The sequence below is a fragment of the Melanotaenia boesemani genome, chromosome 10 (assembly GCF_017639745.1).
Source record: "Melanotaenia boesemani isolate fMelBoe1 chromosome 10, fMelBoe1.pri, whole genome shotgun sequence".
Taxonomy (NCBI): Eukaryota; Metazoa; Chordata; class Actinopteri; order Atheriniformes; family Melanotaeniidae; genus Melanotaenia; species Melanotaenia boesemani.
The window spans coordinates 4,967,937-5,039,593 of record NC_055691.1 but is presented as its reverse complement, the minus strand read 5'-3'; the positions used below and the strand labels follow the sequence as shown (position 1 = coordinate 5,039,593).

At 39.4% G+C, this 71,657-nt stretch overlaps 3 protein-coding genes and 1 non-coding gene across 4 annotated transcripts; all 4 read left to right on the top strand.

The window, feature by feature from the left end:
- The first annotated feature begins 20,925 nt into the window (after positions 1-20,925).
- On the top strand, positions 20,926-35,416 carry slc12a3 (solute carrier family 12 member 3). The gene is made up of 26 exons (XM_041998046.1): positions 20,926-21,210; positions 21,714-21,839; positions 23,169-23,244; positions 23,353-23,448; positions 23,538-23,677; positions 23,790-23,900; positions 24,115-24,226; positions 24,427-24,557; positions 24,687-24,771; positions 25,313-25,473; positions 26,040-26,147; positions 26,271-26,394; positions 27,280-27,381; positions 28,089-28,244; positions 28,324-28,423; positions 30,067-30,178; positions 30,260-30,394; positions 31,255-31,361; positions 31,463-31,545; positions 31,754-31,831; positions 31,926-32,024; positions 32,101-32,212; positions 34,034-34,120; positions 34,262-34,400; positions 34,492-34,559; positions 34,683-35,416. The coding sequence occupies exons 1-26, from the start codon at positions 20,926-20,928 to the stop codon at positions 34,822-34,824; spliced, it is 3,075 nt and encodes a 1,024-aa protein (XP_041853980.1). The 3' UTR covers positions 34,825-35,416.
- Positions 35,417-42,017: 6,601 nt separating this feature from the next.
- LOC121648255 lies at positions 42,018-42,171 on the top strand. The gene has a single exon (XR_006011941.1). It is a non-coding gene; the product is annotated as a 5.8S ribosomal RNA (ribosomal RNA).
- Positions 42,172-46,248: 4,077 nt separating this feature from the next.
- Positions 46,249-54,303, top strand: herpud1 (homocysteine-inducible, endoplasmic reticulum stress-inducible, ubiquitin-like domain member 1). Its single transcript, XM_041998045.1, has 8 exons — positions 46,249-46,630; positions 47,745-47,822; positions 48,755-48,832; positions 49,697-49,878; positions 50,452-50,562; positions 50,657-51,028; positions 52,815-52,935; positions 53,152-54,303. The coding sequence occupies exons 1-8, from the start codon at positions 46,478-46,480 to the stop codon at positions 53,338-53,340; spliced, it is 1,284 nt and encodes a 427-aa protein (XP_041853979.1). The 5' UTR covers positions 46,249-46,477; the 3' UTR covers positions 53,341-54,303.
- Positions 54,304-56,286: 1,983 nt separating this feature from the next.
- LOC121648096 (cholesteryl ester transfer protein, plasma) lies at positions 56,287-70,053 on the top strand. Its single transcript, XM_041998044.1, has 18 exons — positions 56,287-56,489; positions 56,654-56,973; positions 58,477-58,591; positions 58,684-58,815; positions 61,389-61,459; positions 62,691-62,778; positions 62,881-62,950; positions 63,036-63,096; positions 65,058-65,149; positions 65,276-65,375; positions 65,599-65,678; positions 65,780-65,830; positions 65,907-66,050; positions 67,902-67,969; positions 68,960-69,002; positions 69,416-69,488; positions 69,642-69,727; positions 69,826-70,053. The coding sequence occupies exons 2-18, from the start codon at positions 56,826-56,828 to the stop codon at positions 69,901-69,903; spliced, it is 1,500 nt and encodes a 499-aa protein (XP_041853978.1). The 5' UTR covers positions 56,287-56,489; positions 56,654-56,825; the 3' UTR covers positions 69,904-70,053.
- Positions 70,054-71,657: the final 1,604 nt, after the last annotated feature.

Here is a 71,657-nt window from a genome sequence, read left to right as displayed (position 1 = left end):
TTTGTTTGTGGGTGGTTTATATTGACAGGTTGTTTTGTGCTTTGAAACAGGTAAAAAAGAAAAACTCATGCAGAGCTGCTGAAATATTTGGGGAAGACAGAGGAGAAACTGCAGGAGGACAGGGAGAAAGTTCCCCTCTCATTTGTGAAGCTAGAAAAAAATGAGGACAACAGCAGTGCAATGGTTGGAGTGATGGGGGGCATGGTGTCCTTAATGGAGACTACAAAAAAGTTATTCATTTTTTTTCTAATCAAACCTTTTTAAATCAAAATGTGGTTAAAACCAAACTTTATTACTTATTTGACCCTACTCCAAACTTTACTTAAACGTAGGTTCATCTTTATTGATCAGGTTATACAATTTATGGTATGCAAAGTTGTGTAAACAAGAAATGATAAGCCACACAGTTATTGTTCCTGGTTAAAATACTGTCTGTAAAATACTTTTAAATTCCACTAAGGAAAAACGTAAGTTTTGCACAAACTGCTACGTAGTAAAATAAAAAAAACAATGCAATCCAACCAGAATCTTGAAGGGGGATGTGTCCAGACAACAGGCAGCCTCCACATTAAGATCCAATCAATCACGATCTAGTAATTGAAAAATACAATATTAATCCCAAAGGGAAATTGCAGAACAGATATAAATGTAATTACGTTTGTACCATGTAATCAGTATAAGTATAGCCAGTACTACGTTGGGTTACATATTGCAGCTAAAAGCTAAAAACATCATAACATAACTTTGAATAATTACCTCTCTCCTTGTAGTTGCCATTCTCTGCACTTGATAATCAAGCGTTCATTGACAACCTTCAACAGATGACTGGTCCATCTGTGGGAGTCTAGGCAAGTTTGGAAGGCCAAGAGCAGGGAGCAGTAAACTCCATTTAATCTTTGCCTGAGTGCTTCCTCCTTCCTTCTTGTCAAGGCGGCATGTTCAGTTGCATTTTAGATAATGTAATGACACAGAACCGACTTGGCTCCGTCAGGGGAAAACCGAACAGGTTTGCTAGAAACCTGTTTGGCCTTTTGTAGAAAAAAAGCCAGAGTGAATTTGTATTTTATATTTTAAGTATTTAATATTTTTTAGTATAGGGTAATATTGTATCATCTTGTATGGAAGTGTAGAGCTGTCACGCAAACAAAAAGAAACTGTAAAAATGTGACTCACGTTATAACGTGATCATTTTTGTGGTTAAACATGGAACATAAACTGTATTCTTCTTTGAAGAAGGAAACTATGCATGCAGTCTTTCAGAAAAATGTCTAAATCATGAAATGGGATAAAGTTGTGTTCATACTAGGCTGGGACAAGCAGTGATTGGGCAGTGTGAAGCTTGGAGGACACTGTGGTACCTTCCACTCGTCATAAACATCATAAACCAGACAGGACAGTGTTGTGTCAGCCACCTAATTCTCCTGGCAGTGCATATAGCCAGTATACGTCTAATTTTAGTTTTCAGAGGACAGTCAGGCCATAAGCCTAACAACTGCTACATATTAACCAAAAGCAGCACACACACTCAGACACACACATACACTGTCTCACTGCACGCAGGCAGGTGACGTACCTGTTGTGTTGCTCATAACTGCCCCATGTTACGGTGTGTACAACAAGAAGTCCGAGTAGAATAATTATTCCTTGACAAAAAGAACTGAAATGTTTCTGCTTGAAGAAAATCATTTCCATAAAATGTATTTCAAGGTCACTACAACAACTGCATAAGTACTTTTTGTTTCATGTTAAAACGTATGTTTTACGTGATATAGTTCACGTTTTTAAAATAAAACGTATTACATTATAACGTGCTTTTATAATTTGGGTGACAGCTCTATGCTTGGGTTATCTTCTGTTACGATTTTTTTTAACTTGCTCTTTTACTTCACGACACTATAGATCATGTTTTATCATTTTTGTATTAAATTCCCAGTAACCTCTGTGTCTCATATTTTCAGGAAGATGTATAATTGGCAAATTAATTTTACAATGATCAGTAAGAGGAGTTGAAGAAATATTACAATCCAATGTTTTTCAGACGATTTGATGTGTTCCTAACCAAAAATTTATTCTGGAGCTGCTAGAGGCATCTGATTTATGCCAGGAAAACTGTTTCTCTCCACAGGCCAATAAATCCAAGGCTATAAGTACAATTTGGTTGGGGGTTTGCAAATTTATTGAGGTGTCTATCAAAACCTGTCTATAGCCAATTTCCAATCATCATCTATTAAGATGTGATCAGTGGAAAATCTGAAGCTGTTGGACTTTTTCTTCTATATTTGTGAGAAGATCTTTATTTTTGTTTGTATCGTTCTGCTAACAAAAGTCTTTCTTCAGGTGATTTTTTCTTTTTTTTTTCATGGTGATGAACTCCTGTTTGAGATTTTCTATTTTAGATTGACAATCAACAATGCCAAGTTTTGTTCAACATGTTGTGAAGGCAAACATTTTTTAACTTTCTTTCAGCTGTCTTCCAAAATCATCCACCTCGCTGTCCAGACTTTTAATGGCACTAAAACGCCAGGCAAACAGACCCCTGTCTCACATATCTATGTCTTAGCAGGTCAGAGCTTCATTGGAGTTGTATTCAGTTGTCATCTTTTACTGGAGGTAGTTTTTGAGGTGTCTATTAGTGTTACGATGGAGTAGGCAGAGCTAGCAACAGCAGCGTAGTTCTGAATATCTAGCTTGGTAGTGATATTAGCATTAACACTCTTCAAAACATTCAAATCTATCATAAACAACTGATCTTCACAAACCTCTTATTTCTTTGCTACTTCAGGGAGTAGTTGTGCAGGTCTTCCTTTAAGGTAAAATAGTTTGTCAAGGGTGGGTGTTTAGAACTAGTTTGAGGCTGCGTGGAAGCAGCTCAGAACTGAGTGTGTGCCCGCTTCACCATCTTGCCCAAAAGTCTCGTACGTGTTAAATATGCTACAACCATAAAGGACCACAAGTAACGCATGGCCACGACTTAACTATCTCATTCCCATGTCTTAGTAATGCAAGTCCAAAACTTAGTAATGTGTGACCATTAGTTAATTTCTGTTGTTTTGTAGTTTTCTAACCAAATAAAATGACCTGGACATATCTGGTGAGCAGTAACAGTAAGAGCTGTTTTATAAAGGTTGCTTGAGGATAGTGGGTGAACTTTTGTGCGTTTTTCTTTCCATTCTTAATTACAGTGTTTCCTATGACTGCAAAAAAAAGAACAAAACACTAGATTTATTTCTATATTATTATACTAATATGATTTATATGTGAGATATAACACTGCTACTATGGACCACGAGCCTGCAATAAAGAATACTACTACTACCACTACTACTACTACTGCAATGAGATCCTATTAAAGCAATTTTTGGGGATTAGTTATTATTTAGCTCTAGTTTCAGTAAATGATGCAGATCTACGTTATATGCTGGTGATTGTGTAATCAGATTTCTATGTCCTTTCCCAAGAAATTGAGAATTTCTTAGTCCATCTTTTCTTAACCCCATGCTGACCTTACACTGAGACAATCAGTGGGTCATGGTTGTTTTTGTTTTATTGGGTTTTTTTTGTTTTGTTTTGTTTTGTTTTGTTTTTTTTTTTCAAATGTATGTATTATTCTACACGGCGTGCAGAATTACTAGGCAAATGAGTATTTTGACCACATCAACCTCTTTATGCATGTTGTTCTACTCCAACAGGTACAGGCTTGAAAGCCTACTACCAATTAAGCATATAGGGTGATGTGCATCTCTGTAATGAGAAGGGGTGTGGTCTAATGACATCAACACCCTATTTCAGGTGTGCATAATGGCATCGCTTTACGGCACGTTAACATTCTTTGATTTTGAGCAAGCAGCTGTCAGAAGACGAGGCAGAACAGAGACGGAGGATGGCTGAGATGAGTGGAGGAAGTGTTGCTAGGGCAGTTGGTGGCACCTGGACTGGGAATAGTCAGGAGTATGCAAGGGAAAGCGATGGTCCTGGAAGTGAATGCGAGGGGATGGAGGGGGAAATGAGCGGGAGATATGGACCATAGAGTACAGCAAGTAAAAAACGTAAACTAAAATCTAGAGGTAGAACATCTTACACAGAAGAGGACGGAGAGTGTGATGTAGTGATAAGAAGCGATCCAGAGTACAAAGTGTTTGTGAAATTGGTCCATGAGGGAGCTACTTTTGATGAATGGGGCCCAGTTCAATTAACTAAAGCACTGCATAAGGAGTTTGGGGAGGTAAGGAATGCTAAAAAGCTAAGGAATGGAAGTCTGCTGATTACATGTAAAGATGAAGAACAACAAAGAAAAGCAACCGGTGTCACTAAAATAAATAATAATAAAGTTAAATGTTCAATGGTGTTTGACAAGAAGCTTGTAAAGGGAGTAATATCGGGAATCCCTCTGAGGGAATCAGTAGATGTGTTCCACACTTGGACAAAGAAATTTACTCCCAAGCATGCGTGGGTTTGAAAAACATCCTTATTCTTTTATTTCTGCAACACAGAAACACAAGCACATGAACATGTGGCTGCACACTGCAGACTACTGGGGCTTACTGAATGACACATCCACATTTTAACCTAATCATCACATTCACACGACAATATTATATACACTCACACAACCATAGTATTCTGGCAGGCCACGGTGATTACAACCCAGTTTTTCTGGTGAGCTACTAGCCAGGTAAAGCTCTGTCAAGTTCCACATTCAGCATTTTAACTTGCAAAAACTTTCACCTAAACATCATAAATGTGTTCTTTTAAGTCTGACACTTTTAGCAAACCTATTAAACACCTGTAATGCTGCCCTTTTCCCGTTTTCCCATTGCTTTAGCTTACCTGCAACACAGAAACACAAGCACATGAACATGTGGCTGCGCACTGCAGACTACTGGGGCTTACTGAATGACACTCCCCCGTTTTCCAGCCTCAAGGACCCCTAAGCTGCCCAAGGTGCCTGTGTGAAATTGCTCACTATTTTAATTTACCTCCCAGAAAACTACTGCTATTACTTTGAGTATACACATTGTCTATTAGATCTAAATAAATATAATCAAATTTAACATACCCAGAAGATGAACAATTTAACAAAAACACATTTTTAGAACAGAGGGGGGAGTGAATGCTAAATGTTCACAGTCCACAGTCCACCACTCATTTCAATATGCCCAACATGCCTGTGGGTCCCCCACATCCTCCCCTACAAAATAAATGTCGTCTCGACATAGTTGACTTCTAGAGCAGGCATGTCTTCAACTTGTGTCATGGCAGGCTTGGAGTCAGTCTTTCGAGACATCCTGTGTGTATTCACAGTCTTTGACAGGGTATGTATCCCCCTCTTTATGCCTTCTGTCACCATTAGACATTACTGGCCAGGTAATATCTGGAAGTTACTCTGCCATTATTGCAGGTTGTGTCTCGGCCTGAAAGGTATTCACCCTATTCCCACCACATAATTTATTACTCAGACCCACATGTGTAATGGTATGCTTCACATATATTCCAATATAACTCCATGTGCTAGTGGTCTTAGCTCTAGTTATCTATTTTTAACAGGGATCTACTTTTTCAATACTTAACTGTTTATTTGTTTTAACAAAATGTTATAATTAACTCTTGTAATTAACTGTCACTACTGTAACTAAACACATTGCTATGAACTGGTGCAATCTACACTTAAATGTAACCATTACTTGTGTCTAAACCTGACTGATGGTTGCCCTAGTGTGTCATAGGTGAGTGTCTTGGGTGGATTTCTCTGTCTCAAAGGATACAGTCTCGTGAGGGATGACAGTGGCTCTGAGTCTACCCCATTTGTCTCATCCGACAAGGTCTCCTGCTCCTCTGCTGCTTCATCCTCAGTCTGCACCTCAGGTTCCACCTCTTCATATTGCCCCGGTTCTCCATCAGCTGTTTGTGGTTTAACCACCTCCTCTTCCATTCTAAGCTGGTGTCCGCCGTTGTCAGCTGACTTTGCTGGCTGTGTGAGAATAGATCTCCAGCTTCCTTCATCTTCTGAACTACTGTCATCATCTTCCCCCAAGAGTTCTGTCTTTCTCCTTCCCTTGTCAGTGTTTGGCTTCCTCTTTTCCACTTTCTTCTCCTCCTCTACTCCTTCCACAGGCAGAACATCACATGGAAGCGGCAGGTTCCTGTGTAAAACTCTGGTTTTACCTGGACCCCGTTCAGGCCGTACTGTGTACACAGGACTCTCCTTGTGCCTTCTCTCGGTCACCACATATACGTTTTCCTCCCAATATGACCTGAGCTTCCCGGGTCCCCCTCTGTCCTTGAAGTTTCGCACCAACACTCTGCTTCCTGGCTCCAGTTCTACTCCATAAGCTCTCCGGTCATACTCTGCCTTTGCTCTGCTTTGTTCCTTCTGAGCCGTCTCTGACGCCAGTTTGTAAGCCTCTTGCATCCGTTTTCTCCACTTACTGGCATAGTCACTGTGAGAAGCATTCTGCTCGCTTGGAGCCAGTCGAAACATGATGTCCACAGGTAAGCGGGGGCTTCTGCCATAAAGGAGGTAGTATGGTGCGTACCCTGTAGCTTCACTGCGCTTGCAATTGTACGAGTGTACAACTTTGGCTAGGGAACTCTTCCAATCTGACTTGGCGTCCTCTGCTAGGTTTCTGAGCATGGAAAGCAGTGTCCTATTGAATCTCTCAACCTGACCGTTTCCAGCAGGGTGGTAAGGTGTGGTGCGTGAACCCTGGATGCCACAATACTTTTCCAGCTTGGAGAACAGCTTATTTTCAAATTCCTTGCCCTGATCATGATGTAGTTTGGCAGGAAATCCAAACTTCAGGGCAAAGTCTCCAAAGATCTTCTCAGCAGCTGTTTTTTGCCGACTTGTTGGTACAGGCATACGCCTGGGCAAAGCGTGTGAAATGATCAATGATTACTAGAATGTACTCATATCCTCCTTTGCAGCTTTCGAGATGTAGATAATCGATTGAGACTAGCTCAAATGGGTATGTTGTGACTATGTTAACCAGGGGTGCTCTTGTTACCCGGTTTGGTCGCTTGCGTTTCAGACAGCTGCAGACTCTGGTCACGTAGTGGTCCACGTCCCTCTTCATATGTGGCCAGTAGAACCGGTCACGGACCAATCTCAGTGTTCTCTCCACCCCGAGGTGTCCCATTTCCTCATGCAACTCCCTGTAGACCAGCTGATGGAACACTGTGGGTAGCACCAGCTGAGTTCTTGTAGCTGATATCCTGTACAAGATGCCATCTTTACTGACATACAGTTTCCTCCTCTCTCTGGCCAAAACAGAGGTGCCATCACACCAGTTCATTCCACTCAGATGTGGCCACTGCCCCTCCATCACATATTTTTGCACCTTTCCAATGACTGGATCATCCTCCTGAGCTTTCCTGAGTTTTGCCACAGGAATTTCTGCCACTGGAGATGTTATCTGCTCAAGCTCAACATTAGTGCAAATTGTATGGTGGCTATATATGGTGGCTGGGCACATCCAGGGCTCTGGTTCATGGAATGCCAGTTGGATTGCCTGTGCAACAGATGTGATGACCTCTGGCTCCATCTCTTGTGAGCATGCGCGTATGTATTCCTCCATATCAAGCGGCATCCGTGACAGGCCATCTGCGTCTCCATTGACCTTTCCCGGTCGATACTTGATGGAGAAGTTGAAGTCTGCTAACTCAGCAATCCACCTGTGTGTTGTGGCATTCAGTTTCGCTGCGGTTAAAACATAGGTTAAGGGGTTATTGTCGGTATACACAATGAATGAGGGTGCATAGAATAGGTACTCCCTAAACCTTTCACAGATAGCCCACTTCATTGCCAAAAACTCTAACTTTCCCGAGTGAAGATGATAGTTTTTCTCTGGGGCAGTTAGTGTTCTCGACCCGTAACCAATGACCACCAGCTTAACCTGCTGCCTCTGGTACAGGACTGCACCAAGCCCTTCTTGGGAGGTGTCACAATGTAACACAAAAGGCTTCTCAAAGTCAGGGTAACCTAACAGGGGCGGACATAGCAGGTGCTCAATGAGCTGACAGAGTGCATTCTGATGTTGCTCTGTCCAAGTGATTGGATGGCTTGATGGTAACTGCTCAGATTTTTTCCATTTCCTCTTGCTGTGGCTGGGTCCTGATTTCTGTGGGCTGGTACCTGTGGTTTTGTCAGACAATATGAGGCAGTATAGCGGCTTGGCAATCCGGGAGAAGTCTGGGCTGAAGGGCCGATAGTATGATAAGAACCTGAGCATTTTTCTCAGGTCTCCCACAGTTTTAGGTTTACGGTCTTTGAGTGCTTGTACTGGTGCTATCTCAGCCGGATCCATGCAATAGCCATCCTTAGATACAATCTTTCCCAGGAATTTCACCTGGTCTTTGAACACTTCACACTTCTTAGGCGTCAGTTTTACACCATGTATCTGATAGTGTCGCAGCACCTCCCTCAAATCCTGCAGATGGTCCTCAAAAGACTGGCTGTGGACCAGATTGTCATCTAACTATGGCTGACATGTTTCATCTCTCAGCCCTGCAAGACACTCCTCCATACTGTGCTGGAACTCTGCTGGTGCCGAGGACAGACCAAAGGGGATCCGAACCCACTCATATAAGCCCCAAGGTGTTATGAAGGCTGTAAGTGGTCTGCTGCTTTCCTCAAGGAAACCCTGATGGTATGCTTTGCCCTGGTCCAGGACAGAGAATCATGCACTCCCGCTCAAACTATTCAGCTATTCAGTCGAGGAATGGGATGGCGGTCCGGTATAGATTTTCGGTTGAGCTCCCGGTAATCCACGCACAGACGTAGGCTTCCATCTTTTTTACGTACACAGACTATTGGTGATGAATACGGAGATCTTGATTTCTGAATCCATCCTCTGTTCAGCAAGTCCTCTAAGTATTCCTTCACCTCTTTCAGAAGTGGTTTTGGCACTGATGTATAAGTACGCCTTACAGGAGTAGTGTCACTTAGTCTGATTTTTAACTGCAAGGGGGGGATGCTCCCCACATCATTTTCATCCTTAGAGAATGCATTACATTCTTCTCGGAGCATCCGTTTCACCTTTTCCTGCTGGTCTGGAGTGAGGTGATCAACTGACACTGGGGGGTCCCATAATTCCTTTTTGTCGGTGTCCAGTCGTCGGTGTTCCTGCTGTGGTTTTTCAGGGGCACCACCCCTGTAGACGTTCTCACCACACTCAGTTTCTCCTTTTAGGGTTTTTCCACTTTCAGTGACTGGTCTCACATCAACAGGATAAATAGCCTTGATTTGTTGCAGCTGCCCCAGGACTGTGCAAGGTGTGAGGGTAATGTCATGGTGGCTTTCATTAGTGACAGGGATGGTCACCACTGACCTGTTTCCTTTCTGTAGGTAGACCACTGTTTCAGGAATTATCAATCCTTCCGTCCCCTTTGGAAACCCCTCTGGCTCAAAAATGACTTCCTGCTTTGAAGAGTGGGGACCTGTTCTCACACTACATTTAACTTCTCTGGTCTGACCTGCTGGGATCACAGTCTTTAACCGTGCCACTTTCACTAGGCCCTCTTGGCTGTTGAGATCACTACTCTTTACAATGTGGATCAGCACGTCTACTTTTTTACAATCAATAGAGAAAGCATTTCTTACTATTGTTTGTGTGATCTCTGGGTGATGTTCCATCCCATTCTTCACCAAGTGCTCAATAACATTGTAGCCAATAATTGGTGGTTCAGCTACTCCACGTTCATTGGACACAAGCACCGGTACCAGCAGTTCTGTGTGTGGGCCCTGGTTTGAGCCCAGCTTGAACTTAAGCTCAACCCAGCCTGCAAACGGTATGGGTGTCTGGTTCGCAGCTTTTCCCACAAGGGACTCACCCTCACCCAGTAGCTCACTTGTGCTTCGTAGTTTGATGTGTGGAAGACAAGACTTTCTCCAGCTGTCATTGATAATTGTGACCTGGGACCCTGTATCCCACAATGCTTGAGTTGCCACCCCTTCAAAGACACAGTCCACCAAGCACTTTTTCCCTATGAGAGCCTTAAATTTGGCATGATGAAGCAGGGAGAGATGGCTGGCATAGGTAGCCCCCACGGTTTCTTTAGTTCTCTGGTTTTGCTCCAACTGCGCCTCAAGTTGCTCAATTCGGTCACAAAGCAGTTTATGCACTTCATCATCCCCCTCAGTTTGGCATGAAGTGAATAATCGTGAGGGTGTGACAGTCTGAATTGCTGCTTTCATGCCATCTGTGTTCCCTTCCAGCCTCCTATTTCCTCTGCAGCCTCTGGGGAAATGTCCCGCTTGCCCACACTTAAAACAGTGCCCACACTGGTCGCCCAGACCCTGTTCGTGGCATGCTTTGCATCCTTTTCTAGCAGTTCTCCTCACATGGTGGCTGGAATGGGGGCTAGACATGCTCTTCCTGATTTCAGCAATTTCCTCCCTGAGTGATCTCACTGTTTCATAGAGTTCACTCTCTCTTGAACTGATAACTGGAGGTGTTTTGCGATTTTTGGGCTTGACCACTTCTGTTGTCTGCTCTTGCACCCTCACTCTTGCTTCAGTTGCATTCTGGCTTGGCTGACTGGTCTGCATTTCTGTATGCAGTTCATTAATTTTTGTTTAATGCACTGTTTGTGCTCTTTTTCTGCTTGGTTTGTCTTTCTGACTCAACACTAGCGGCTTCATTCATTCTGCCTATAAGTATCTCATCTGTCACGGCTAGATCATCAAGATAAGGCTTAAGCTGGAACTTAATGTGGTCACTCAATAACCCAGTACTAACTGATCTCAAGAACTTTCTCTGGATGAACTCCGAACTATATTGCTCATCTGACCCCACTTCTCTGGATGAAAGTAAAAGTCTCTCTTTCAGCTCAATTGCTCTGAATAAGAAGTTTTGAGGAGACTCATGGCTGTCTTGTGTTATGCTTACAAGCCTGTGATAAATGTCCTCCGAACTGTCCTCTTTGAAATGTCCCTTTAAAATTGTCTTTAGCTGGGAAAGTGTGAGATCACGTTTTATTTCCAGCATATCATGGATACTCAAACCAGCGCTGACTGCCTTAATTACAGCTTCCACCACTTCAGCTTCGCTGTGTCCCTTGTTTAGGCCTCGCTCAATCTGATGCATGAGGTTTGTATATGACAGTCTGTCTTTCTGTCCTTTTTCTCCAATCTGGCCACAGATCTTAAAATCTCTCCTAATTGTCACTTCTGGAAGCCTGTTTACTGGAGTCACAGTTTGGGATGTCGACTCTGGCATCACAGGTGCACTGGTTACTCTTTCACTTAGCCTCCTCACTTCATCCTGCAGAGTCTGGCTGGTTAACTGATGTTGCACATTTTTCTCTGCAATACTGACTCCTTCAGCAGCAGTCTGGCTGCTTTGCGCTGTGCTGGTTCTTTCTGTACTGTCTGTAGCTTGTGTTATCTGTTCAACTGATTTTAGCATGGTGTGAAGATAGAATTTGGCTACATCTTCCTCTTCTTTATCAATTACACTGTCCATGGATTCTGATATTAGTCTGATTAACGCCCGTCTTGTTATGACATTTCCTCTCGGGATTTTCCCTTGCTCACACACCTCTTTGAGCTGATCAAGTTGCAAACGCCACAGCTTCTGAGAAATAGTCTCTGCTAGCTCTTCCAGATCCATAGCCCCTTTTGCAGACTCACTCCCGATGGTGCACGCTCACGTTGTAGTCAAAGTTAAATCCCAGCCGCGACGTTAATCATCCCAGCGGTGCCTCCAATATTTGTTGCACACTTGGACAAATAAATTTACTCCTAAGCATGCGTGGGTTTGAAAAACATCCTTATTCTTTTATTTCTGCAACACAGAAACACAAGCACATGAACATGTGGCTGCGCACTGCAGACTACTGGGGCTTATTGAATGACACTCCCCCGTTTTCCAGCCTCAAGGACCCCTAAGCTGCCCAAGGTGCCTGTGTGAAATTGCTCACTATTTTAATTTACCTCCCAGAAAACTACTGCTATTACTTTGAGTATACACATTGTCTATTAGATCTAAATAAATATAATCAAATTTAACATACCCAGAAGATGAACAATTTAACAAAAACACATTTTTAGAACACAGGGGGGAGTGAATGCTAAATGTTCACAGTCCACAGTCCACCACTCATTTCAATATGCCCAACATGCCTGTGGGTCCCCCACAGATGTCGTTAAGGAAAGCATAACTAATGCGAAGGTAAAGGAAGCGAAACGACTGAAAACGAAGCGGGATGGTGCTATTACTGATAGCTTATCAATTGTCTTAACGTTTGACGAAATTAAGCTACCTGACAGAGTATTCATAGGCTACATGAGTTATGAGGTCAAGATGTATATTCCACCTCCACTTCGGTGTTTTAACTGTCAAAAGTTTGGCCATGTAGCTGCGGTGTGTAAAGGAAAACAAAGGTGCAGTAAATGCGGCGGAGAACATAAATATGGGCAATGTGACAAGGATGCAAAGCTAAAATGTATTAACTGTGGTGGTGAACACAGTTCAGCATACAGAGGTTGTGAAGTGAGTAAGAGAATGCAAGAAGTGCAGCGACTAAAAGTTACACAAGGACTGTCCTATGCAGAAGCAACTAAGAAGGTTAAAAGGGCAGTGGTGGCACCGGCCCTGGCTAGTAATGAAAATAGACAAGAAGCAGTTACGTGTACAAAGTGTGACCAAATTAAAGAGGACACATTGATCATGTCTAAAATTAATTTTATCTTGTTTATGGCAGAGGTCATCAATTGCTCGGCACAAACTCCAAGTCATAGTTAGATCTGCTGAGAAATTCCTGGACGTTAAAGGTTTAATGTGGGAGTCAGTCAGAGACACCCTAAGTGAAGTGGTTCAACAGTCTCAAGCATGTGGTGGGCCGGGATAATGGTTTTCATAATTTTGCAATGGAATGCGAGAAGCTTGGTAGCAAATGGACAGGAGTTTAAGAGATACATAGAACTAAATGTTAAACCACATGTCATCTGTATACAAGAGACCTGGCTGATTCCCAAATTAGACTTTGTTACTTAAGGATATACCTCTATCAGGAGAGACAGGGACACTGGGAAAGGTGGGGGAATTATAACGTTTATACAAAAAGGTATTCAACATAGAGAAATTTAAAGAGGGACTGATCTAGAATACACCCAAATAGAGGTTTGGGCTAATGAAGGCAATATTGAAATAATAAACTTCTACAACCCATGTAGACAACTTGAATTAAGCCAGCTGGCGGAGATGTGTCAGGACACAAAGGGGAGAGTGGTATGGTGTGGTGATTTTAACGCTCATAGTACATTGTGGGGGGAGAGAAATGATGCTAATGGGGATCTGATCCTAGAGTTCATGGATGAGGAAGAATTGGTCTGATTGAATGATGGCTCTAGTACTAGGCTTGATGCTGCTAGGGGTACAGAATCGGCAATAGACCTCACTTTGTCTACTATACATTTAGCAGGCGACTGTGAGTGGGAAGTTTTAGGGGGCGATACTATTGGTAGTGATCACTACCCTATTAGAATTCAAGTGGGGATACAAGCTGTGACTGAGCATGAAGTTGGACATGGGAGATGGCTGTTACAGAAAGCAGATTGGGACAAGTTCAGAAAGCTTAGTGATGGAATGCTGTCAGAGGTAGATACCACTAAAGATATTGAAAATCTATGTAGAGATGTTGGTGGTGCTATAATCACTGCTGCAAGTTTAGCCATACCTAAATCTAAGTCAAGGACCTTGGGCAAATTAGTTCCATGGTGGTCAAATGAGTGTAAAAACGCAATAAAAGTCAGGAACAAAGCGTTTAGAGTCCTGAAAAGAACACACAACTTCCAAAACCTGATTGAATATAAGAAAGCCCAAGCATTACTAAGGAAGACAATAAGAGAGGCAAAGAATAGCTGCTGGAGAAAGTTCTGTGACTCCATAAGCAGCACTACACCAATAGAGAGAGTGTGGGATATGATAAAGAAGATGAAAGGGAGTGGGAGAGAATATGGCTACCCGGTGCTGATGGATGGACAAAATGCAGTTACCAGCAGTGTGGGTAAAGCAGGACTGATAGCTGAGACACTAGGTCTGCATAGCACTGAAAACCTTAACCAGACTGAAGTTAAAGCTAGAGCGGAAACGATTGAAGACCATAAGCATGCTTTTGAAAGTGCAGGAGAGGTAGGAGAAGCACTGAATGACCTGTTTACAATCACTGAACTCAACAGTGCACTAAGAAAGCTAGGTAAATCTTCACCAGGGGGGGATGAGATTTGCTATGGCATGTTGGAGAATCTGACTGATATAGGAAAGGAAGTGTTGTTGTGCTTATATAATAAGGTCTGGACAGAGGGTATAATGCCAAAAGGGTGGAAAGAGTCTATAATTATCCCTATCAAAAAGCCTGGAAAAGATCCAAAGAGCCCTAGTAATTATAGACCAATAGCACTTACATCCCAGATGGGTAAAACTATGGAAAGAATGATAAATGACAGGCTTACATACACTATTGAGACAAAAGGTTTGTTAAAATACTACCAGTGTGGTTTTAGAAGAGGCAGGGGAACAATGGACCCTATAGTATACTTAGAGGATACTATAAGAAGGGCGCAAGTAAACAGGGAGACTGTAGTGGCTGTCTTTCTTGATATTGAAAAAGCCTATGACATGATGTGGAAGGAGGGCCTTTTGATTAAATTAAGCCAGATGGGGATTAAAGGAAGAGTGTTTGCATGGGTCAAGGAATTCCTATCAGATAGAATAATGATGGTTAGAATAAATGGGGTGATGAGGGAGCGATACCAGGTGGAAAATGGCATCCCACAAGGGAGTATTGTCAGCCCTCTATTGTTCTCCATAATGATAAATGACATTTTTAAGGAAGTGGAGGGTCAGGTAGAAGTGGCACTGTTTGCTGATGATGGTGCGCTCTGGAAGAGAGGGCGAAACATTGAATATGTGATTAACAAGGTTCAGCGAGCAGTTGATGCAGTGGAGCAGTGGTCCATAAGATGGGGCTTTAGGATATCAGTGGATAAAACAAAGACAATGTTCTTTTCAAAGACGAAAATCCCTAATGAGATGAAGATCAAACTTTCTGCCAATGAATTGGAGAGGGTTGGCTCCTTTAACATGGACAGTGCACATACAAAAAATAATTGACAAATGCAAGAAAGTCATAAATGTGATGAGGTGTCTATGTGGAGTGGAATGGGGAGCTTGTAGATCTGCGTTATGGACAATTTACACAGGGCTGATCAGGTCTGTGCTTGATTATGGGTGCATAATATATGGGTCTGCAGCCAAGACTCTGCTGAATAAGTTGGATGTCATCCTAAATCAAGCACTCAGACTATGCTGTGGTGCTGTCAAAACCACTCCAATTGCTGCTATACAGGTGGAGATGGGAGATACACCTCTCCACCTCAGAAGGGATCAATTAGCTGCAGTGTATTGGGCAAACCTGAGGACATGATGAAAAGCATATGGGTCAGTCAGTTTTAAAGAGTGCCAAGAACGTGGGAAAGCCCGTGTCAGAAGCTTTGGTTGGGTGATCATTAGTAAGGTTCATGACATGGGGATTAGTGAACTAAAAGTAAGCCCTACTGTGCCTTTCTCAGCTGTCCCTCCATGGTCTTTTAAAGAAGTGCCCATTGATTTGGGGTTACTAGAGGCGAAACAAGAGAATAACATAGACAAATATGTGGTACAGAATTATTTAATGGAAAAATACAATGAGGGGGTAACTCTGTATACAGATGCATCTAAAAGGACTGACAAGAGAGTGGGGGTTGCATATGTAATCCCAAAGCTAAAAATAAAAACAGGTAAAAGAATTAATGATGACCTAGCAGTATATACAGGAGAACTGGTTGCTGTGTGGTTAGCTCTGCTGTGGGTGGAAGCTAATAGGCCAAGTAAGGCAGTTATTGCTTCAGACTCCAGCTCAGCGTTGGTCAGTATCCAGAACCTCCGGTCAGAGTCAAGGCAGGACATTGTATTTGAAAATCATCCAAGGGGTTATAGGAAATGAGTTGGCAGATAAATGTGCCAAGCAAGCAGCTGGACATACCAACATAGATATAGAAATCAAATACAGTAAAGCGGAAATCAAAAGCATGGTTAAATGCACAATAAAGGGAAGATGGCAAACATTATGGGATAATGGGCAGACTGGTAGACGGTTCTACAACATCCAGAACAAAGTGGGAAAGGGCAGGAATACAAACAGAAGTAAGAAGGAGGAGGATGTTCTGTCAAGAATGAGGTATGGGCACACAAGGCTAAACAACAGTCTGTTTATGATGAAGAAACATGCAGATGGCAACTGTGAAGTATGTGGTAGTCCAGAGAGCATAGAGCATGTGTTTTTATATTGCCCTAAATACCAGGATGATAGGTGCATATTGGTCTCACTGTTGCAGGGACAAAAGATAACATTTAACTTGCAGGACATCCTTCAGAGAAGCTCAGGTGAAGTCTGTTTCAATTATGTATTTAGTTTCCTGAGGGCTACAGGACTAATGTACAGAATTTAGGTTTTTTTTTTTTGTTTGTTTGTTTGTTTTTTTTAAACGTTAGACAGGTAAGACTCATGTTCCACACCCCAGTCCAGTTGGTGGCGGTAATGCACCAGTAAGTTAGCTGCCAACCGCCTTAAAACCCAAAGAAGAAGAAGAACAAGGTGTGTATAATTATTAGGCAACTTCCATTCCTTTGGCAAAATGGGTCAGAAGAGAGATTTGACGAACTCTGAAAAGTCAAAAATAGTGAGATGTCTTGCAGAGGAATGCAGCACTCTTAAAATTGCCAAGCTTTTGAGGCGTGATCATCGAACAATCAAGCGTTTCATTCAAAATAGTCAACAGGGTCGCAAGAAGCGTGTTGAAAAAACAAGGCGCAAAGTAACTGCCCATGAACTGAGGAAAATCAAGCGTGAAGCTGCCAAGATGCCATTGGCCATCAGTTTTGCCATATTTCAGAGCTGCAACATCACTGGAGTGCCAAGAAGCACAAGGTGTGCAATACTCAGGGACATGGCCAAGGTAAGGACGGCTGAAAAACGACCACCACTGAACAAGACACACAAGATAAAACGTCAAGACTGGGCCAAGAAATTTCATAAGACTGATTTTTCTAAGGTTTTATGGACTGATGAAATGAGAGTGAGTCTTGGTGGGCCAGATGGATGGGCCCGTGGCTGGATCAGAACAGGGCAGAGAGCTCCACTCCGACTCAGACGCCAGCAAGGTGGAGGTGGGATACTGGTATGGGCTGGTATCATCAAAGATGAGCTTGTGGGACCTTTTCGGGTTGAGGATGGAGTCAAGCTCAACTCCTAGTCCTACTGCCAGTTTCTGGAAGACACCTTCTTCAAGCAGTGGTACAGGAAGAAGTCAGCATCGTTCAAGAAAAACATGATTTTCATGCAGGACAACGCTCCATCACACGCATCCAAGTACTCCACTGCGTGGCTGGCCAGAAAAGGTCTAAAAGAAGAAAAAATAATGACATGGCCTCCTTGTTCACCTGATCTTAACCCCATAGAGAACCTGTGGTCCCTCATCAAATGTGAGATCTACAGGGAGGGAAAACAGTACACCTCTCTGAACAGTGTCTGGGAGGCTGTGGTTGCTGCTGCACGCAATGTTGATCGTGAACAGATCAAGACACTGACAGAATCTATGGATGGCAGGCTTTTGAGTGTCCTCGCAAAGAAAGGTGGTTATATTGGTCACTGATTTGTTTTTGTTTTGTTTTTGAATGCCAGAAATTTATATTTGTAAATTTTGAGTTGTTATATTGGTTTCCCTGGTGAAAATAAATAAGTGAAATGGGTATATATTTGGTTTTTGTTAAGTTGCCTAATAATTATGCACAGTAATAGTCACCTGAACGCACAGATATCCTCCTAAGATACTAAAACTAAAAAGAGTCCCACTCCAACTTCCAAAAATATTCAGCTTTGATATTTATGAGCCTTTTGTGTTCATTGCGAACATAGTTGTTGTTCAATAATAAGATTAATCCTCAAAAATACAACTTGCCTAATAATTCTGCACACCCTGTATTTGATGCAAATAGATTTCATATATCTACATGTAACATTTTATTTGTTTGATTAACACAACTTTGTCATCATTTTACTTAACTATACTAAGTTAGTTTTTAACTATATAACAGGTAACTAATGCTTAATGCTTCAAGTCTGTTATTACTAAAACACAGCTAAAGTTTATATTTTGTCTTCTTTGGTCCTGTTTGATAAAACTTAGAAACCCATCAGGTAGCCTACACCTGAAAGCAACACGAAGAAATCATGAATAAATGTCCAAATAATTCAGATCATACTTCAACATGTGTTGCAATCTCAACCCCATTAAACATCTCGGCCAAATGTGGGAATGAAACAGAGCTTAATTATTTAAATGTTATAGGGTCCCTTATTGTTACACTAACATACGCAGTGAAACTATAGCGACCTTGACTTTTCCTTGTACACAGTGTAAAACCTCTTTGTATTTGTGTAAAAAGTGTGTGGCTATGTGCAAACCTTTACCTGGAAGCTGTGGCTGTATCTTAAGTGTTGTAATGAAATGCAGAGAAGTGTGTGTGAGATTAGTAAAGCATTGCTGTAAATGACTAAACTCAGAAGCTTGTATTGATTGAAGCAAAATGAGATAAATGGGTGTATTTTAGCTGCGCATGGATGGATGCAGCTGTAATCTTAGATAGCATAAAACATAACAGAACACTATAAATGGTTTGTGGTTTATTATGAACAGTGATGCCGTTTTAAAAAAAAAGAAAAAAGAAAACAATATAAAACGAAAAAGTTTCCAAGTTTCAAATTGACGGGCTCACACAGCTGCAGGGGGAACAATCCAGTTTAATCATTTAACAATATCTGAAGACTGAGAAACAGTTCACAGTAAAGAGTCTACACCTTCCTCTGGGAACTGTGCCTTTGAATGTAATCAAGGACATTATTTAAATTATGTTGTTGGTAGTTTTTGAACATTAAATAAATCAGACTTCCTCATGTGACTTTCTATATAATTACTTTTTAAGTCGTATGAGGCCTTAAGATTCAGGAGTGTAGTGGCTTTGTCCATTGTGGAAAATGTTACAGCAGCAGCGGATCAATACTTTAAGATTAAAAATTAGCAGCCTGGACGGTTGATTTATTGAGCCGTCAGCTTAGTTACTGGAGTGAGATTGACTTTCCTGGAAAATTACGTCAATCATCTTTCTGTATGAAAAACATATTCTTACACAGAGTACTTATTAAATATAATATTTGATATTGTTTTTAAGGGCTGTCGCTGTATTTTATTTGTCTGTGGAGCTCCATGTGCTTTGTGTTGTGGTTGCTGGTTGCCTCGTGAGCCCTAATAAGTCTGCTTCTGATCCTTGGAGGTGGCCCAGTTGCATTTAAATCACTTAACGTATGTCATCCCTAATATTTTGTATACACACACACACACACACATTTCTACTGTTGTTGTTCATGGTTTTTACAGTTTTTCTTTTCACGGGTGCTCCTGATGATTATCTGTTGTGTTTTTGTAGAGGCCTTAGGATGTTTACCGTTTCTTTAAAAGTGTATCAACTGGTTGTCGTGTTATTTTGTTTGGATTTTTTCTGCTCTTTGTTTCTCTCTCTCCTTTTTTCTCTCTTTATTCTTCTTTTCTCTCCTCAGTTAGTCCTCTCCCTGCTATTTTTACTTCAGTCCAGACCAGTGATTATGTGTAAATTTGACAATAAACTAATTAAAAGTAAATAAATAAAATAAAATAATTATAAAGAATTACATTTAAGACTTAAGGGGGGATTATATCCAACAGGCTCCTCTTGGCATAGCAAACTTGTGCAGCAAAACATGTAGCCTGACTATAATTCTGCTGTCATGATGCTGGACAAGACAGGTGAGAAAAAACAAAAAAGTTTGTCTATGTGGAGCTCTGTTTCTGAAATAAAGGTGGATGATGATGAGTACACAAGTACACAAAAAGCCTAAGATTTGATAACAAAACTGTTCTACATCTCAGTCTTTTTTATCTTGAAACTATACTATTAACTGTTATGAGTTTAATTTTGAGTATTATTATTAATAACATTATTGGCAAACATTTATTTTATTAGATAAACTGAGATTACGAACAAAGTGATAATGTACTTCACACTCATAGCACTGATATATCAAAATTTCTATATAATCCTCATTTTAGCAAAGTTTGCAACAGGTTTTTCATGTTATTATGATAATAATGTTTGTTGTTCGCAAAAGTTTTGTGCACTACTAGTGTTATTCTTACCACAAAGGTCATCTCCTGTTTAATCCAGTTATAAAACTTTGTCATTTAAACACATATTAAAACATGTAAATATTCACTTCATAATAACAAACTTGGAGGAGTGTCTTTGTAATCTCCTTCAAGCTCTGTTGACCACCCTGACAAGTCTCAGGCAAGGTTATTGTATAGGTTGGTCAGGGTGTGTAATGACGCTATTTACAACATTCAGACCCAAAAAACCCTTCTGGACATTAATCATTAACAAATGTAATTACATAACTAGAACCAGAGAACAATAAATAAAGCTATAATATCCCTCTTCTTAGCAAAGAGAACAATATATTTCCAGGTCCAGCAGAGTTCAAACTGATTTCTTGGCAATATGAAATTATCCATGTCGGGCTTAATCATTCTTGTAATGAGTCTTGTTTGACTGTTTACTGAACTAGTGAACATCTTATATGGCCCCAGGCTCTTCCTGCATTGCTGAGGTCAAATTTAAAGACGACACACACAATAAAGCCTCTCTCATTCACCTTAAACCACAGCATGGCTCCATCACTCACTTTCTCACTGCTGTAGCTGAAGGGAGATATAGATCTGTATTTCTTTAACTAATACAGCTGACTTTTTAAACTACATTAGTGGCTAGAATCTTATCTACTCTAGCATTCTAAATGGAGCTGCCAGTGGTCAGCGATGGTGTTCATATGGCTGCTTACAGAACCAGCCTTCCACTGTCAGCCACAAATGGGAAGACAACTCCTGGAGGATTTGATGAGTCTAGCTATTATCAGTGCTATGGTAGTGGCAGCAGTGTAACATCTCTTGCACCTGGTGCTCTAACTGGCTATGAGACTCTGGACGCCCCACCGCGCTATGACTTCTATGCCAACACTGAAGTGTGGGGGCGACGGAGGCGCCTCAGACCATCTTTGTTCGAGCTGCATGCCAAACCTGAGGTGAGGAAACTCTATTTACCAGCTCCTGTAGGGATTGCATTTAAAAAGAAATGCTTATAGATAACGAATATTAGGATTATTTAAATCTGTGTATCTTTATTTATCTCACAGTATATGGGACAACTTTCAGCTTATGATGTGCATGTCCTTAAGTCCATTATTTGCTTTATTTTTTAAAAGCAAAACCAATAAAATAGTTTTTTACTGAACATTTTCTAAATGATAAGAACAATTTATAAAGCAAACTTAGAATAGATGGAATTGTCAGTTGTTAAACTAATTAATTTTTTATTAACTGATCGAAAAAACATTAAATATTTAATATTTTGCTAATTTAATCATATAGAACTAAGTTCAAGGAATTTTTCTAGCAAACATTATTGTTCATCACTTGTTCAGAGAAGTGCATCTGCAGAAAAGTTCTGCAAATGTGCTGCAAATTTGTCAGTCATGTTTTCAGGCCATGTCAGTATAACTGTCCTCTCCTGACTATGTTCAACCAGGATGAGTTCAGACCTCCCATGTATGAGGAGACAACAGGTGGAGAAGACAGCTCTGAGGAAGAGGTGGATGAACAAACACCGCCGACATCTGAACCTACTCGCTTTGGATGGGTGCAGGGAGTCATGGTAAGTACAGCAGCAGCAGAGGGTTTGAACAATGTGTGTTGTTTTGTTTTGACTTGAGGGTATCCTTAAATTCTAAAAATGATTAATATTATACAGATGCAAAAAGACATGTGTTTTTGTACTTTAATCTGTAATGAATATGGCACAGGGTGGCAAATATTTAGAATTTTCCTATGATTTAACTTAAATTCTTTATAACAGCAACTGCACTGTCATGCCTGTCTTTAGCAAAATGACAATAAAGGACCAATAAAAAGCTTGATAAGGTTTCAGCTCCTTAGAATAGCACATCTTTTAACCACAGACTAAATGTGGAGAACATTTAAATTTACAGTGTTGAATGGAAAACATTGATGGCAAGATTAATGAGTTACAACTGGAAGGATTATGAAAGTTACACATAATGATAAAATGAAATGAAAAAAGACAAATCAACTGGTCAAATCCATGCAAATTTTATGGTAAGAAACAATTTTTTTTACCATAGAATTTGTTGCCATTAAAAAATGTAGCTGTTTTAGGGTTTAGCTATATTTATAACTAATCTGTAATATGATAAATCTCCTTTAGAGAAATTAATGGCAAGACAGCTTAGCCACGTGACAACATGCTCCTGTATGGTACTTTTTAAGTCTTCAATGTGTGATGAAAACATGAAAGTAGAAATCTACACTACAGTGTCAAAGTCATTTAAAGGGAAATTTGTTAACACAAAACAGTGTAAATATATACAGTTCATAATGTATATATGAAATCCTGAAACAAGATTTTGTATGTAAAATGGATATAAAAGTTATCATGGGTATTTTTTTAGGGAAATTTATAAGTTGACATTTTCCCTGTATGAACTGGGACAAATGATATAACAAGTTTTAAATGTCTGTTATTCATTAACTTGAAATAATTAGACTGGGCTGTTATCATTACACCTGCAGATTTAACTAGATAAGCTGCCACATCCTTAAGGAAGTCTTAAAAGGCCACAGTAGGGACTTATTGTCTTGTCTCTTGTAGTAAATGTCCCGATGTCAACATTTAAACATAAATTTCCACTGCATGAAACCCATAGTGCTGTATATGTGACTGTATGTCTGAGATATATAGCACTTCATCACTTAATATTGCCACAGATTTCTTCAATGACTTCAATGACATCTGCAATAGATGTGATCAAACACTTCCACGATTTCCTCCGTATCTGTTTTGGATAGTTGCTAATATTACTGTATGGCATTGACCTGGTAAAATATGAGCTACATATATATAAAATATCTATTTTTTTATGAGATGGTCAAACGCAAGTTTGCTTAGATGTATGTTTTTTTGTAGATCCGCTGCATGTTAAACATCTGGGGAGTTATTTTGTACCTGAGGCTGCCTTGGATCACAGCTCAAGCTGGTATAGGTATGTCCTGCAAAACAGCCCTTCATTAGAGTTTTATGGGGTTTGATCGACTTTAAATCATGAAGTATAAAGAAGGATTCAGTCAGACTGTTTTCACCCTTCTGCCAGGTATGACCTGGTTGATTATTCTGATTTCTTCTACCATCACTGGGATCACTGGTCTCTCAACCTCAGCTATAGCTACTAATGGCAAAGTCAAAGGAGGTTTGTTTACTCAGTGATACAATTCAGTAAATCTATTGTACTTTTCATTGTCAGTAAGCCCTAAGGTGATGATCATTATCTATTTTCAGGTGGGACCTACTTCCTGATCAGTCGGAGCCTCGGTCCAGAGCTGGGTGGTTCCATCGGCCTGATCTTTGCCTTTGCCAATGCTGTAGCTGTGGCCATGCACACTGTGGGCTTTGCTGAGACTGTCACAGACCTGATGCGAGTGAGAAGTGTGGCTTACGTTCATGCATGTGCATCAGCTTTTACAGTGAAACTGTGCAGTAAATAATGGATCTTCATTACCTTTTAAATGTATTGTTAAACCTCAACTTCAGGAAAATGGGGCTGTTATGGTGGACCGGACCAATGACATCCGCATCATCGGCATCCTCACTATCACATTGCTATTGGGAATTACATCAGCTGGAATGGCATGGGAGTCAAAGGTTAGCTTGAAATAAATATTTAATAACAAGTGTTTGAACTTTAAACTTAACTTTAAAAATGGGCCTCTACATTTATTGAATCAGAGAATTTAATGTTGTTTTCTATCTACATTAAAAAATCATATAAATCAACCAAACAAGATTTAGAACATTGAGCAAAATGTGTGTCTACATCATAATGATTAAAGTAAATAGTAAATTGTGTCTTTCACAGGCCCAGATTCTGTTCTTCCTGCTCATCATGCTGTCATTTGCCAGTTACATTGTGGGAACGATCATGCCAGCTTCACCAGAGAAACAATCTAAAGGTTTCTTCAGCTACAGACGTAAATCCTCACCCATACTATCATCATTTTCTCAACAAATTACTAACAATTTCCACTGGTTCTTAGGCGCCCCTGCAAAGCTTTACTCAAAAGGCCGTAATATGACTTTGCTTGAAAATGTGATATTTTTTTCTCAGTTGATTGCTCATGAGTGTCCTTGTTGGTGCTTTCCAGTAAATTGACTGCTTTATTTTTAACAGCTGAGATCTTTGCTGCCAATTTTGTGCCCGACTTTCGAGGTCCAGAGGGCAGTTTCTTTGGCATGTTCTCCATTTTCTTCCCCTCTGCCACAGGCATTCTGGCAGGAGCCAACATCTCTGGAGATTTAAAGGTTTGTTTGGTTCTTCTTTTCAGACTTTTTATTAATACAATACATTTTTGTTAGCATGCGGGCTTAATTTTGAAATTCTTACGTAACTGTAGTGCCTTAGGTTTATGTCTTATGTCCACTCCTTCCCAGAATCCAACTTTGGCTATCCCTCGTGGGACACTGTTGGCAATATTCTTCACTACAATGTCCTACATCATCATCAGCGCAACCATTGGTAATGTTCACTTTTTTCCAAAACTTACATGTGATTTACAACCATAATGTGTGTCTTTACTTGGGGAAAAGGTTGAATCCAAAACAAGTGAAAACATTTAAATGTCTATTCCCCACATTGTGTGTGTGAGTAAACATCCTTCCCTGATATCCTGACATCTGTCTTGCTGCATTAGTTATTCCATTGAAATGTGGAATTTAAGTGCTATGAAGCAAAAAACGTGTTAGACCTTGATACAAACATGCAAATACCATATTAAATTAGCCAAATCATCCACTGTTATCCTCATATATCATCACACCTCCTAGTTATGTGAATTAACCAACACTTAAAATAAAAATTTTAATTATTTTTATACACTATACAAGTTTTTTATCTGTTTTATAACAAGTAACGGATGCTTATTTGTGATGTTCTCTATTAATTTTATTCAGTATTTGGAAAAAAGGGGGGAAAAGTCATTTTCTTGTTCTCTTTATTTATTTATTTTCGGTTCATTAATGGGTGTGACTTCACAGTGGGTTTCCTTGTGTTCCTCCAGGAGCTTGTGTTGTGCGAGATGCATCTGGTATAATGAACGACACCCTGTCTTCCTTGACACCCCCTGATAGCTGTGTTGGTGTATCATGTCAATTTGGTTGGGACTTCACGCCGTGTATCAATAATAGGACCTGCACCTATGGAATCAGTAACTACTACCAGGTCAACACAAGCTTGAGCTACATATCCATCTCCTTATGTTTCAGTGTGTAAAACCATCATATATTTCCTGGTTTGTTTTTCCTTCCTTCATTGGTAGAGACAGGAAGAAAAAACATGGGGAGTGAAAGCAGTGCATGTGCATGCAGTGATAATCTGTTCAGCATGAAATGTATCCACAGCTGATGGGATCTGTTTCTACACATGCAGGAAGATCATATTGTCTGATATGTCTCAGGCAATTGTCAGTATACCATTATAGCAGAACAGCTCTATGCACTCTGTACTCTTGTCTTTTTAACATATAATTTAAATAACAATATCACTAGAAATATTTTGGCTATTGCAGTCTATTATATCTTGAATAGCAGTTGCTTTTTGTTGCCACTTGAGGGAACCAAAGCACTAAATAGCAGAGACTGGAATTATAACCCTGGCATCTACAAGTTGACATTCTTAGCCTAAATAAAGCATTTAGTCTCCTTCACATTAATTGGTAACAGGTTTAAAACAGATTTCTGTACCATGGTGAAATTGAGCCTACAAGGTAAAAACATTTCTGTGTGCAGACACTGAGCATGGCATCAGCCTTCGCCCCGCTCATCACTGCTGGGATATTTGGAGCCACTCTGTCCTCTGCTTTGGCCTGCCTGGTGTCTGCTCCCAAAGTCTTCCAGGTATATATATATATACACACTCTTTCAAATTGATATGTACTGTTTTACAATGGAAAGATTTAAACAACATTTTCTTGCATATTTTATTTTTCCTTTGTCTCTGCTTTCACTTTTGCTTGGCAGTGTCTCTGTAAGGACCATCTCTACCCCCTCATTAGCTTCTTTGGCAAAGGTTATGGCAAAAACGATGAACCTATCAGAAGCTACCTGCTGGCGTACCTCATAGCTTCTTGCTTCATTTTAATTGGTGAGGCTTTGAAGAGAATCTGAGGTGATCTCTGATTAAATATATCAACAAAAGATGTTAAAACCCAAATAGTGGTGACTGCTTTGTAAAGCTGGTGGGACAAGGTTAACTAAACCTCATTAAACAGCTTTTTTCATATATATTCAGAAGAATGGGTTTTAATGATGACTTATCTACTACACAAACAGTTTAGCAACTGAACAAAATCATAATGAAGAAACAAAGAACAGCACAAAATAGTAAACACACCAATGCTGTTTAAAGCTGACTAGCCTAACATAGCCTAACTTAGCATGGAAGTAGCTACATTTAATTCTCATTTCCCAAATTTTCTTTTTCATCTAATTATTTCTCAATCTTTTCATCCTTAAATCATTTTACAGATTTATTTTTTGTGAGATGTTAAAAGAAAAGAAAAAATTAATAAATAAAAATTACAGCCTGACTGGAAATGCAAACATCCAGAAAATTACTAAATGTAGAGCAGTAGCAATAACAGCTTTGTCATGTATGGCTCATAAAATACTTTTGTGTTTTAAAGGAATATTCTAATATTACTTACAATTAATAATGTCATTTAGATCATTGTAGTTTTTATTTCTTGAAGAGAACTTTCTCTTTCAGATATTTTTTTAATTATAAGACTGTTTAGTACAATCGACCTTCCCAATAATGTCACCACTTTTACTCAGGCAACTTTTATGGTATGCTATATTTCCTTTTCTCTGCTCCACCTTGAAAACATTACAATAGCAAAACATGGAGTGTGTTTTATTGTAAAGCTGTAATGGGAAACACATTGTGTTTGTCACACAGGAAATTAGTTCCCATTGCTTGCCAAAGATTTAATTATAAGATGTTTTGTTTTTTCTTACTCTCTGCCAGCTGAGTTAAACACCATCGCTCCTATCATCTCCAACTTCTACCTGTGCTCCTACGCCTTGATCAACTTCAGTTGTTTCCATGCCTCCATCACCAACTCACCAGGTAGATCATTAAAATTTGACACAGGAAGTTTTAATGGACATATCTGTAAAGACATGGATAGATGAATGCAATGGATGAACTAACTGAATGCAATGATGGATTACATACATTAAATTACATTACATTACATACATACTCCACCAAGAAATATTCAACTTTTTCCCACCATTTTCTCACTTCAAGCTCCTGCTAGTGAAAGCAAAACGTTCAACTGAAGGCTCTGAAAGTTCATAATGTAGAGGACATTACTAACTTTATCTCTTACATCTGCTGACACTAAAATATGCAGTGTTTGTGACATATACAATTACAATTACCGACCACGGCCTGAAAATTAATATTTCTTCTTGCAAAATATCAGACCATCTTTTAGACACTTGAAAAGATTAATATGAATAAATTGTTAGTAACAAGACATGAAGGATAAAGCAACAACTGTTAAAAAGATGCAGAAGTGGAATAAAAAGGAGCCTATAACAAGTGGATGCATAACAAATACAGAAAGAAAGAAAGAAAGAAAGAAAGAAAGAAAGAAAGAAAGAAAGAAAGAAAGAAAGAAAGAAAGAAAGAAAGAAAGAAAGAAAGAAAGAAAGAAAGAAAGACACATTTACTGTATTATTAATTGATCCGTCTGTAGCTATGTGTATTACCACCTGTGTGTGTGTGTGTGTGTGCCTGTGTGTGTGTGCTTGTGTGTGTGTGTGCAGGTTGGCGTCCATCATTCAGGTACTACAGTAAGTGGCTGTCGCTGCTGTGTTCTATAACTTGTGTGGTGATCATGTTCCTGCTGACATGGTGGGCGGCCCTCATTGCGATCGGTGTCGTTTTATTCTTTCTGGGATACACACTCTACAAGAAACCAGGTAAACCCACAACGGCCGAATATGGCACAAGGAGCATGAAGTGGCACGGTGGTTTTTATTAATACTCTGCTGTGCTTAGCTGTGAACTGGGGCTCATCGGTGCAGGCTGGCACCTACAACATGGCTCTGAATCATTGTGTAAGCCTCAACCTTTTGGAGGACCACATCAAGAACTACAGGTTAGTGAGGAGCTGAGGTGTGTCTGCAATCTGCAGGTTTCTTCTCTTGGAAGTTGAATAATATATACAAACTTTGTTTTTATACATAAAAGAAAAATCCAGAATATAAGTAGCTTTAATAAAACTTTATAATTTGGCCTTTTCATGATGCTGCCTCAGCTGGAATTCAGTGGGTGGAAAAAGATGCTTATTTTTCTAAATAACTTAAGCGTTATTCATTATAACAGTGAAAAACAATCAGAAAATGAAACGAAAGAACAAATATTTCAGACATTTTAGTTATGAATGGAAAAAAGGGGTGTGGCATTATAGTTTTGTTTTTTTATGTGTGTATTTTTTTTTGTTGTTGTTGTTTTTTTGGTTTGTATTCTTAAACTTTTTCTTAAAATCTCATAAATTTTCTTGTGTCGTGCTTATTAGCTAGCCCTTAAATTTAAAAAGAAATTTCCAAGAACTATTGGGTAATTTAAACTATTATTAAGCAACTGAACTAAGAGTAGAAAGTTGCATACAATAGATTTCATCTAACTTGTTGTCTTATGCATCGACCCTGCCCTCATCACCACAATACCATCTTAATTATTTTGAGTTAACTTATTCAGCTTATTGTTCTTTAATTACATCTGACTAATTTAAGATGAGTGTTAATAACAACTTGATACAAATAAAGTTATATCTGCTAAATATTTTCGTTTAAAGACAAAGTTAAAATGTACGGTGCATTTTGAATCTGTATCCCATGAGTTTTGTTATTGTTTTCACAGCAATTGCAGATTTTACGATGTGTTTGTAGCTTTGGGAGTTTTAGTTGTAAAAAGTGAGACTGAAAACCTTCAGCGTGGATGAACCTGATAATTGCGCCTTTCGGAATCATGCATTTAGATTCTACAGTCGTTTAGCAGACGCTTGTAGACGAGTCTGTGTTATACCTTAAACTGAAATTTACGTGGGTCTTGATGTTTTTCAGATCTAATAAGAAGAAAATACTGCCATCAGTGCAATATTGAGCCACAAAACTCAAAAACTATTAACTGCAAAACAGCTGTACTAAACTTAAGAAAGTTTTTAATGTGCATTTATGTTCTTTATTTATCTGTTTCACCTCAGAAAGGTTAAAACATTTTTATCATACTGTAAGTGTCTGCCACCATTATGGAAAGGATTATGCAAACAATGGATGTGATATGTTGAAGTTGTAGCTGTTTTTTCAAACAAATACATGACACCTCCCCTGACTTTACCCTGCCTCCTGCAGACCATCGTGTTTGCAGACAGTATTTTGAGTGGGGCGTCAATCAAATAGGAAAATAAGCCTCTCAATAAGAGCCTTTTGTTGAGGAAAATGCTGTGCGAAGAACAGAGAAATGTGCTGACAAAGTGGAGGATATTCAATTACTTTTTACTGTCATCAGCACACAAAGCAAAATAACCACAGAAACGTGCTGTGACTCGGACAACTGCATCTGTATTCCAGCTGCATTGCAGTTGATGGTCAAAGAGTAGTTTTCATGTTCAATATTTTTTATTATTAAGAACGCAGGTCCTTATGTGTGATATAGGGCACAGGGTTACAAATGTCACTTTCCTTTAAAACCTACAGGAGTTTTGGATTGAACTGATTCATCTGTCTCTAATTCTGCCAGACCCCAGTGTTTGGTCCTAACAGGTCCTCCTAGTAGTCGTCCAGCTCTTGTGGATCTGGTCAACTGTTTCACAAAGAATCTCAGTCTCATGATGTGTGGAAATGTGGTCACTGTGAGTACAGCTCAAAACACAGTCATGGAAAGTTTGTGTTTTCTACCATAAGAATTTTCCCTTCATCCCCGTGTCTCTCAGGCTGATACCTTATCAGCAGTGGACAAGGCGAGCAGTAACAGCCATGTCACCTGGTTGAACCAAAGGAAAATCAAATCATTTTACAGAGGAGTGGTGGCTTCAGAGCAACGGTCTGGGGTCAACATGCTGCTACAGGTTAGACATTTCCCTCAAGCACTTTGTTGGCTTAACATTGCAAAGCAGTGTTTTTCAGCCTTAGAAAGATACCAATTAAAGCTGAGGTAACTCCCAAAGAGCATGTTTGGTTCCGGATAACAACCTCCTAAAGGATTCTAAGATGAACAGAAAATTCCATTCATCATTCATCAGGGTTGTCTGTCATGACTGATATTTGTGCTTTAAAAGTGAGAAAAATATTATAAATTCATACGGAAATACAGCAGCTCATCTGAATACATTGAATTGAATCTGAATCTTGTTTTTGTTTTACACCTGTGAGCCTCAATATTAAAACCACTGACTGGTGAAGCAAATAAATGAGCATTTCATTAAATTGCAGTATTTCTTGTCATCCAATCTGAACATTGTTAGACCAAATACTGCCCTGTCACCCAAAGAAACAGCTCGAGAAAGGCTGAAATAAATTGTCACAGAGTTTATAACATTTACACTGTAACATGTATTATTTAGTAAATGCATTATTTGTGTGTAATGAATCCTTTTGTATATTCAGGTGCTTGTTTTTGTAACCATTTTTATGAATCTCTACTTATTTTAACTCCCACCTGAACTAATTATCTTTGCTTTATCTGATAAACCCAAACCACTATTTGGGTTTTAAAATCTCTCTGGATTCATTTTTGCTCTTTTATATTTCTGTATGTATGAGTGATTGTCCTACATAAACTACTTTGCTGTTGAATCAGCAGCTTTGTGCATGTGCATGACAAAACTAGACACAGGATTGTTGCTTTGGTATAACCTTTTTTAAAGCCAAATGCAGGTGCATTAGTGCGACGCTTGGACTTCTGCTCATGTGTCTGACTGTTCACCAGGGGGCAGGTTTGGGTCGTATGAAGCCAAATGTTCTGCTGATGGGTTTCAAGTCAAACTGGCACAGTGATTCACCTCAGGCTGCACATAACTACATAGAAATCCTGCAGTGAGTACAACTGAAATATCTAACAGCTTAACGAGCATTAGCTACAGAACAAGGCTGCCTATGTTCACACTTTTGTGTCAAAACACTTTTGTGCATTCCAGTGATGCATTTGACCTGCAGTACGGAGTGTGCATGCTAAGGATGAGAGAGGGGTTGGATGTGTCTCGTCTATCTCAATCACATGGTGAGAGCCTTCATTGATATTAGAGCAGTGTGCAGCAACTAAATTAATCAAACTCTGTCACTCATGACAGCTGCTGCTTTGCAGCACAAATAATTTAGCATGAACAAGGGGCATGGAGGGAAGTTCAGTCCACGTTCATCTATTATCATTTAAGTGAATGACTGCAAGTAAACCCACATACACAGCGTGTATTTCTTTTTTATTTTAGTAAATCAAGGTTTTGATGTAGAGTCAAACGGCGCTGACGCCATCTCTGCCAATTCCTGCATTCAAACAAGCACTACATGTATGTATATGATTTTTTTAAAGAAATCTCTTTTTTTGTTGTTGTTTTTTTGAGACATATGTAAAATAAATCTGTGTATTTGATGTTTTTGCAGCCTCTGTTGCTGTTGTACCCGAGCCTCAGCCCTGCACCATTTTTCAGAAAAAACAAGGAAAGAAGACCATTGATGTGTACTGGCTGTCTGACGACGGAGGTGCGATTATATCCATGTCTCTCAGTTGCCTGCTTTTCTTCCAGAACATTACAGCATTGTCTGGTGTTTTCTCCAGGTTTGACGCTGCTGCTGCCGTACCTGCTGACCCGCAGAAAGCGCTGGGCCAGGTGTAAGGTCCGAGTGTTTGTGGGAGGGGAGACAGACAAGAAAGAAGAGCAGAAAGAAGAGTAAGTTTGGATGACGTGCCTGTATTTTCAAACTGTAAAAGTGTTGCTGGACTGAACTCTGTCCCTTGAAAACATTTTAACAAATTTAGTATAATTTTTAGAACAGCAGATCAGAAAAGGAAAAAAAGATTCTTGAATACTTAAAAGGAACAGAAGCATCCTGTAAACTTTGGTTTTCACACAGTAAAGGAATATTCTGTATTATTTCCGGATTTTTTTAAATACAGGCAAACACCACTAAGACTACAAAATTATACTAAAAATGTACATGTTTAATATGAAATTACATGGAAAATGTGTAACTATGAAAATACATAAAATTGCCATTTTTTTAAAAAGAAAATACAAGACGTCATATTTATTAGAATTTCTAATAGGGGTCATTTTAAAAGAAAATAGTTAAACTGCTAAATTCAAGTTTATTTCTATTTGTACTCTGTTATTGTTACTGTGAATTTATTTATTTTTACTGTTAATTCATTTTATACCAAATTAAGTGTACATCTAGTTATAGCCTAGAGGTTAAGGGGGTGGACTTGGGGCTCGAGAACTCAGATTCAAGTCCCCAAAATAGCAATGAAGGTAAACCAGCGTCGGGTCTTGAGCAAGGTTTTAACCCCCAAATAAAGTATATTAGTAATTTTTTAATTGGTGATATTTTATTGCATTGCATACTGACTAAATACAAGAATCTTCCTTAAAACTGCATAATAAAGCCAATGAGAAATAACAATCTTCTTCTTAGACAGATTCTTTGTATTTTTGCTTCAAAATTTTCATTAAAAGGCAAAGTTATAAACCATTTTAATCATGGAATTAAATGTGATTTTTTTTTTCTTCTTGATTTTCACAGTCCAGCTACTGGAATATTACTTTTTGTTGTTGTTGTTGTTGTTTGTTTTTCATTGAAGTATTATGAGAAGAGCAGGACAAACATTTAGCCATTTTTAAGCAAATGGAAAACAAACAAAAAGAAAATCCCCTTTGCACATCAGAGATAGACAACTGCTTATCTCTATGTGTTACCCATAGATGGTCTGGTCATTTACTTTTCTTTATTTATTTATAGTTTGAAAATTATCTATATCAATTAATATAATTTAGAAATGTAGTAAATGTTAGCCATCAGCTGCAGTTCAGCCATCAGATTCAGGTTTTGAAATTTCCCAATCTGGGATTAATAAAGTACATCTGATACGTCGGATTCTGAGACTCATATTCAGACTTTATTTGAAAAACGGGCTATTTTTCCTACAATAATCAGGTCATCTGAACAGTGAATCGCTTAATTGTTTTACCTCCTGTAGTTTGTCATGGTGAACAACAGCTGATGCAGAATCTGGAGCACCCCAAGATGAGCTGTTAAATACACAGCATGTCAGAATTTATATTTAACTTGTGACCCATCATGTGACAATTTCCACAGCATGTTCATGACATTGATCAGTAGGAGCTGATGCAAGGAGTCCTTGACAATTTGTTCTTAGCGGGTTTTTATAGCACATTTTGTGAGAGATATGAGAGTAAACAAAAGAGTCAAGCTGAAGGCCTCAAAGTAAAAAATAAATAAATAAGAAACAGCTAAAAAGATCCTTTAAAATTCCAGTGAGTTGACTGAAACTTCATATTTGAATTTTGGCATTAGAAGCAGTTATTTCATATTGAATTTTGTGTTTTTGATCTAATGATATAATAATATCAATTCCAACTGCTTAAATTAGCAGTAACAGCACAATCCAAGAATTGTATTTTTTTTAAAGTTTCAAAATATGAGAGTCTATGAAAAATGTCAAAAACCTCACTGTGCACTTTGTCTTCCAGGGTTTTGTCACTGATCAAGAAGTTTCGTCTTGGTTTCCAAGATGTCGAAGTGCTTCCTGATATTTACCAGAATCCCCAGCCTGTAAAGTAAGACCAGCAAAGCATGTGTGTGTGAGAATGGAGTAAATGTAGGCAGAAAAAGACATGTGTTTATGTCCGTCTCAAAATTAAAGGAATAAATCTTTTTCTTAATAAATCATACCCCCTGCATGTCTATGTGCACTCCAGTGTCCATCGGTTTGAAAACATGATCAGTAGCTTCAGGCTGGATACGAACCCCAAACAGGAATCAGACCCTGACCCTCCGAGACAGCAGGAGGTGCCCTGGATGATCACAGACCAGGAATATGAGAGGAACAAAGCAAAGGTCTGACACACGCCAATCACATATATGTCAAATGCCTGCACGGCCCTCTTATTCTCCTCTGTTAAAACGGTACACTCTGTGTGGCTTCCAGTCTCTCCGTCAGGTCCGTCTAAATGAAGTATTGCAGGATTACTCCAGAGATGCAGCTCTTGTTATTGTGTAAGTGTAATATATTTGTTTCGTTCTTATAGAACAGACAATGACATGTAAAGGCAGTGGTCAGGCCTGCTCAGAAGCTGAAAACAAAGCTCATTATATCTCCTCCTTTGTGTCTCCTAACAGCACAATGCCAGTAGGGAGGAGAGGAGTGTGTCCCAGTACTCTCTACCTGGCGTGGCTCGACATCTTGTCACGGGATCTTAGACCTCCGGTGCTGCTAGTCAGAGGAAACCAGGAAAGCGTTCTTACTTTCTATTGCCAGTGAAATGTCTCCATGAGTCTATTGTTCATATAATAACACAAGTCTGACATTGCAATGCCTTTCAGACAGGTAATGATCATCTGATGTTGTAATGGCGTTGTTTGCTGTTTAATGGTTTGGAATTCATCATCTCATAATGTGCACATGAAATGATTTGTATTATTTTCCTAAATTTATCTTTTAAATTAACGCTAAAAATGAACCGCTGTGATTTTAAATGAAAGATAATTGCTAAAAAGAAAAGAAATTGTACTGAATTTTTGGTCTCACATTTGACATTTCTGATTTATTTCATTCTAGTTTGAATAGTTTATTGGACAGCTTATTAAATCTGCACATGTTTAAAGGATGTTAAATACTTATGCTTTTCATTTTTAATGTTTTTAATTTGATACTGGGGGGTAAGATCAGCAGAATTTTGAATCAAAATTGATTTGAGTAAATTGAGTAAATTGGGCAGTCACCATGCATGTTGACTCGCCTTAGCTGAGGAAATACTGAGAGTAATCAGCTATTTGGTGCAACAGTGACACAGTGCAATTTCACTTATTATCATCCTCGCTCAATGCGCTATGAAACGTAAGAAGTTTGGGTTGTTTTAGATGGCGTAAACCACTGGTGCCCAAGTCCAGTCCTAGATCTACTACCCTGCAACGGTTAGATGCAACCCTTCTGTAACACACCTGGCTCAATTGGCTATATTCCCTCATCTGCAGGTCGTTCAGCTCTGCAGAGGCCTGTTAACAAGCCATTCATTTGATTCAGGTGTGCTGGAGAAGGGACACATCTAAAAGTTGCAGGATAGTAGCTCTTGATGACCAAACTTGGGCACCCCTGGCATAAACCCATGCTTCTGCCCCCTTCAGAGAATCTGTTAGCTGAACTACCCATCAGATTTCTTCTATGTTTCATCCAAGCCTACTTTAAGAAGAAATAACAAGAGGGTCCATCCCTTGAAAGAGAAATACACCATGTTTCTTTAATTGTTAATCAACATGCTGATTCTGAGCAGTTTAACTGTATAAGCTGATGACATTTATCTTTTATATATTATTAGCCTAATAGCATCATAGCCTAAGTCATATTTTAAGGGTTTATAGGCATTGATGTACAGAGAATCAATAGTGTTAGAGTAGAGATGGGCAGATGTTGCGATCTGGCCAAAATACAACTTAGGTAATTATGCTATGAGGCTAATATGCAAGTGTTTCTTGACTTGTTGATTAATAACATATAGTATATTTTTAAAAAAAAATACAGAATAAACCTGTTACAATATTTGTTTGCTGCATTTCTTTCTGTCACAGCACAGCTTTTCTTCTGTAGAATCATCTGTCTGAAGGGACATTCTCCGCAATTCAGAAGAATACAATTTTGTAGCTAAAGTAGTATTCATGCTTTTGATATTTCAAATCAAGTTTTTAGTGTGACACAGTCTTTATCTATTTATTGTTAATGTCAAGAATATAAAACAAGTCAGTACCGACTGAAGAGTGTCCTGTTTTCATCTTCCAGAAGTCAAATCTCCAATGCAGTCTGCTCAGTTTCTCATCCAAAATCTACACTGTATAACTTTACTTTGTGTGTGTGTGTGTGTGTGTGTGTGTGTGTGTGTGTGTGTGTGTGTGTGTGTGTGTGTGTGTGTGGGGGGGGGTTTGGGTGTGTGTGGGTGTGTATGTGTGTTCTCAATAACAAGTTTCCCAAAGTGCTTCACAGTCAATAAAAAACAATTCAACAACTTGATTCAAAGTATTAATATATCCAAATATAAAATCAATAATTCCTGTTATTAAACCATATTTTTGTTCTCATTAAGGCTACATGTTGATCATGGCTCATTGCTAAGTAGGTTCAAGTACTTTGAAAGGTGTAGAAGTTTATAAAATTTTAACTGTAATTAATTTGCCACTTACGACCAAGTATTAGGGTCACATAAAGAAAAATAATTTTTACAGGCTTTGAGAGTAAAGTTATAATATTTCAAGAATAAAGTCCATAATTTTATGAGAATAAAGTCGACTGATTTGTGAGCCTATATACAAAGATTTGTATAGACCTGTACGTTACCATCTCCTAAGATTTGGAGACATATTAACCCTCGCTGTTAGCCCCCCCAGGTAGTGTAGGGATGTACCGAAGACCAGTAGAACGTACCGTTTTTGGACTGTCACCTCTCACTATCCCCCACTGTAAAAATCTTCAACCTCCCGCCCAAGGAGCTGCTGTCAGGGGCAAAGCTGGACGCAGCCGGCTGACACAGCGGCCACTTCAGAATCGAAGCTGCAGAGCATGGAGGGCCAGCTGGAGGAAAACAAGCGGAGCAACCACCAATAATGGCCAGTAGAGGCGAAAGTGATGGTTAGAGAGAAAGAAAGCGAGTCTACAGCACCTGCTGCTCGAGTCTCAGACTGAGAAATATCTGTTTAATATATTCACTTTGAGACACAACTGCACCACCATTAATCCTAAAAATATATCTGTTACCTTTAAAGAACCTGTCGCAGTGTGGAAGGACAGAAAGCTGTCTCCTATCTGATTGGACAGTTTGATTAGTCACCATCCAATCAGATAGATGTAAAAATTCGCAACTGCAACTTCAGAGTTTCGCTCGCAGTTTGGACAGGATCTGTGGACAGGATGTTTGCAAAAGAACTTTTATCATTTTCCACATTTACAAATCTTTTTTACAACTATGCAAATCCTTTTCTTCACATTCGCAAACTTAAATGTTTTTGCACAGAATTTTATTTTTTTTTTCTTTTGCAGGATGACAAACTTGATGTACAAATACAAACTCTGTAATTATTTGCAAACTTTCATTTACAGTTGCAAAATCTTTATGACTTTAAATTGAGGCAGTAGCAGTCTCCCACCATCTTTTAGATCAGCAGTTATTTCAGGTCTGTTAAAAAAGTAAGTCTCCCTCAGAAAGGATCTCATATCAACCCATATCTTTAATGTAATATGACACCAAAATATTATGTAAAGCCTTGGCCAGAAGAATTTAATCACACATTCTCTTATTAATTACTAATGACCAGAACAGATTTGTGCTGGGCAGGCAAGCGTACCACAATAGTCGTAGGTTATTACAAGTAAATGGTAAATGGTCCGTATTTATATAGCGCTTTACTGTACCTGGGATGATACCCAAAGCGCTTTACATTATACATCACATTCACCCATTCACACACTGATGGCGGAAGCTGCCATGCAAGGCGCTCGACCACTGTCATGATCAGCAGGAGGACCCAAGGAGAGGAATACACGGTAGGTTAGAGACAAGTGTTTATTTACAGTAGTGAAATGTGCAGGCAGGTGAATCCAGTGTCAGGTGAGGCAGGTAGGCAGGCAGGCAGGCAGGCAGGGCAAGGAGCGGGCAGGCAGGCAGGCAACACAAGCCCGGTAGTTGGTTCAGGGTGAAGAGCTCTGAACAGAACAAGATACCAGTTAATAACAGGATACGGGTTTTCAGGCTTGGATCTGTGCCGAGCTGGTTACCACATGAGAAGTACGATCCAGCGAAGACTAGATGTGATCCAGGAGACTTTATGCTGTCATCTGTTAAATGGAATGAGCCTCAGCTGTGCAGCCTAGATTGAAGACGCCGCCTCTTCTCCGAATTAGGGAAGGAGCGGAAACCTGGCAGGATGCTGACAACCACGACCCATCAGGAGCAATTAGGGGTTCGGTGTCTTGCCCAAGGACACCTCGACATGAACTCGACTTGGCCGAGGATCGAACCGGCAACCCTTGGGTTACAAGACGACCGCTCTACCTTGCTGAGCCATGCCGCCCCTCATCGAAGTGACCATGCACTTCGATCATTAAATGGTAAAAAGGTTTTTGATAGGATTGAATGTTTCCTTTTGAAACTCTTAAAAGATTTGGTTTTCTATGTTACAGAAAAACTTTACAAGATTCATATGGATTAATAAACACCCAACATTACGTCTTTCTTTGTTATACCTTCCTTACGACTGTGGTGGGCTTAAAATGCCCAATATGAAACTCTAGCCACACAGTACTTCCATGCTTCAGAGGCCCCATCCTGGGTAAATATAGAGAATTACTCTTTAAAATTACAAATACATTTGTATTGCCATTGGGTACAAACCAAAATACTTATTAAAAACACTCAAAATCCCCTTCTTAAAAATTTTATATCTATCAATCCTTTTTAAATAAACCCCTCCAGTTGTGTTTTTTTTACCCATTTGGGGCAAACATGAATTCAAACCAGAAAGATTGGACATAACGTGTAAAAGGCTGAAGTAACAAGGAGCTGAGTAAAATAAAAATTTGTACAGTGAGGGCACTTTGATGTCTTTTGAACAATTAGTTACAAAATATATATTTGCCTAGAAAACAATTTTTTTCAAATACCTGCAAATAAGGAATTTTGTAAATGCACAAGTGAAGTCCACAGCAGAACCTTTACTATCCACAAATGAAAATATTACAATGAACCATCTTCTGTCATGGTTTGTGGTTTCAGGTTCTGACGGTTTAGTTTTGGTCATGTTTCTAGTTTTTGTTCTTGGTTTTTTGGTGTTCAGGGCTTAGTTTTGTGTTTCTTTGGTTTCTGTTCGTTAGTGCACCTTGTCTACTCATGCATGTCACCTGTGTTTAATTTATCAGTCTGTGTATTTAAGTCCTGGGTTTTCAGTTACTCCTTGTCAGACCCTTTTGTGGTTTAATCCCTGTAGTGTGTGGTTGTTCCCTGTTCCTGAGTTTCCAGCAATAAAGCTGTGACCTGCACTGTTCTGCCTCCTGCTTTGACTGCCTGCATTTGAGTCATCACCTCTGCCACCATCCTGACATCTTCATAATAAAATTTTTTCTATCAAAATTTTATGCGCTGCTGGCAGCTTCTAAGGAAAACTCCCTTTCATTTTCGACTGCATGGAAAAATAACCTTCAAACGGAGCTTTCTGTAAAAGAATGAAGGAAGGCCTGTCTTGCAACTCAAGAACCAAAACCACAAGATTCAAACCATTACAGTATAAATGGCTCTTTAGAACATATATTACTCCTGTAAAATTACACTCCTTTAATTCTAACATCCTGATGTTTGTATTAAATGTACCAAAGAGAAGGAAACTCTGGTTCACTGTATGTGGGAATGTGAGAAACTCCAGACTTTTCGGAAAGAGACTTTTGTATTAATTTCAAGGTTAATAGATCATATTATTCTAGTGGATGCAAAATTAGGCATTTTTCATAGTCTCCCTGAACAGATCCAACTACGTGGAAGTAAAAGAAAGCTGTTAAATATCTGCATGTTGCAGGTCAAAGGTGTTGTCTCTCTAAGATGGAAAGACATACGGGTGCCCACCACTAACCCATGGATCAAAGAAATGACTTGTAATCAGCCATGTAATGCGATGCATAAAGTGAAACTCGGCTGCAACTTCACAAGGTGTCCTGGATGAAAAAAATTGTATAATGCGGTTTCTCAGCCTCAGGACACTGCTGGGCAGAGACAGCTCCAGAAATGCACATAACAGATGTCGCTGCGCCAACAAACGAATCCGGAACGCAGAGTTTAAAGGTCAGAAAGTTACATAATGCATCTTTAAAGTCAAATTTCCTCTAGAACAGGTTTACACTTCATCTTTTTATCAAAAAACTAAACAGTTTTGTTATTTATCTGATATACATGATACTTGTCGTGGCTGCTCTGTGTCCACAGCGGAGTTCTGCCCTGATCCCTCACATAGACACGTGCACGCACACACAGGTGATCACACTTCTGTCAGCGGACCGAGTGCACATATCGGGAATGTCAACTGGCTGAACATCAGACAAACATATGACCGTTTTTTAAAATTGTCACAGGGAGGTGAAGATGGAACACTGATTGGTAAATGCAGACATCTTTAGAAATAATGTATTTCAGAAGTGGATGTAGACGTATCATATCAGATTATTACTATTATCTTATTACATCTAGGCCTCTGATTTTGATGGTCATGTTATTGGGCTTAGTGTTTTATAAAAATAGCCATCTGAGAATGTCTTTAATATTCAGTATTAACAATTAAATATCTATGAATCAATCCTTATAAAATGTAATCGAATCGTATCAGGCTGTTGTGAATCATTTGAACCTGAAAATAAGTGGCGATACCCAGCCCTACCGGTTAATGACCGCGGTGAAGTTGGTTTTAGGTTGGATATTCAACAGACATTCATCATTTCCGTGTTCAATAGCTTCCGTTTCACGCGACCAAAACACGCAATTCCTGACCTGTATTATAGCACAAGATGAGACAAACAAGACACAACCCTTTTGATTCATTTTGAAAGCTCCTTCTGTTTTTTATAATTTTTTTACAGTAAAAATATCAATATTTCTTCAATAGCTTCCACAAATTGTGACCGAGGGGCCCCAAACCTCAACTAAATTATTCTACTAAGACACACAAACAAGACACACCCCTTTTGATTCATTTTGAAAGCTCCTTCTGTTATTTATAATTTTTTACAGTAAAAAAATCAATATTTCTTCAATAGCTTTCATATCATGTGACCGAGGGGACCCAATCCTCTACTACATTATTCTACTGAGACACACAAACAAGACACACCCCTTTTGATTCTTTTTGAAAGCTCATTCTGTTATTTATAATTTTTTACAGTAAAAATATCAATATTTCTTTAATAGCTTCCACATCATGTCACCGAGGGGCCCCAAACCTCAACTAAATTATTCTACTGAGACACACGAACAAGACACACCCCTTTTGATTCATTTTGAAAGCTCCTTCTGTTTTTTATAATTTTTTTTACAGTAAAAATATCAATATTTCTTCAATAGCTTCCACAAATTGTGACCGAGGGGCCCCAAACCTCAACTAAATTATTCTACTGAGACACACGAGCGTCGGGGCGGCGTCCACGCAGAGCGGGCCCGGCCTGCGTCCGGCGGAGACCCGGTCAGGGCTCTGCACTCGGAACCTCTCGAACGGTCTCGCCCTGGCCGTCCCGCTGCGCGCCTCCGGGTACCCAACTCTGCTCCATCCTCCGGAGGGAGCCAGGGGGGTTTAATGTCTCCACCCTGGGGACCGGCGCTTACCCCGTCCTCGACGGGGGGGCCCGGCCCGAGATGCGGAGCGCCTGGGCAGTTCGTTGAACCTGTCCAACCCCCAGTCTCGGAAGCTTGGCCTCCAACCTGAAAACGAAAACTGTACAACTCTTAGCGGTGGATCACTCGGCTCGTGCATCGATGAAGAACACAGCTAGCTGCGAGAACTAATGTGATTTGCAGGACACATTGATCATCGACACTTTGAACGCACATTGCGGCCCCGGGTTCCTCCCGGGGCTACGCCTGTCTGAGGGTTGCTTTACCATCAATCGGAGGAGCCTCTCCTCCGCGGCTGGGGCTGTTGCAGGCCGCCTACGGCGCGCCTTCATCCCCCTAAGTTCAGACCTTCCAGGACGCCCGGTGCGGCCCCCTCCAAGCATCCGCTCCGTCCGACCCACCCTCTCTCCCTCCTTCCCCGGCTCCGGGGAAGGGGCGCCACTCCCGTCGAGCCCCTGGCATGAGTCGGGCGCGGCTGCCGGTGGACCCTCCAGTCTCCGAGCTGACCGCGTTACGCGTGCGAACCACAGGGAAAACTCGGCGAGAGCGGACCGCCCTTAGTGGGGGACTGTGGGGTGCCGGACGGCTGAGGCGCGCAGGGGGGGGTGCCCGCTCCTGAGCCTGCCTGCCGTCGCAGCCGGGTTCCCGGGGGGGGGGGGGACCTCCCCAACCCCTAACCCACTTCGAATACAACCTCAGTCGGTCAGGGCCCTGAGTCCTTCTGATGGAGACTCAGCCCGTGGACGGTGTGAGGCCGGTAAAGGCCCCCGGCACGGTCTTCTCGGAGTCGGGTTGTTTGGGAATGCAGCCCAAAGCGGGTGGTAAACTCCATCTAAGGCTAAATACCGGCACGAGACCGATAGTCGATAAGTACCTTAAGGGAAAGTTGAAAAGAACTTTGAAGAGAGAGTTCAAGAGGGTGTGAAACCGTTAAGAGGTAAACGGGTGGGGTCCGCGCAGTCCGCCCGGGGGATTCAACCCGACGGGTCAGGGACGGCCGCCCGCTGCGGAAGGATCCCCGCCGCTTCTCCTCTCGGGGGGCAGGCGGCGGGGACCTCTCCCCGGCGCTGGCTGGCCCTCGCCTGGAGCATTTCCTCCGCGGCGGTGCGCCGCGACCGGCTCCGCAACCGGCTCTGCGACCGGCTCCGCAGCAGCCAAGAAGGGGACTCTGGTTGTCCTCTAGCCAGCTGGGTGCGGGCCTCCAGCTGCAGCAGGCTGGCTGGGGAGGAGTGGGACTGGGGCCCTGGAGTAGGGCTGCACAATTAACCGGATTTTGATCGTAATCACGATTTTGGTGGCCACAATTAAATGAACCTGATCGTCAACGATATTTACATTAAAAACGCAGCTCTGCTGCTTCTCTGATCACACACATTCTCAACCTGCAGTGGGCCAACCACCAGGGGGCGAACGCGAGGCCAAAGCTTCATTAAGCTGCCTAAAGAACAAGGGCGTGCACCTTTTACAGTCGGCAGCTAGTTGTACCCAGTGTTGCTAGTTTTCACTCACCTCTAGCGACTTATTTTCAAAAAACGACTAGCGACTAATCTAACGACTTTTTCTGGTGATATTGGAGACTTTTGGAGACTGACGTGAAAGAGCGTATAGTTCACTCTTCAACAAGGGGGGGGGGGGTGCTCCGACCCCTCCCCCGTCCAGAAGCACTCAGAAGAGGCTTGGTCCTCACGCAGCAGCTGGACTCAGAGCAGGAGAAGATCTGTTTCATGACCAGGCTGAAAATGAAACGTACATAACTGCTGCTGGCTGGTCCCGCGCTGGCTTACCGTCAGATATTAATGTTTATTAATGAAGAGTGTCGACATTAACATTTAAAAAGTGTTGTGACATGTTGCAGACTCCTAATTAAAAAAAACATTACACTTAATAAAATTAAACTTAAAAAACAAAGAAAATATTGACTGAAGAATTAAATTTTTATTATTTCTTTACTGTTCTAAACATTTTTATGTTGTCTTTTCTTCAATGTTTGCCTTTCTCACAACATCCCTCCCACACTAGCATCCATTACTAGTGATGGATGTTCGGCTCTTTTCAGAGAACCAGTTCTTTTGGCACCTAAACGGCTCTTGATTTAGCATCTTTTGTAGCCCCAAAATTTACATTAACTTCTCAAAAATGAATGGTAAATGTATTTATTGCATTATTTATCATCTATTCTAATTTAAAGTTTAATTTCTCACTAAAATTTGTTGCAACGTAGTTTGTTTATAATTGGTGCAATAAAAATACATGTTTTTCCAAACACAGTGAATAATCGCGATTAATAATCGTGATTACAATATTGATCAAAATAATCGTGATTATTATTTTGGTCATAATCGTGCAGCCCTACCCTGGAGGTCCTCCAGCAGGCCGGGTGCCTGCTGGATGTCTGCTGGAGGTCATGCAGGCCTCCAACTGCAGCAGGCTGGCTGGGGAGGAGTGTGAGTTGGGCCCTGGATGTCTTCCGGAGGCTTGGTGCCTGCTGGATGTCTGCTGGAGGTCATGCGGACCTGACGCAGCAGCAGGCTGGCTGGGTGTGTCTGTGACTGGGGCGCTGGTGGTCCCCCCCAGCAGGCTGGGTGTCTGCTGGAGCTATTGAAGAAATATTGATATTTTTACTGTAAAAAAATTACAAAAAACAGAAGGAGCTTTCAAAATGAATCAAAAGGGGTGTGTCTTGTTTGTTTGTCTCAGTAGAATAATTTAGTTGAGGTTTGGGGCCCCTCGGTCTCATGATGTGGAAGCTATTGAAGAAATATTGATATTTTTACTGTAAAAAAAATTATAAATAACAGAAGAAGCTTTCAAAATGAATCAAAAGGGGTGTGTCTTGTTTGTGTGTCTTAGTATGATAATTTAGTTGAGGTTTGGGGCCCCTCGGTCACAATTTGTGGAAGCTATTGAAGAAATATTGATATTTTTACTGTAAAAAAATTATAAAAAACAGAAGGAGCTTTCAAAATGAATCAAAAGGGGTGTGTCTTGTTTGTGTGTCTCAGTAGAATATTTTAGTTGAGGTTTGGGGCCCCTCGGTCACAATTTGTGGAAGCTATTGAAGAAATATTGATATTTTTACTGTAAAAAATTTGTAAAAAACAGAAGGAGCTTTCAAAATGAATCAAAAGGGGTGTGTCTTGTTTGTCTCATCTTGTGCTATAATACAGGTCAGGTTTTGTGTGTTTTGGTCACGTGAAACGGAAGCTATTGAACACGGAAATGATGAATGTCTGTCGAATATCCAACCTAAAACCAACTTCACCGCGGTTGCTTAATGATCAAACTAGCCCATGGACCACTTTTATTATCATTATATGTTTCGATTGGCCTCTATTTGTTTTGTCTAGAAATCTGAGAGTTTAATCATGTTACTGCTATTATTATAAAACTCAATTATTTATTTACAAATTTTGAAATTTGAACTGAGTTTTGAGCAGGGGTGGCTTTGTAGGCCGGTTGGACAGGCCAATTGAGTTGGTGTGTTCAATAGTTGCTGGAAAACTCCTGCAGTTTACAGCTGATGCAACATCCCTAATGTAATTTGATTGGATAAACACAACTCAGCTGTCAAAAAAAAAAAGAAAGAGAGAGACTGGGTCCGCTCCTTTTTAGTTATACAGAGAAAGGGGAGGGGAAATAAATAAAGGGGAAATCCTTTTTACTGGTTGAAAAAGAGCTTACCGAAACAAATAAGGCATTCCTCTTTCGGAGAAAAGCTGATAATAAAACTATTATTTTTAAAAAAGTTAACAATGAAGTGATAATTAGTAAAACAATGTCTATTAGAGGTCTCTTAACAAATAAGGACAATGCAGAATAAAGAAGTTGGATTGGGAGATAACTTTACTGCTTAGAGCAGCTGAACAGAATCATTATGAAGTCAGAGGTTGTCTGATGAATCATTTTAATGCGAGATTATCTCCTGAACTTAAATAAAGACCATACATCCAAACTCCGACAAGCCGTTCGGTCGCCCGGGCGTAAATGGTGCTGACCCATGAACTGCTTTGATCAGAGATAGCGCTGATAGACAGAGGTTTCACTCCGTTACAAAAAGGTAACAGCTTTTGACAACCCGTTTAACAAAGCAATATCAGGAACATTTGTTAATTTTAAGGGAATTTATTTCAATCTTGACTTGTGTTGATTTGATTAATCTAGATATCCCTTTCCGTTCATTTGTGTATTATGTATTTTAGGTAAGTTTGGTAACGGAAACAGAGTGTGCAACAATTCTGGTTTAGTATTGCCACGAATACGATCTTCGAAAGGGTGGCGCATGCTCATTTAGCAAAATTTCCGCGAGCCTCCACGTCTGGCCGTGTGCGAACCGCAACCAATCAGGAGCAGCCACAATGTGTTTGGAAACAACATTCCTCTTCTAAAGTCCCGTATGACAGACGGCAAAGACATTTATACACCCACCGTAGCCACAGAGGTTTCTCTTTCGACGAGGAGATTTACGCCGAATTTCTTCATTTTTGTTGACAATTTATTTCACAGGAACGTCTCAGTTTCCGACGAGTATTGTTTTAGCTAATAACGTCACTTCGAGGTTCAGATCAAATGGATGTTGAAGATTCTCAGCCAAATACTATCAGTCTTCTCATAAAAACGCCTAACCAGGCTCAGGAGGACCGAAACATAGATGGAGTGTACTTGAATTGGACTGTGGGGGATTTAAAAACGCATCTATCCACTGTATATCCAACCAAACCGGTAGGTTCAGTTCACTTAGCCTGCTAATGTTAGCGGAACTAGCTTGCGGCTAATGTTGTGTGGTGTTATGACAAGTACCAGATGCCAGTTAGCAGCTGTCAGCCATTTCCTCGTTGTTTGTCTTTCTGTCTGTATGCTCACAAATTACATGCACAGCTGTTAAATGACATTTAGAGAAAGTGAGACATGCTTCTTAGATTTATAGTAATAGTTTTTATGTAACGCACACGTGCAATTTATATAATTTTTATTACATTGGATCATCTACGTCTCTAGATCCTCTGATATTTTACCATCCGGAGTGCGCTGGTAATGTAACTTTAAAAAAATTGCACCAGAAACAGCCCACAAGACTGGCACCAGCACAAAACAACTAAATTACTTATCTCCACTTAAAAAACTTTTCCAGTCATTTATTAATTAATTTGCCGAAGAGTTTATTATAACCTTTTCAGTATAAGTCATCAGTTAAGAATTTGGCATCTCTATTTGACTGTCAGGTTTCGCCCTCCCTGAGAAGGTGCAGCCTTGAAGGGCGTAGCATTCATCCAGGATGCAGCTGAGATGACAGAAAGAGAATGAAATGAGGATCTATGCTTCAGAGGCCTCATTTTCATACAGTTAGCATGTGTACAGATGAGATGTGGTCAGGCATGAAACTGAAATATGTTTCAGTTCATGAAAAGGCACATGCTTTCCAGTGAAGTTACTGATTACTGATAAAGTTAGTCTAATCTTTGGGAAATTAGCCATGTGTTTTAAGCTGTGTCAGGCTTTATTTAAAAAGAAAAAAGCATGTAACACATCTGTAGTGCATTTAATTGTTCATTTAATGTTAAAAATCCACTTCAAAACAGCACACATCTACCAAAGTAGATGTTTTGTTTTATGTGGCAGAATAAATGTTATCACTTTTAAATTTTTTCTACTCAGCAGGTGGTCACACAATGTCCTGTCTTAGAGAGGGAATAACTTAAACAGGGTTTATGATTTTTCCCAAAAAGTCAGTGATTACTGGCATTGTTTAAAAATGCATTACCCAGGTTATGCAGATACATCTTCACTGTCTAAATGTCAGCGCTTTTAATCAAACGAAACAACTTGTTTTCTTCAGGCTGTGACTGACCAGAGGCTGATCTTTGCTGGAAAACTGCTCCCCGATCATCTGCACATTAAAGATCTATTCAGACAGGTGTGTATGAAAATGTCATTTGTGATTACAAAACAGTCTAGATTTCATTTCCACTTTCTATCTGTAAAGTTTAGTGTGTATTTCTTTCTAAACTTGAAATTATTGAACATTAGTAGTTAATGTAATGTCATGCTGGCAACAAACTGACTAGAGATGTTGGGTCTAGCCCAGGGGTCTGCGACCTGCGGCTCCAGAGCAGCAAGTGGATCTCTGGACCTTCCACAATAGCTCTTAATTCAGGGCTAAAATCAACATTTGTGTGATGTCAGATAGCATCAAAAAGGTTTTCATGGACTAGAAAAAGGATTTTATACAAAGAAGAAGAAAAGCAGGACAGGATCGTGTGTCATGTGTTTGGCTCATGATTTTTGTCTGTGAATCCCATTAGAGGCTCATATTGCTGCAGATTACACACCACCAGCTGTAAGATAACTCCAGCGCTTGTTTACACAGTTCAGTTATCATGGAACAATTTTTCCAGAACAAATAAACCACTTTTAAAAAGCTGGTTTGAATAAAATAAAACTGGAGATTTTTCATATGCATTCACTAGTTTTAGCACAAAGAGCAACAAGAACAATTAATTTGATGACAAAAGGCCTGCAGCATTTAAACTGTTTAACTTGAATTTTTTTAAGTAGTGAGCTGTGAAATTATTTAGTGTTTTTTTTTTTTTTCAGCAAACATTTTCCAGTATCTAAAAAAGAAAACACAAAATAACTGTTCTCTTCTAAATGGATGGTTCATTTTGGACTTAATGAATTAAAGGTGTATTCGCTAAAGAGATTTAGTACAAGCATAACAATAACTATTATTAAGATTTTACTATGGTTTCCAGCTACGAATTAGACTATTTCACACACAGAATGTGGTCATTTCTATACCAACCAGTTTACATGCAGTGTTTTAACAGTTTATTGTGACTCTTACAGGCTGACTCGATTCCCACACTGCACCTGGTGTGTGCTCAGAGGAGTCCACCCCAAGGACCACTGGGAGCTAGACCTAAGGTGAGGCATGGTGAACACACATGGGAACCTGAGTAGTGTTTTCCTAGAAGCAGGTTTCTTCATAGTTTTATGAAAAATAATGTGTTTGTGATGGTTTTCCATATTAGTTTATGTTAGGAAAAAGCAGGGTTTTGGGCTTGTAGAGGCAAATTCATGTAGCTTTTTGTTGGGAGCTAGACAGACGGGCAACATGTTTAATTCACAATTACAGTCTTTTATACTTAATGAATAATTTACAGCTCCAATGAAAGACAACTGTCATTTTAAACTGATCTTGTTGGTCATAATTTGTGTTGAAAGTTATGCCTTAACACTACAGTTTGCACAAAACAATTAGTCATTTTCATTAGCTTTAAATCAACAATAAACTTGAAGTGGCCAAGATGAGACTGAATGTCAAAAAGACAGCACCTAGCTGAGTAAAAAGCTGCCCACTGTTAAGTGAAACTGCTGCTGGTTTTATTTTTAAATTGAGGCACAGTATGCAAACCAGATGGTTTCAGTTTGTCTTTTGCTCAGCAATGTGCTGCCTCTGCTCATCATTTGTTTTACATATTCAGTTTCCTTATGTGCAGTCTAATCGTTGCTTTTTGTAAAGCCCTCAGTTATTAATCTCATTTCAGTTCAGCTGCTTTTTCAACAGTGTTAGCATTCAGCGTCTGTTTTTCTGCACATTCAGTGGCTTTTAAGATGTCCTTTTAGAAATTCTACAGGTTGTTTTCAGTCTAAATAAACAGCCTTGAAGATTCAGCAGCAGTTTTTGATCCATGCAACTAAACTCAACTCTGCTGTGTAGATTTGTCTACCAGGCAGGGTTTTGTGGTATCAGCCATTACATTTTCAAACCCTTGCTTGTTTTTGCAGACCAAACAGCCGCAGCTCTCCAGTCCAGGGCCCATGCCAGCCTCTGCTTCACCGACCCAAACTCCCAGCACTCCAGAGCTGAGACAGAGGAGGCAGACATCTCCAGGCTCAGCTCCTTCTCCAGCCCACACACAAACCCCAGCATCACCACCAGGAACTCCTGCATGGATTGGTGCTGCAATGTAAGCTATAAAGAAAGATAAATTCTATGTTTTAAATATATATTTTAGAGTCAACAGCAAGAAGCTACACGAAGGAAGATAATGTTCAAATTCGTTCAGATTTTAACAATGTGCCTAATAGTGATGCAACAACACACACAACCAGTTTTAATTAACTGAGCTTTTGATTTTTCTTCCTCTCTCTACTTTCTCTACTGTCCTTCCTGGAAACACCCATCACACATTTCATACAGAAAACCTGATATGATTTTGTGAACTTGACCTTTGAAAGGCTCGATGGAGGAGTTAATGATGTTAGAAGTTTCCACTGTTTTCTGTAAAAGGTTCTGCATTTAGCCAAAAAACATAGTTTGTAAAGAGTATTTGACACATCAGAATTTTTCTAGATCTTTAAGTCTAGAAAGGTCTCAAAGATGCTTATTCTGAGTGAAAATGTTTGTAGGACAAAAGAAGTGTCCATGAATTTTAAAAAACTAAAATGACATCTTGGTTTTGTTCTTTTTTACACTTAGATTGCTTTTATATGAAAGAGGTTTAAATGCTGAACAAACATGATTTTCTGTGATGTTTCAGGGCTGAAGCACCACAGATGACCCAGCCGGCCTTTCCCACATACTCCCTGTACAGTCCTCAACAGCTGCTGTGGCTCCAGCATGTCTACGCTAGACAATATTACATGCAATAGTAAGTATTCAGTCACACAGCAAGTAACTGTTTTAATATCTGTTGAATTGTTTTTCTGGTCTCTAATGCAGTTTTTTCTGCACACTATCAACAGCCATGCAGCTCTGGCAGCAGCACAATCAATTCCCTCCACACCAGTGGCAACCATTGGCCAGCACCCACCTGTTCCAGCCCACCAGGTACCTGTCCCAGCTCCCATTGCCAATCAGAACCCAATAGACAACCTACCAGCAAACCAGAACCCGGTGCAGGAGGGTGCTTTCATCAACCCCGGGGAGGCCAACCAGAACATGCGGATGAACGCTCAGGGCGGGCCAGTAATGGAAGATGAGGAGGACATGGAACGTGACTGGTTGGACTGGTTGTACTCTGCAGCAAGATTTGGTGTTCTGCTCATGATCGTTTACTTCAACTCCAACCTGAGTCGCTTTCTGCTGGTGATGAGCACCCTCTTCTTCATGTACCTGTAAGTTCAGCTGTTGCTTATTGAACTTTGCTGAACAGTTTGACTGCAAAGTCCAGCAGCTCTTATCAGCTGCTTGTGTTGGCATCGATGACTCCTCTCGACATCAAGGCCAAACACTCACTTCGCCTCTTTAATCATTAAAAAGAGCACAGGGTTGTAGAATGAGGGAGACATTTTTTTTGTTTTGTTTTTATTTTGTTTGTTTTATGTTAATCCCAATTCAGAAATGTAATTACGTAGTCACCAGACGGGGTGCAGAGTAGCTTGTTTGCTGCAGAGAAGTATCTATTGATTTTGTATACACAGTCGGGCCTTCAGGATGTGTATCCTTGAAAGGTGTCACAGATCAAGTATATCAAGGACAATGTTTGTTTAAAGAGTTTAAGGTCATAGAAGAGAAGATTCGGTCTTCGGTCAACAAATACATGCAGGTACCTGGTATATATATCATAAAAAATCATGAAAGGTTATATTAAAGGAAAAATGTCATTTAATGTTTTATAATAACTGAATCACAGATCAAGTGGTGTGACAGATTACTCAGTTACAATCGCAACACTTCTCTCTTAGCTTATTTTAGCTTTTTTGGGGGGAAATTAAAGGGTTTAATCCATCATGTTTCCACCTGCAGTTGCCAGATAATCACTGCAGAGTATTTCCCTACTTAAAAATATAAGTAGAGCTCAAATCAAGCTGGAAAGAGAAGGTGTAGGATTTTAACTTTTGGGGAGGAGCAACTGTAGTTGAGAAGGAAGAGGCATTGTTTGCCAGAGGGAATGGTCTCTGGTTCAGTTACCGAAAGATGCTAAAGTCCTACATAGCTCCTTTTTAAAAAATAATTAGGCATTATCTCTGAGAGAAGCTGATTTTGGGCATGCCTTGCAACAGTGGTCAACCAAGTCTACAAAAAGCACTTTACCCTCCGTATTTATGGAGATTCTGATAGTTTTCAAGCCTTGTATTTAGAATTTTTACCATCGGGTGTTCAAAAACAAAGTTATGCTGCTACTGGTGCTACTTGAAATTTCTGAGTTTGAGCTGCAAGAAAGCTTTCATTTGGAGATGCATCTGCTTCCTCACAGTGGTTAACAGGAAAAAACACTTATTCTTATTTATGAGGCTTCTGATAGTGATCTTATTTAATTTGCTTTGTTTACTTTGTATGTTAGTAAAATGTTTAGCTCATCTCTAGTTTCTTTAGGTTTTAGTACAGATGCTTTTAAACTGGCAGTATAAAAACTCGTGATTAAAAGTCAAGATCAGACAATATGAAAAAATATATCTTGATCATTTTTGTTGCCGTATTGCCCAGCTCTAGCCCTGCGAACCATTTTTTTAGTCTAATAGACATAAATGTTGTCTAAATCAGTGATGATGTTACACTGTTGGTCGCCAAGTTGCCAAACGAATTTAATACCTTTAAGACGTGTTTGTGTATGCTTACAATTCCTGATCTGACATCTTGGTTTAGTTTTGGCTAATAAATGAAAGTTTAAATTGTCTTTAAAGATCATCACTGAAAGATGTCAAGCATTGCCCACCTGAGTCAACTTTTCAGCTTACATTGATGCCCTCTAACACACATTTCTTTCTTTGTGTGGAAATTCTAGCTGTTTTGGTTTCATTTTGCTTCAACATTTAATTCTTTGCCTTACAAAATGGTTCATGCTTTAGTTTGTAGTTGTTGAGCCACTTTAAAACCTCCCACAGAACTTGTTTGATGTTGTTTATTTATCCAAGAAGGTGCCATTTAAGCATTTCCTCCCTTGTCTTCCTCCACCTACAGACACACAGCTGGCTGGTTTCCCTTCAGAAGGCGAGTTCAGGTTCACGGACCCAATGATCTGCAGCCCCCTGAGGTCCAACACAACCAGCAAAATGAAAACAGGAACCCAAACCTAAATCCAGTAAGAAATCAGAAGAACTAACTCTAATCTGTATTTAAAGATTCTGTCAGCCACTCTGGCATCTTGGTGATTTAAGGCTTGTGTAAAGCTGTTATGTTCTAGTTCCTGGTTTACTTTGAGGATTTTCCCTTAAAATCCAATTTATTTAATCTCACAAGAAGAGGTGAACGAAACTAAAGGTTGATTCGTGGTGTAAATGCTGCTTCTTACTTTTAGGCTGACGATCCAGCAGACAGACAGATGGAGGAACCTGGAGCTGCAGCTGAAGGGTTAAACGAGCCGGGACAGATGATGGCAGTTTTAGTGCCTCCTCACAGAGTGTCGGTCATGTGGACAGCCTGGGTCTTCTTCAAAACTTTCTTCTCCTCCCTCATACCCGAGGTTCCTCAGGGTATGGCTAACTGAGCCCCTGAGACAGACGACTGATAGAGATGGCCGCGAACTTGTTCCCTTTTTTCCAGTGATCCTCAGATCTTTGAAACGTATGTGTGTGAATCACCTGAAGACTATACTAAAACAAGGACACTGTATCAATCTGAGCAATGACTGCAACCTCCTGATAGAATATGTCATGATGCTGCAAGCTCCAACATGACCGTGATCCTTCTTGGAGTGAGACACAGGAAATACCAGCAAAATGTACTGGCTCTTGTTCTGGTAACAAGAAGTGAAACATTATCACATGTCCAGCTACTTTCTGCAGGTTTTAGCTTTTACTTTGCTTTTATGCTCCATCACAAGGCCTTGTCAGACATGTAGCTGCATGGATCCTTTTTTTATCAGTTGAACAGCAGGGGGCGCCTGTGAGTGAAAAATTACCTTCAGCTGACACAGTTGAGCTGAGCTAAGTTACTCTTTGTGTGGAGGTTTATGTACACAGACCTTCTGTTTTCTGTGCCCACTGTATAGTCTCAGGCTGTCTGAAGGGATTTGTGAGATCATGTGTTTGATCACAGCTGTAAAATTAGAGCAGATGTTTATCATTTTAAGAACAATTTGGTCTCTTATGTGGAAGCAAAATTGAGACCAAAAAGAAATGTTTGACTCATGGGGATCAGCTGAGCATCAACAGTGACTTCACAACATATTTTAAGTTTAACATTTTACTGTTTTCAATAGGGGATCACCAGATGTGCCACATCAAATATTTAACTTTTTTTTTTCTTTTAAAAAATGCTTCATATAAAAAAAGTTAGTTCACAAAACAATCCACAAATTTTTATTTTAAAGGTTACAAAATGTTCAATTTTTATATAAAAAATGGAGGAAAGTCACAAACGAAACATAATGCTGTACCTCAAGTATGACTGTTCTGTCCCAGGTCTGTTAAAGGTGGATTATCCCTTTTATTCAGAGGTGATCTTTGACCAAAAACAATTCTTTCTGCCATAATTGATCTGGAAAATAACTATGATGGTTATAACAAAAAAAAAGGGGGAAGTTTTGTAAATATATTGTACACAGAGCACTTTATAACATGTATCTTATGCAAGCTTCTGAATATATAGAGGTAATGATTTATTATTAATGATAAAATAACACGAGGGCTCAGAACTGTTTTTAGGTTTTACGGAGATGAACAAGGTTAAATTTTTCTAGTTGAGTATAAATTAATACTACAAGTGTTGTTTTTACCCTCACCCTCACCTATGGTCATGAGCTGTGGGTAGTGACCAAAAGAACGAGATCTCGAATACAAGCGGCCGAAATGAGTTTCCTTCGCAGGGTGGCCGGGCTCTCCCTTAGAGATAGGGTGAGAATCTCGGTGATCCTGGAGGGGCTCTGAGTAGAGCCGCTTCTCCACATCGAGAGGAGCCAGATGAGGTGGCTCGGGCATCTGGTTAGGATGCCTCCTGAATGCCTCCCTGGTGAGGTGTTCCGGGCACGTCCCACCAGAAGGAGGCCCCGGGGCAGACCCAGGACACGCTGGACAGACTACATCTCGCGGCTGGCCTGGGAACGCCTCGGGATCCCTTCAGATGAGCTGGTGAATGTGGCCGGGGAGAGGGAGGTCTGGGTTTCCCTGCTTAGGCAGCTGCCCCCGCGACCCGACTCCGGATAAGCGGCAGAAAATGGATGGATGGATGGATGTTGTTTTTAATCTCATTCTATTAAAAACAAAATGAATTAAGGTCAGTTTTTGTCGCAGGTCTTAACTTTATTCAGTTACATTCCAGATTATGAGCTAAACGATGAAGCTTCTCCACATTGTCCATCATCTCCATTTTTAATCTCGTTGTGTTGGTTAAGAACTAGTTAAGTTTGTAAATGACATGTCACCCGTGGCATACCAGTCCTCACCTGCTGCTTCGAGTTTAACTGCATGATTTTAGGTCCTTAGCAGTAAGTGAATGGATTTTACTCTCTGAAAATGTTTCTGAGAGGCCTCTAAGTAAAGGGATGAAAGGTAATTACTCTCGTAATTCAGTCTATCTTGCATACTGCATTCAAGGTCTAATTCCCGTTTGGGGGAAGGATGATAATTTGTGACATTAGTCACTATGAATAAATAAAATTCAAAATTTTAATGTCTGTATATGAAAGTTGCCCATGCTGTACAACGATGCGTGTGTTGAGGATTTGCAATAATGATGCAATAAATGTTATTAACTTAAATTGTTATGTTGTGTGTTTATTTTTTATTTATTTTTTGTGAGGGACTGTTTTGCTTTTTCAAGAACAGTATTAACAGAGTTTGTTAACCCTGTTTTTAAATATAGGAATTTGCTGATGCTAAAGTCAAGATAGGACAGAAGAGCTGAAGGTTTGACCTGTAGTAAACTCAGTAGTTGGAAGTGGCCTCATTACTAAGAAATAGTAGGTTGCAACTGATGTTTGCATTGATAACAGAAACAGCAGGGTCCAAAAGTCTTGGTAGCAGGTATCTATCTAAAATAGGAAACTTTATTATCATTTCTCAAGTTCTAAACTTCATTAATGAGGCTCACATGGAATATACAGATTTCTCAGTAAACAAGCCACAAACATCATTAGGCTAACTGTTTATGTAAGATGCTTTGTAGAAACAAAAAATTTCAAATGACCAGTAGTGACTCCACCGTCAGTAGATCAATACATCAAGCTTCGTTCCCTGAGAGACAGAAAAGTGGTCTGTAAACCCTTTATAAACAAAAATAAAATCAATTCTAGCAACCACAGCAGAGATTATGACTCTAACTGGACACTGGAGGCTCCCGTCAAAGGCCTTTACTCCATCAGTAACCCACTTTGTTCCCTCCAGTTTTTGTCCGTACCCTGATGTACCTCCCCCTCTCCTCGCCTCTATCTTTAACTGTCAGGTCAAATCCAAATCACTCACCTGGGAGATTTGGAGGAGAACAGCTACAGTCAGTAGCTTCTGGGAAACCACCAGCAGGGAATGCACACTTAGACTCAGCTCCTGTATCTGGTTTCACTGTGAGCCTGCACATGTTCAAACCTTCTTTGTTAAGAGAAAGTTGGTTCTGAATGTAGCGACGTTAGCCGGATGGACAGAGCAGGAAGAGAAGTTGCAAACACAAGTGTATTTCTGTCATTTTAAGGCAAATTTGTGGGTACGTACATACTTTTTATTGATAGCTGCTATTTTTATCATTTGACTTGCCTGTGTTGTAAACAGTTGCAGTTAAGAACTTGTTTCTGTAGCTGTCACATCATGAAAAAGGTTGTACTTTGGTCAGTTTTTTGGCCAAACCTGAGTCTGAGTTTGTCCTTCCAGGTCCCTTCCAAGTGTGAATCACACAGGTTGTCTGTCTCCGATTGAATGCAGGACGGGGTTTCTTACTAGGGCACTGAACCCTCCATTATAGTGGGTTTGTAGGTGTAGAGTTGACATTCACAGTTGCTACAGAGCTGCAATCACTAGGGTTAATCAAAAACAACCTAACACAATGCCTGGTACTGCTTTCCCACCGCTGCTGCTCCTCTCGCTGCTTTTGTCTCTGTCTGGGACGACCAACGGCTGCCTGCCGGACTCTGCTTCAGCCTACAGGTTTACTGGAACTGTGTGCAGGCTTACCTACCCAGCTGCTGTTGTGTGTAAGTTTTCAGGTTTTTTCTTTTTTTTTTTTTTTGTATCATACACTATTAATTTAAATTAGCCATTGGATTTTAAGAACCATGGTTTATGTTTTTGCAAATAAAATTATAAAAGGAACTCTTGATTTCTCGGTCTACTACGTAAAGGATTCTTTCCACCTGCAGACTTTCTTGTGGCTTGTCACAATTAGATTATGGTACAAAATGAAAGGGTGGGTGGTTTAGTGTTCACAATTGTGTGATATAAGGCTGCAAGCAAAAAATGATGAGGGTTACACAGCATGTGTAGACAGCACCATAAATGCAGGCAATTGTATTAAAGCTATACACTACAAAGCTTGCTATCACAAGCGCTGTTTTATGCAGCCATGATAAGTGCATAAACAGGTACCTTCAGGTTTAACTCTGGGTTTTTAGTTTCACAAAGGAAGTTCACACTGGTGCACTCTGGGTCGAGATAAGGCAACACAAGTAAAAGCATCACCTCCTGAGCAATCAGTTCTTTTGTACAACTAAAAGAAATATAGACATGGGTGGACACAGATTTTCTTCTGTATGCTGTTGTTTTCAAGAGTTGGATTCTTAACCAGAAGCATCTTTATGCTTTAATGCTTCATAATTTAGCTGTAAAAACCCTTTTGTAAGACATTCAGTTTTATCAGGTTTCCTTTTAACTTTCCTTCTTTGTTAAGCCATACATAGATTTTATTTTTTTTTAATACCTTATATATAATGTTGAGGGTTGTGTGTGGAGCTTGAGCCTGTCCTGGCTGTCATCCAGCAAGAGGCAGGAAACACCCTGGACAATTGGATTGAAGTAGCCTCCTTCAGTGTCTGCAGGCAAAACATCAGAGTGGATAGGTGCAGGTTTATTATTTATCAAGGGGATGGTGAAGTTGGCTCTGTGCATGTTTGTTAATTGTCAAAGTAAAAAGCACTAAAACTGAATGAACTGTATTTAAAATTGCTATTTCAACATGAAATTTTCTGCACGGATCATATGAACATGTTTCATATAACTTCAAATCACAGATTTACATGTACAGGACATCTTAAGTCTATAACCTAAATTCTGCATTTTAGCCATGAAATATTGAACATATGTTACAAAGAAAAAAATAAACGTCTTATTCTGAAGCACCTGACTTTCTTGTTTACTTTACCAGACCAGCCTCATCGTACTGAATCTGGAAAATGTGTGAATGAATCAGATCACATTCTGGTAAATTTATATTGAGTTGAAGCATTTGTTTACCAGCATGTTGCTTTCAAGTTGTTCATCTATAGGCTACTGTGGATTTGTACAAAAGGTATAAAAACACAATATTGCAAAAGTAGGCCAATTCACCTGCCATCCTCAGTGTACTGTAAACAAACCATTGACTTCCTCAGCATAGTATTTTTCTCTCTTGACTGCATCATCAATTCGTACTTCTTCCTGTTCACATATCAAAGTGCAAAAGTTTCTTTGCTAATATGTTGCTGTTTATCTGTTCCTGACAGTAAATGAGAAAACAACTAAAGTGATTGAAGCAGCTTTTCAACATGCCCGATACCCAAGTATGCAGGGAGCGAAATCCCTGCTCTACATCGGTGAAGTCTCATATGGCCTGGACAAGTAAGTGACGAAAAAATAAAAAAAAAGTGTTCACACAAGTTTACAAAGAATTTTAATGGAATCATAAAATGTTTCTCTTTTAACCCGTCCAGTTTGGAGATTCACAACCTGTCGATTGGTCAGAGCTCATTTGAGCTGCTTCCAGGAAAAGGCATTGGTCTGGATATTAGCAATGTGTCTGCAGTGTTCAAAGGGACCATCAAGTATGGATACGGCAGCTGGCTGTGAGTGTGTTAACAGCCTACATCCAATTTTTCACCTGTTCCTCTGGTTAAATACAGAATATAGAAAAGTGCATATGATGGAAAAACAAGAAAACCATTAAAAAGTCCCATTTGAACACCAGTTTATGATAATAATTATCACACTGCACAACATAGATTAATTTCCAGCCTTTACATCAATTTTATAGTAACATATCAAAATCATGCAGATACATTATCGGGTAAAGTATACATGGGTAATGGTTATCCCCATTTATCATTTTGAAAGAAACAGAATGTCAAAAGAGAACAGAAAATAAAGAGTTACCTCTTTGGTTTGTGTTAGCATGCAGCAGAATGCTAAATGCTAATGTTAGAATCAAACCTGACAAGTTATTAATAAAGTTTGTTTTTAACAAAACCCTTATTGTTTGAATATGTGATTTGGAGACTGTCATTTAATCAGAACAGCTTTAAGGTTTTTGCTCAGTCCTGGTGATTATGGAGGTTAAAGATACCAAGCTAGCAGTCATACTAATTGCTTACATGCATTGTCTTCTGTTAAAAACAAGGAAATAAAGAGATAAATAAATAACTGAACATTGAGAAAGAAGCTTAAAATGCACATCAATATTACATTTACATACATACATAGATGCATTATGGCTAATTAGCTATTTCTTCGTTTCTTCTTGGACAAGTGTTGTACACCAGGGCCTGTATTTCTCTTCCCTCCTTGGTCCACAGCTACACTGTCTTGGATCACTTTGAGCCTATTTCCCTTTCCTCTTAAGAGAAACCGGTTACCAGTATGAAGCCATCTGGCTCTTCTTATGATGTTGCTCCTCCACACCTTCTTAAGGAGGTTTTTCCTGCTGTTAGGTCCTCCATCCTTAATATTATTAACAGTAGTTGGCCTCTTGTGTAGTGCCGAGCAATTTTAAAAATGCGTGGGGCAACCCTTGCTAAAGAAATCTGGCCTCAACCCGCTTTCTCTAATTTTAGGCCGATCTCCAAGTTACTTTTTTTGTCCAAGATCTTGGAAAATTTGTCTACACCCAGCTGAAGTCCTTCCTGGATAAATATAAAGTTTTGAACTTTTTACAGTCTGGGTTTAAAATGTACCACAGCGCCGAATAAGCTTTTTAAAGGGTTTTTACATATTTTTAGCAATAAAGTCTAGAGACTGTGTTTTATTAGTGTTTTTTTTAATTAACCATTGCTTTCGACACAGTGGACCATGGCATTCATTCCCACCTCAGCCCGGCAATGGTTAGGTCCTACCTCTGATAGGAGTTTCTGTGTCATGATGAAAGATTTTACTTTTATCCATCTTGCGTAGAATATGAAATGAGCTCCCACTGCAGGTTAGACAGGCTCCTTCTCTGGCTGTTTTTAAAACTCATTTAAAAACACACTTTTACTCATTGACTTTCAAGTAAATGTGAGTTGTCATCCTCATTTATATGTACTTGTGATATTTTAAATATCTTATAGCTCATATGTGGTCATTTATAGCTGTTTAATTTTCTACTTGATCATTTAACTCTAAATGATCATTTAACTTGCACTCTAATCCATTATTTGTGCAGTTTTTAGGCTTTTTTTCTCTTTTTTTACATTTACTGTACAACACTTTGTCAGTTGTTATGTTTTTAAAGTGCTTTAGAAATAAAATGGTATGGTATGGTACGTTACGTTACGTTACTTTACGTTACGTTACGGTACGTTACGTTACGTTACGTTACGTTACGTTACGTTACGGTACGTTACGTTACGTTACGTTACGGTACGGTACGGTACGGTACGTTACGGTACGTTACGGTACGTTACGTTACATTACGTTACGTTACGGTATGGTATGGTATGATACGTTAGGGTACGGTACAGTACGGTATGGTACGGTACGGTATGGTATGGTATGGTATGGTATGGTATGGTACGGTACGGTACGGTACGGTACGGTACGGTACGGTATGGTACGGTACGGTACGGTACGGTATGGTATGGTATGGTACAGTACGGTATGGTATGGTATGGTATGGTACGACATGGTACGATATGGTACGATATGGTACGGTACGGTATGGTATGGTATTTCTTTAATTTGCTGCTTCTGTTTGTTCTTTCAGTGTCATTGGCAGATACATAGACTTTGGTCCATGGATTTGTGTTTGCTAAAATAAATCAGGATATTTTCTTAATGGCTGAAAAGGCAACTCACTAATTCTGACTGTTAAAACCAAACATTGCTTTGTTAGGAACTTAAGTCCAGAGTGGTTTTACTGCTACAGACCTGTTAGCTTGATGCTGGATATTTCTCTGTCTCACTAACTAGGTTAGGTTTAAACAACATTTTAGCAATGATTAATATTCTCCAGTTTTGTTTGTCATGAAAATATACAGCCACACAATTATCTTTCTAAGCACTGAGTGCTCAGTTTTAATCGACCCATAAGTTTATTTTGTTTTGTTTGGATGTTGATTATATTTGTGTATCTTTAGAAAGCACTAGTGAAGTGTGGCAAATGCCAGGATTCAATTAATGTGAATAAAAAACCATGTGTATTTCTTGTGTTGTTTCTTTTTTCCAGTGTCAACTTTGCACAGAGTGTTGACTTTGAGATTGATTCTCAGATTGATCTAGGAATCAACCCAAAACTCTGTAAGTAGCTTTTATTCCAGTACAATTTCAAGTATTCATGCTTTTTAAGTATTTCAATTTCTATTATTTTCACTAAACTCCATTTCAGGAAGACATTTCATAATACATTTCCTGTTATTTTAAGCTGTACTTTTTATATTGATATTTTTACACAAAGAGAACAAAACAAATCTGCTTATTTGAACCATATAATGAATATAATTAAATAAAAATAAAACGAGAGGTGTGTAATAGGACCCAAATGCAGGAGGCAGGAGGCAGGAAGATGAGAAGAAATCAACTTTGCTAAAGCACAACTGAAGTCTAGAAACTTGAATAAATAATTTTTAAAAAGTGAAAAAAGTGACTGAACTTTGTTTTATGGTAGAAATATGAAAACACAAGAACATAAAGTGCTACTTGCTAGGAAATCCAGCAAAGTTCTTAAATACACTACCGTTCGAAAGTTTGGGGTCACTTCCCTATTGAATCCCATTGCAAAGTGACCCCAAACTTTTGAACGGTAGTGTACATAATCAAAATAATTAAGTTAAAGTAATATACATAACTGAGCGCAACAAACAGTACACATCTTCCTCAGCTGTCATGACAGCAATAATTAATAATAGCACATGCTAAAATGGGAAGCTCACCATAATCACTTCTTGATTTTGAGGGAAAAAACTGATTCTCTCATGAACCTTTTGTGTTCACAACCTGTTGACGAGTTTCTGACTTCCAAACATTACAGGAGGTGCATGCAAAACCGTGGTTGGCATGTCATAGGTTTGTGTTTAATGTCCGTAACAATTCTACAAATTATTCATTTATAAGTTCTTGCTGACTCAGTAATAAAAACAACTTCATCACATAAACACTATTTTATAGTTCAAAGTTTTAATTGTGGGAAATGTAAGCTGTCAATTTTTCTGAAAGATCTTCTGTTTGTTTTAATGTTGATTGTGTGTCTGTTCATTGGCAACATCAGCAGTATGATAGTCTCACTGGACATGTAATCAAGCTCATAAGAAGATAAAACATGCCATATTAATGAAAAATTACAGCTGCAAGCACCCTCAAAACATTCCTTGTCAGGAATAGTGTTGGGATCTTTCAGTTTCTCAGCATGTTGAAATTTGAAGCAGACCATGATAACTGTTTAATAGTATAAACGGCAAGGCACGAGCTTCCTTTTTTTTCTTAATCTGATCTGTCCCCATGCGCTCCGTTCTCTGTCTACCAACTCTGCCAGACTGTGGTGAAGGAAAAGTAGCGGCAGACACATCAGATTGTTATCTGAATTTCCACAAGCTTCGTCTTCACCTGCAAGGAGACAAACAGTAAGTGACAAAACTGCACCTGAAGCCACATTGATAAACTATCTGTACTACATGATTGCTGTTCTAGAGCCTGTTAACATCTATTTGCTTCTCGCTGATCAGGCCAAACTGGCTGAAGAAGCTCTTCACTGACTTTATCACCTTCACTGTCAAGCTGGTCATCAAAGGGCAGGTGAGGATGACAGATGAAAGAATTTGTTGTGCTCATTTCATCTATGACCAAATTACAACAACGACAAATCTGTCCTTATGTACAGATTTGTAAAGAGATCAATAAGCTGGCGGATATACTGGCTGACTTCATTCAAGACACAGCAGGTGGGTGCAGGAGGGGGCATCTGGTTGTCTTTTAATACATTATTTATTTTATGTGTTTTTATGTGACTTGGTCAAAAAAATTTGGTGCCGTTACACATAAAAATACATTTCAAAAGGTACAAATATACCTCTACAGTCCCATGTTTTCCTCTTAATAATTCAGGTCATTATCAGGTTGGAGCAGCCTGACCTGTAACTGACACAGGTTTTCTGACACTAAGTGGGAGTGTTTTTTTTCTTTTTTCCCTTCCTAAACAGCGTAATAATCCTTCATTGTCATTTTGTCCTTTATTATGAGCAACTCATAATATCTGACGTTTTGTATTTTTTACATAGAAATAACTTTCCCAACCAAAATAGATAGAACTGAATCTTTTTAAAGCATTGTGATAATATTATTTTTTAAATATGTTTTTTTGTGAGCTCTGCTCTTGAACTCTTTCTCATTCAGGTTTGATCATAAAGAGCAATTAAGGGCTATTTGAAGCTCTTTCAACCGTGAAAACATAATCTATCTTTTCATTTTTAAACGTTTTACAGATAAACTTGCTCATGAGACCAAATGAAAATACAGCTGTTACTACGCTACTGGTTGTATAAATGATGTAAAGTAGTGGTTGAAACAAAACTTTATACACTTAAATGACAGCAAAACTGACTCTATCTTGTTTGGCATGTCACGTATGTAGAATGTTTCACGAACTGTAGATCTCTGGTCCCCGTTTTTAATCATGGTTAAAAATCTTGGTGTAATATTTGACAGTTCTGTTGTTAGAACAAGCTTTTTTCAGCCCTTCGTCAGTCAGCAGGATCTTGAGAAGCAATCCATGCATTCATAAGTAAAGACTGTAATGCCTTTTACTTTGGCCTCAGTCTTCAATTTCACGTCTCCAACTTGTACAGAACGCTGCTGCCTAATTTTAAACAAGCACATCCAGATGTGAACACGTAACCCCTGTGCTGTCGTCGCTCCACTGACTTCCAGTTCATTTTAGAGTCGATTTTAAACTTCTGTTGTGTGTTTTAAATGCTGTTAGTGGCCCATGTTTATAGATTAGCTTTTAATTGGTTGGTTTGTTGGATTTCTGACGTGAAATGAAAAAGCCTGACTCCAACTTATGATCTCCTGATGCTGTTGAGTGAGACTTTTGTGGCTAAATATATTGTCCAGATTAGTTTGTTTGATTTGAAATAGATCTAACTAAACTAAATTCATGATTTTCTCAAATTCAAAGCTCCTGAACTTTCTTCCTATTCTCACCATTCAGGGTTATGAGCTTGAGTGTATATGTCATTACAGATACTCGGGAATCCTGCTGAATAATGTTCTCTTTCTTTAAAACCTCATGTTCTGTAGCTAGAAAAAAGAAAAGAAAAAACAACATATGTTGCTGCATATTGCATGATCAGGTTGCATGGTTTTCTTTGTCCTTTCACAGACTCAAACACTGAAATGTTCTTGTCTTTAAATCTGTTTAAGTTATCAGTGTACTTATATCTGTCCAAAACGTACAGGAGCTTCCCGTCTTCCTTCTCATGACGTATTCCTGTTTTCTGTCCCCAACATCCGTTCTGATCTTGGAAAGAAATCATTCAAGTGCTGCCTCCACTGCTGGGAATACGCTGCAAAGTCAGCTGACTCTTAAGAAACAGCTCTCATTTTAAATTTCAGGAGTATTATGTCATAATAAAATAAAAATTTAAAACAATTTTCTAACCCATACCAAGTAATTGTGCTGACTGAACCAAGCAAAATACATTTTTAAAAAAATTTAATAATAGTATTTTCCTCTTTTGACCATGTAGAAGATGATGAAAGACTTTTATTCATAGAAAAGTCCAAATCTGAATAGTTGCAGTAAATCAAAGACACACAACATATGTAATAATATATATTTAACTCCTTTTTTTCATCTATCATCAGAATTTCTTTGAACATTTTGGTTTGTGTGTGTTTACAGCACATTTCCTCAGTGATGGAGGAATAAGTGTAGATATTGGTGTAACTGCTGCTCCCGTCATCACTGCTAACTACATAGAATCATATCACAAGGTAAATAACTCGTGAAAGACACCACAGTCACATGTGATGTGTTGGAAACAACGTGCTTCACTACATCCTCATCCAATTCTGACTTTTCAAGAGATAAAACATCTCTCTCCTCCTTATTTGTTTCAGGGGCTGACCAACTACAAAAACACATCTTCTGTGATCAGTAGTTCAGTTTTCCATCCAAGCCACCTGACGGAAAACAGGATGCTTTACTTTTGGTTCTCAGGTCAGCTGTTTGCTATAGCTTTTTCCTCCCCTTCAATTTCAAGGGCATCAGTAACAGAAAAGACACCTTAGTGCATGAATACGATGCCTGTTCAGTGCAGCTGAGACACTATAATCATTATGACTTACACCCAGTCCAAACTTAGAAAATGTATCTCCCTGTGTGTGTTTCTGAGGTAAATTTGTATGCTACATGAAACTGATGCCTTGTGTTTTACCCACAGATGAGGTCTTTAAGCCCCTGATTGCTGCTGCTCACCAAGATGGCCGCTTCCAACTCAACATCTCATCCAAGGAGCTCACTGTAAGTACACCAACTTCACCACCTGTGGACAGGAATGCAACAGCTGGGTTGAGATACTGATGGGATTTTTATTGGCTCTTATCTGACAAATGTGATTTTAGGAACTTTTCAGAACAGATCTCTCCAGCGTCATGCCTGAATATATCAAAAAGGTAAGACTCAAAGTGCTTGTTCCCTGAATGATGTGCTTTTATCAGAGGAGATTTATTATTTTGCGTTTGTGTTCAGTGTCTGATGGGATCAGCCTCTCCGGAGCTAAGAGTATGGAGTTCTGACACTCCCTTTGTTAACACCTCCACCATGGGTACGACAGTCTGGGCACAGGTCTCCGGAGAACTCTACTGTGGCATGCCAACACTCTTCTTTGAAGTGGTAATTTCTGACAGGATATTCTCAGCAGTCTTTTGGAAAGTTAAAGAAAGCAAAATGTTATTCGTTTTGTTCTTGTACCAGATAAAAGTTTGTAAAAATTGAGAGGAAAACTTTTAAAACATCCCAGATGTTTTAATGAACAGAGAAATAGTCTATAGTAAGGGTGGGAATCTTTAAGCGCATCACGATTCAGATGGCAGCGATGCAAATTTATAACGATTATTGATGCATGGTTTTTCCCTGCGTGATGACTTAACTACTGAGTGAAAACATGTAACATGGTTTTAACTATTTGTTTTGTCAAACAAAAATGCATCTGCGATGCATCTAAAACCTACTTGTTCCTCACACTAGCAAAATACTCCTGAGCATTAAAATGGTCTCTCAGTCTACTTTAGTAGAAATTACAATCATGGGGAAGGTTGCTGACCTGACAGTCGTGCAGAGAATCATCACTGACTCCCTCCACAAGGAGGGAAAACCTCAAAAGGTAATTGAAAAAGAAGTTGGATGCTCTTAAAGTGCTACATCAAAGCAAATTAATGAGAAGTTGAATGGAAGGGAAAAGTGTGGAAGAAAAAAGGTGGAAAGGCCAGCTGGGATGAAGCAGCCTGGAGAGGATCGTCAGGAAAAGGCCACTGAAAAATGTGGGGGAGCTTCACAAAGAGTGGACTGAGGCTGGAGTTAGTGCTTTGAGAGCCATCACACACAGATGGATCCTGGACATGGACTTCACATGTTGTATTCCTCTTGTCAAGCTGCAACAAAACACAACATTAGAAGTTGGGTTAAAGAAAAAATGAACTGGTCTGTTGAGCTCTGGTCCAAAGCTCTCTTTTCTGATGGGGCAAATTTTACATCTCATTTGGAAATCAAGGTCCCAGAATCTGGAGGAAGAATGGAAAGCCAACAATCCAAGACACAGGAATCCAAGTGCAGCATGAAATTTCCACAATCTGTGTTGAATGAGGAGCCATGTCATCTGCTGGTGTTGGTCCACTGTGCTTTAAGTCCAGAGTCAACGCAGCCGTCTACCAGGAGGTTTTAGAGTATTTCATGCTTCCTTCAGCAGAAAAGCTTTTTGGAGATGCTGACTTTATTTTCCAGCAGGACTTGGTACCTGCCCACACTGCCAGAAGAACCAGAACCTGGTTCAATGATCAAGGATTACTGGACTTGATTGACCAGCAAACTCTCCTGAACTGAACCCCGTAGAAAATCTATGGAGCATTGCAAAGAGAAAGATGAGACACATGAGACCGAGCAATGTAGAAGAGTTGAAGGCTGCTATTGAAGCATCCTGGTCTTCCATTCCACCCCAGCAGGGCCACAGGCTGATAACATCCATGCCACGCCACACTGAGGCAGGAATTCATGCAAAAGGGGCTCAAACCAGTTACTGAGTTCATATGCATGACTATACTCTTCAACATTTCTGTATTCAAAATCTTTTTTATATTGATTTAATTTAATGTTCTAATTTTCTGAGATTAGGATTTTTGAGTTTTCATAGGCTGTAAGCCATAATCATCAAAATTATAACAAATAAGTGCTTGAAATATCTCACTTTGCATTTAATGAGTCTATATATTAGCTTCCCTTTTAATTACTTGAATTACTGAAATAAATGAAGTTTTGCACAATATTCTTTTTTTTTCATCTTTATGTACTTTCCTATTGGATAAAAACTCAGAAAATCTGATTTTTTTTACATATTTTGGCAGATTGAGATGGTCTTTTAAAATTGACACAAGAGATCTCTGAATTACTAATAGAAGAAAATATCTTCATGCCTCCCTACATGAGGGTTTCTTTTTGAGTCATGTTTATATATTTGTTCCTGGTTTCTAGGTCGTAGCTGTAGATGTCACAGCTTCCTATGCAGACAAGAAACTCTTCCTGCACAGTAAACGGAACCAGTAAGACCTTTCTTGCTATTTTTTTTCTAATAAAAATGACTAATATCTGGACAAAATGACCACATGGGCTGCAAAACATGTTTCCATTAAAGCAAATTACCACAAAACCAAAAATGGTAAATTCCTGGCCTCAAGAAGACCTTGCAACTTTGAGCTTTATATTGTTCTTGCCTCCTTTACATACGATCACAATAACGGTATCAAAACAAAAAAGTTCAGCCACATCTGAAAGCAAACAGCTCTCCTTCCCATCTTAGTCGTGACAAGAAGTCCATGTTTCACTATGTTGGTGCAAAAAAACACAGCTACTGCTTCCCCCTTAGTCATCCATACTAAAACCAAGATACCAAATCAGTTTGTACTTTCCAGTAAGGAAGTGTCAGTACATTCGCTTTCAACGTGCAACGTGAAAAAGGAAGGAAGTTATAAAATAAACTACTTCAAATGGTTAGAAAATTGCACATAAAAGGGTCATCTTTATTGTTCTGAACTTGATAATACATATAATATTTAATAAGAAAGTCCCACTGAAAGAGAGAATGAAACATATTTGGAAAAATGCATAATCAATGTAGGTGAAGATAAATCCTTTACATTTCAAATATAAACAGGATTCTGCACATTTTCCACCAGATGTGCAAAGATCCAGAATCAAGGACAAAAGAAATTACAAAGAATAAAGGAGCCATGTCATGTCTCTAATGAGGACATGTGTCCAAGTATTAGTCTGGTTGCAGCATTAGAAGTTGCAAAAGGTAAAAAGCCAGATGCAGCCCTTCTTTATTCTTATCTATTTCATTCAGTAGTAAAATGCAAAGCTGGATCAGTAACATCAGATATGGCTTGATAAGCTTTATTATGTTGAAGAAACTTCATTTTATCTCATTCAAACATACAGAATCATATCTACGATTTCATTAGATCATTATGTAAACGATCTGCTGCTCTGTGTCATGTATGTGATAATATTTTTATCTTACATATCTATAGGATCACAGTACTCCGTGCTGAGCTGCCCTCAGGCAATAAACTGGCAAGTTTTATGTTGTTTTTTCCATTGATGGTTTTCTTGTAATACCATATTTAAAGGAAAGTTCTGGTGTTTTTGAGCCACTGAGAAGTTCACATTAATGAGGTTATTAAGGAAACAACATGGCTCCCTGACCTCTGTTGCAGAAATTTAGGAAAATAATGGGTCACGCCTTCTGTATTTAAAAAAAAAAAAAATCTAATGACTTATTCAGAAATATTAATACACTAAAAATTTGCATTTCTGTGTGCTTAGCAAAATGTTTATTATTCAAGCTACATTAATGTACGTGAAAACTATTGTTATAAAATAATTATGTTTATGTTAAATTATGCAGATTCTGAAGCCATAGACACAAAACATTATTTTACTGTTTGATTGGACTTGCTCAGTCCCCTTTACTTGTTTACATATAGGTGCATGACGAGGCAGAGCGAGAGTTTTTAAGAGAAGCTGTGGAGAAAATAGGCGTTCCCAAAGTCCTGTCTGGTGAGACACTCCAGTCAAACCTCACTCCTCTTACACTGATAACATCTGAGATACACTTTAATTTTACTAAATACAATTAACACTGCTGTAGATATACCTTGTGAGGTGATTGTCATACCCTGTAACGCTTGCTGAGAAATGTGTGTGTTCCAGTTCTTGGAGTCGAGATAACCAGGCTACTGGACAAACAAGGTGCAAACTTATTTGACATCATCAACCCTGAAGTGCTTCATCGGGATGTGAGCGCTGCTTGTTCTTTACTTTTTGGCCCTTGTTTCTTTTATATTGCACGTCTGTGCATACGTTACATCTGTCTCACCCTCTGTCTGTGCTGCAGGGCTTTGTGTTGACTCAGATGGATTTTGGTTTCCCTCATCACCTCTTGGTTGATTTCCTCAAGAGGACACTGCAGTAACCAGGCAGCTGCTTTGCTTGTTTGGCAAGACTGAGAGGTTTAATGTTAGCAGACTGTTGGTGTCTGTTTTCATTTACATTTTACACAGTGCACAATCAAATGTAAATAGGAAATTCTGTGAACAGTCATGCCAGTGAGTAGAAGTCCTCTACATCAGGGGTGGCCAACGTCGGTCCTCAAGAGCCACAATCCTGCAGGTTTTACATGCATCCCTGCACCGACGCACCTGAATTAAACTAATGAGTCATTGTGCAGATCCTTATAGGCTGTTGGGTCCATTTAATTTGAGTTAGGTGTGTTGGTGCAGGGATGCATGGAAAACCTGCAGGATTGTGGCTCTTGAGGACCGACGTTGGCCACCCCTGCTCTACATGATGTGCTCATTACTATAAAGTATATTTCAATCTGCTGAAGTCTAAATGTTTATTAATTGGTTGGGCAGAGAAGCCAGAGTTCAGTTACTTTTTGTCATATTAAGATAATGCTGAGACATTTTACAAGATATTTGTTTCTTCAAAACTTGACTCTAATTCAGTCTTTATTATCATAATTCAGTAATTTATTATTTCCCGCTGGGATTAAGTTCCTCGATGCAGCCAGCTCTGATTGTTCTGGCCTGGGGCCCTCCCTTCTCTCTCTTCAACCCCTTTTCCCTGCAAGCTTACAAATAAAGGACCTAAAAGCTAATGGTTTGGAATATTTATCCAAATCAGCCTTAAGTTACCACTATATTATAATATATTGATAATCATTCCATTAAACCATACATACTGTAGCTTTTGAGTTTTTAAGTATCAGTGATTGATAATCACGCCATCCCTTTATGATCCATACCAGTGGGATTCCTTTTGTTGTGTAGGGCCAATATTAATGTTAATATTAAAGGTAGAAATACTGAATACAAAATAATTGTCTTACAAGGTTTGGATTTTCTAGTGAAACTAGCAAATAGAAGTAGTGACACTGACACTGAAAACTGCATGAAATCCTGAAATTTTAAAGGTGCCAAGCAAGTATATTGTTAATTTCTATAGGTGTAAAAATAAACAGTATACAATATCTAGTTTATATACTGTTTAAACATATTTACACATACATAAAATGTGCATTTGTTTTGTTTTGTTTTTTTTATTTTTATGTAGATTTTACATATAAATCCAATATGAAGTATGCTTATGAATATAAAATAAATGCAAAATTCTGCAGGATCCATGTACAGAGTGTAAATGTTCTTTATTCTGGGAATCTGTCTGCATTGTAAAACACTTAGGAGGCAGTCAAACATTGATTGTACATTGATTAAAGTTGCTTGTGTGACCTGTGTGTGACTTACTGTTTAAACGTTTGTGCCAGTATCTGATTGAAATTATTCAACTGAAGCGATATCGCCCCCTTCTGGTTATAATCACCATTGCTTACATTTTCATTTCTCAAACTGTTCTTTTAACCTTTCCTTATATCTTTTTCAGAAAAAATATCTGAAATATAAAGTTGAACATCACTGATACACTCTGATGTAAAATGGCCTTCATGGCTTATCAGTCTGAAACAGTGGTGGAGCTGCACTTAAGGTGGCCAGAGGGTGGGTGTAGGAGCCTTAAATGTTTGGTTGATTAAATGTATTCTTTCTAGATTGTTTATTGCTAGTAGCTGTCAGGGCTGCTGACATTGGGACTGGGAATTATCTCAGCCTGATCTGCGTCTTAACTCTTTATCAATAAGTCGGGAATATCGTCCTTTCTCTTCATTATTTT

Bases quoted from the DNA above. Each gene is read 5' to 3' on its own strand.
- slc12a3 (XM_041998046.1), top strand. From the start codon at position 20,926: ATGGAGCTGCCAGTGGTCAGCGATGGTGTTCATATGGCTGCTTACAGA. The intron at 23,678-23,789 runs GTGAGAAGTGTG...CCTCAACTTCAG, and splicing joins CTGTCACAGACCTGATGCGA to GAAAATGGGGCTGTTATGGT. The intron at 24,227-24,426 runs GTAAATCCTCAC...TATTTTTAACAG, and splicing joins AGGTTTCTTCAGCTACAGAC to CTGAGATCTTTGCTGCCAAT.
- herpud1 (XM_041998045.1), top strand. From the start codon at position 46,478: ATGGATGTTGAAGATTCTCAGCCAAATACTATCAGTCTTCTCATAAAA. The intron at 50,563-50,656 runs GTAAGTATTCAG...CACTATCAACAG, and splicing joins AGACAATATTACATGCAATA to CCATGCAGCTCTGGCAGCAG. The intron at 52,936-53,151 runs GTAAGAAATCAG...TCTTACTTTTAG, and splicing joins GGAACCCAAACCTAAATCCA to GCTGACGATCCAGCAGACAG.
- LOC121648096 (XM_041998044.1), top strand. From the start codon at position 56,826: ATGCCTGGTACTGCTTTCCCACCGCTGCTGCTCCTCTCGCTGCTTTTG. The intron at 58,816-61,388 runs GTGAGTGTGTTA...TCTTTTTTCCAG, and splicing joins TATGGATACGGCAGCTGGCT to TGTCAACTTTGCACAGAGTG. The intron at 62,779-62,880 runs GTAAGTGACAAA...CTCGCTGATCAG, and splicing joins CACCTGCAAGGAGACAAACA to GCCAAACTGGCTGAAGAAGC.